The 72,089-nt window shown below is 46.1% G+C and overlaps 2 protein-coding genes and 1 long non-coding RNA gene across 3 annotated transcripts in view; 1 reads left to right on the top strand and 2 right to left on the bottom strand.

Moving 5' to 3' along the window:
- Nucleotides 1-21,597, top strand: part of LOC140065333 (uncharacterized) — a 48,300-nt gene extending 26,703 nt beyond the window's left edge. The window contains exons 7-8 of the mRNA XM_072112923.1: nucleotides 11,504-11,641; nucleotides 20,364-21,597. Of these exons, the coding sequence (XP_071969024.1) occupies nucleotides 11,504-11,641; nucleotides 20,364-20,740 (515 nt within the window). The 3' untranslated portion in view covers nucleotides 20,741-21,597. The remainder of the gene's footprint in view (nucleotides 1-11,503; nucleotides 11,642-20,363) is intronic.
- A 13,108-nt stretch (nucleotides 21,598-34,705) lies between these two features.
- LOC140134543 (uncharacterized) lies at nucleotides 34,706-41,385 on the bottom strand. The gene is made up of 5 exons (XM_072154934.1): nucleotides 41,228-41,385; nucleotides 39,773-39,892; nucleotides 38,512-38,661; nucleotides 36,528-36,674; nucleotides 34,706-35,707 (listed from the first exon to the last, which is right to left on the bottom strand). Exons 1-5 carry the CDS (start codon nucleotides 41,277-41,279, stop codon nucleotides 35,574-35,576), a joined length of 603 nt encoding a protein of 200 aa, XP_072011035.1. The 5' UTR covers nucleotides 41,280-41,385; the 3' UTR covers nucleotides 34,706-35,573.
- An 8,969-nt stretch (nucleotides 41,386-50,354) lies between these two features.
- On the bottom strand, nucleotides 50,355-59,760 carry LOC140065332 (uncharacterized). The gene is made up of 4 exons (XR_011847889.1): nucleotides 59,607-59,760; nucleotides 59,433-59,507; nucleotides 51,069-51,143; nucleotides 50,355-50,960 (listed from the first exon to the last, which is right to left on the bottom strand). It is a non-coding gene; the product is annotated as an uncharacterized lncRNA (long non-coding RNA).
- Nucleotides 59,761-72,089: the final 12,329 nt, after the last annotated feature.

Here is a 72,089-nt window from a genome sequence, read left to right as displayed (position 1 = left end):
TCCTCTCTGTACATAATGTTCTGTTCTGCTCCTAGTCCTCTCTGTACATAATGTTCTGTTCTGCTCCTAGTCCTCTCTGTACATAATGTTCTGTTCTGCTCCTAGTCCTCTCTGTACATAATGTTCTGTTCTGCTCCTAGTCCTCTCTGTGCATAATGTTCTGTTCTGCTCCTAGTCTTCTCTGTACATAATGTTCTGTTCTGCTCCTAGTCCTCTCTGTACATAATGTTCTGTTCTGCTCCTAGTCCTCTCTGTACATAATGTTCTGTTCTGCTCCTAGTCCTCTCTGTACATAATGTTCTGTTCTGCTCCTAGTCCTCTCTGTACATAATGTTCTGTTCTGCTCCTAGTCCTCTCTGTACATAATGTTCTGTTCTGCTCCTAGTCCTCTCTGTACATAATGTTCTGTTCTGCTCCTAGTCCTCTCTGTGCATAATGTTCTGTTCTGCTCCTAGTCCTCTCTGTACATAATGTTCTGTTCTGCTCCTAGTCCTCTCTGTACATAATGTTCTGTTCTGCTCCTAGTCCTCTCTGTACATAATGTTCTGTTCTGCTCCTAGTCCTCTCTGTACATAATGTTCTGTTCTGCTCCTAGTCCTCTCTGTACATAATCTTCTGTTCTGCTCCTAGTCCTCTCTGTACATAATGTTCTGTTCTGCTCCTAGTCCTCTCTGTACATAATGTTCTGTTCTGCTCCTAGTCCTCTCTGTACATAATGTTCTGTTCTGCTCCTAGTTCTCTCTGTGCATAATGTTCTGTTCTGCTCCTAGTCCTCTCTGTACATAATGTTCTGTTCTGCTCCTAGTCCTCTCTGTACATAATGTTCTGTTCTGCTCCTAGTCCTCTCTGTACATAATGTTCTGTTCTGCTCCTAGTCCTCTCTGTACATAATGTTCTGTTCTGCTCCTAGTTCTCTCTGTACATAATGTTCTGTTCTGCTCCTAGTCCTCTCTGTACATAATGTTCTGTTCTGCTCCTAGTCCTCTCTGTACATAATGTTCTGTTCTGCTTCTAGTCCTCTCTGTACATAATGTTCTGTTCTGCTCCTAGTCCTCTCTGTACATAATGTTCTGTTCTGCTCCTAGTCCTCTCTGTACATAATGTTCTGTTCTGCTCGTAGTCCTCTCTGTACATAATGTTCTGTTCTGCTCCTAGTCCTCTCTGTACATAATGTTCTGTTCTGCTCCTAGTCCTCTCTGTGCATAATGTTCTGTTCTGCTCCTAGTCCTCTCTGTACATAATGTTCTGTTCTGCTCCTAGTCCTCTCTGTACATAATGTTCTGTTCTGCTCCTAGTCCTCTCTGTACATAATGTTCTGTTCTGCTCCTAGTCCTCTCTGTACATAATGTTCTGTTCTGCTCCTAGTCCTCTCTGTACATAATGTTCTGTTCTGCTCCTAGTCCTCTCTGTACATAATGTTCTGTTCTGCTTCTAGTCCTCTCTGTACATAATGTTCTGTTCTGCTCCTAGTCCTCTCTGTACATAATGTTCTGTTCTGCTCCTAGTCCTCTCTGTACATAATGTTCTGTTCTGCTCCTAGTCCTCTCTGTACATAATGTTCTGTTCTGCTCCTAGTCCTCTCTGTACATAATGTTCTGTTCTGCTCCTAGTCCTCTCTGTACATAATGTTCTGTTCTGCTTCTAGTCCTCTCTGTACATAATGTTCTGTTCTGCTCCTAGTCCTCTCTGTACATAATGTTCTGTTCTGCTCCTAGTCCTCTCTGTACATAATGTTCTGTTCTGCTTCTAGTCCTCTCTGTACATAATGTTCTGTTCTGCTCCTAGTCCTCTCTGTACATAATGTTCTGTTCTGCTCCTAGTCCTCTCTGTACATAATGTTCTGTTCTGCTCCTAGTCCTCTCTGTACATAATGTTCTGTTCTGCTCCTAGTCCTCTCTGTACATAATGTTCTGTTCTGCTCCTAGTCCTCTCTGTACATAATGTTCTGTTCTGCTCCTAGTCCTCTCTGTACATAATGTTCTGTTCTGCTCCTAGTTCTCTCTGTGCATAATGTTCTGTTCTGCTCCTAGTCCTCTCTGTACATAATGTTCTGTTCTGCTTCTAGTTCTCTCTGTACATAATGTTCTGTTCTGCTCCTAGTCCTCTCTGTACATAATGTTCTGTTCTGCTCCTAGTCCTCTCTGTACATAATGTTCTGTTCTGCTTCTAGTCCTCTCTGTACATAATGTTCTGTTCTGCTCCTAGTCCTCTCTGTACATAATGTTCTGTTCTGCTCCTAGTCCTCTCTGTACATAATGTTCTGTTCTGCTCGTAGTCCTCTCTGTACATAATGTTCTGTTCTGCTCCTAGTCCTCTCTGTACATAATGTTCTGTTCTGCTCCTAGTCCTCTCTGTACATAATGTTCTGTTCTGCTCCTAGTCCTCTCTGTACATAATGTTCTGTTCTGCTCCTAGTCCTCTCTGTGCATAATGTTCTGTTCTGCTCCTAGTCCTCTCTGTACATAATGTTCTGTTCTGCTTCTAGTCCTCTCTGTGCATAATGTTCTGTTCTGCTCCTAGTCCTCTCTGTACATAATGTTCTGTTCTGCTCCTAGTCCTCTCTGTACATAATGTTCTGTGCTGCTCCTAGTCCTCTCTGTACATAATGTTCTGTTCTGCTCCTAGTCCTCTCTGTACATAATGTTCTGTTCTGCTCCTAGTCCTCTCTGTACATAATGTTCTGTTCTGCTCCTAGTCCTCTCTGTACATAATGTTCTGTTCTGCTCCTAGTCCTCTCTGTACATAATGTTCTGTTCTGCTCCTAGTCCTCTCTGTACATAATGTTCTGTTCTGCTCCTAGTCCTCTCTGTACATAATGTTCTGTTCTGCTCCTAGTCCTCTCTGTACATAATGTTCTGTTCTGCTCCTAGTCCTCTCTGTACATAATGTTCTGTTCTGCTCCTAGTCCTCTCTGTACATAATGTTCTGTTCTGCTCCTAGTCCTCTCTGTACATAATGTTCTGTTCTGCTCCTAGTCCTCTCTGTACATAATGTTCTGTTCTGCTCCTAGTCCTCTCTGTACATAATGTTCTGTTCTGCTTCTAGTCCTCTCTGTGCATAATGTTCTGTTCTGCTCCTAGTCCTCTCTGTACATAATGTTCTGTTCTGCTCCTAGTCCTCTCTGTACATAATGTTCTGTTCTGCTCCTAGTCCTCTCTGTACATAATGTTCTGTTCTGCTCCTAGTCCTCTCTGTACATAATGTTCTGTTCTGCTCCTAGTCCTCTCTGTACATAATGTTCTGTTCTGCTCCTAGTCCTCTCTGTACATAATGTTCTGTTCTGCTCCTAGTCCTCTCTGTACATAATGTTCTGTTCTGCTCCTAGTTCTCTCTGTACATAATGTTCTGTTCTGCTCCTAGTCCTCTCTGTACATAATGTTCTGTTCTGCTCCTAGTCCTCTCTGTACATAATGTTCTGTTCTGCTCCTAGTCCTCTCTGTACATAATGTTCTGTTCTGCTCCTAGTACTCTCTGTACATAATGTTCTGTTCTGCTTCTAGTCCTCTCTGTACATAATGTTCTGTTCTGCTCCTAGTCCTCTCTGTACATAATGTTCTGTTCTGCTCCTATTCCTCTCTGTACATAATGTTCTGTTCTGCTCCTAGTCCTCTCTGTACATAATGTTCTGTTCTGCTCCTAGTTCTCTCTGTACATAATGTTCTGTTCTGCTCCTAGTCCTCTCTGTACATAATGTTCTGTTCTGCTCCTAGTCCTCTCTGTACATAATGTTCTGTTCTGCTTCTAGTCCTCTCTGTACATAATGTTCTGTTCTGCTTCTAGTCCTCTCTGTACATAATGTTCTGTTCTGCTCCTAGTCCTCTCTGTACATAATGTTCTGTTCTGCTCCTAGTTCTCTCTGTACATAATGTTCTGTTCTGCTCCTAGTCCTCTCTGTACATAATGTTCTGTTCTGCTCCTAGTCCTCTCTGTACATAATGTTCTGTTCTGCTCCTAGTCCTCTCTGTACATAATGTTCTGTTCTGCTCCTAGTCCTCTCTGTACATAATGTTCTGTTCTGCTCCTAGTCCTCTCTGTACATAATGTTCTGTCTGCTCCTAGTCCTCTCTGTACATAATGTTCTGTTCTGCTTCTAGTCCTCTCTGTACATAATGTTCTGTTCTGCTCCTAGTCCTCTCTGTACATAATGTTCTGTTCTGCTCCTAGTTCTCTCTGTACATAATGTTCTGTTCTGCTCCTAGTCCTCTCTGTACATAATGTTCTGTTCTGCTCCTAGTCCCTCTCTGTACATAATGTTCTGTTCTGCTTCTAGTCCTCTCTGTACATAATGTTCTGTTCTGCTCCTAGTCCTCTCTGTACATAATGTTCTGTTCTGCTCCTAGTTCTCTCTGTACATAATGTTCTGTTCTGCTCCTAGTCCTCTCTGTACATAATGTTCTGTTCTGCTCCTAGTCCTCTCTGTACATAATGTTCTGTTCTGCTCCTAGTCCTCTCTGTACATAATGTTCTGTTCTGCTCCTAGTCCTCTCTGTACATAATGTTCTGTTCTGCTCCTAGTCCTCTCTGTACATAATGTTCTGTTCTGCTCCTAGTCCTCTCTGTACATAATGTTCTGTTCTGCTCGTAGTTCTCTCTGTACATAATGTTCTGTTCTGCTCCTAGTCCTCTCTGTACATAATGTTCTGTTCTGCTTCTAGTCCTCTCTGTACATAATGTTCTGTTCTGCTCCTAGTTCTCTCTGTACATAATGTTCTGTTCTGCTCCTAGTCCTCTCTGTACATAATGTTCTGTTCTGCTCCTAGTTCTCTCTGTACATAATGTTCTGTTCTGCTCCTAGTCCTCTCTGTACATAATGTTCTGTTCTGCTCCTAGTCCTCTCTGTACATAATGTTCTGTTCTGCTCCTAGTCCTCTCTGTACATAATGTTCTGTTCTGCTCCTAGTCCTCTCTGTACATAATGTTCTGTTCTGCTCCTAGTCCTCTCTGTACCTAATGTTCTGTTCTGCTCCTAGTCCTCTCTGTGCATAATGTTCTGTTCTGCTCCTAGTCCTCTCTGTACCTAATGTTCTGTTCTGCTCCTAGTCCTCTCTGTACCTAATGTTCTGTTCTGCTCCTAGTCCTCTCTGTACATAATGTTCTGTTCTGCTCCTAGTCCTCTCTGTACATAATGTTCTGTTCTGCTCCTAGTCCTCTCTGTACATAATGTTCTGTTCTGCTCCTAGTCCTCTCTGTACATAATGTTCTGTTCTGCTTCTAGTCCTCTCTGTACATAATGTTCTGTTCTGCTCCTAGTCCTCTCTGTACATAATGTTCTGTTCTGCTTCTAGTCCTCTCTGTACATAATGTTCTGTTCTGCTTCTAGTCCTCTCTGTACATAATGTTCTGTTCTGCTCCTAGTCCTCTCTGTACATAATGTTCTGTTCTGCTCCTAGTCCTCTCTGTACATAATGTTCTGTTCTGCTCGTAGTTCTCTCTGTACATAATGTTCTGTTCTGCTCCTAGTCCTCTCTGTACATAATGTTCTGTTCTGCTTCTAGTCCTCTCTGTACATAATGTTCTGTTCTGCTCCTAGTCCTCTCTGTACATAATGTTCTGTTCTGCTCCTAGTCCTCTCTGTACATAATGTTCTGTTCTGCTCCTAGTTCTCTCTGTACATAATGTTCTGTTCTGCTCCTAGTCCTCTCTGTACATAATGTTCTGTTCTGCTCCTAGTTCTCTCTGTACATAATGTTCTGTTCTGCTCCTAGTCCTCTCTGTACATAATGTTCTGTTCTGCTCCTAGTCCTCTCTGTACATAATGTTCTGTTCTGCTCCTAGTCCTCTCTGTACATAATGTTCTGTTCTGCTCCTAGTTCTCTCTGTACATAATGTTCTGTTCTGCTCCTAGTCCTCTCTGTACATAATGTTCTGTTCTGCTCCTAGTTCTCTCTGTGCATAATGTTCTGTTCTGCTCCTAGTCCTCTCTGTACATAATGTTCTGTTCTGCTCGTAGTCCTCTCTGTACATAATGTTCTGTTCTGCTCCTAGTCCTCTCTGTACATAATGTTCTGTTCTGCTCCTAGTCCTCTCTGTACATAATGTTCTGTTCTGCTTCTAGTCCTCTCTGTGCATAATGTTCTGTTCTGCTCCTAGTCCTCTCTGTACATAATGTTCTGTTCTGCTCCTAGTCCTCTCTGTGCATAATGTTCTGTTCTGCTCCTAGTCCTCTCTGTACATAATGTTCTGTTCTGCTTCTAGTCCTCTCTGTACATAATGTTCTGTTCTGCTCCTAGTCCTCTCTGTACATAATGTTCTGTTCTGCTCCTAGTCCTCTCTGTACATAATGTTCTGTTCTGCTCCTAGTCCTCTCTGTACATAATGTTCTGTTCTGCTCCTAGTCCTCTCTGTGCATAATGTTCTGTTCTGCTCCTAGTCCTCTCTGTACATAATGTTCTGTTCTGCTCCTAGTCCTCTCTGTACATAATGTTCTGTTCTGCTTCTAGTCCTCTCTGTACATAATGTTCTGTTCTGCTCCTAGTCCTCTCTGTACATAATGTTCTGTTCTGCTCCTAGTCCTCTCTGTACATAATGTTCTGTTCTGCTCCTAGTCCTCTCTGTACATAATGTTCTGTTCTGCTCCTAGTCCTCTCTGTACATAATGTTCTGTTCTGCTTCTAGTCCTCTCTGTACATAATGTTCTGTTCTGCTCCTAGTCCTCTCTGTACATAATGTTCTGTTCTGCTCCTAGTCCTCTCTGTACATAATGTTCTGTTCTGCTCCTAGTCCTCTCTGTACATAATGTTCTGTTCTGCTCCTAGTCCTCTCTGTACATAATGTTCTGTTCTGCTCCTAGTCCTCTCTGTACATAATGTTCTGTTCTGCTCCTAGTTCTCTCTGTACATAATGTTCTGTTCTGCTCCTAGTCCTCTCTGTACATAATGTTCTGTTCTGCTCCTATTCCTCTCTGTACATAATGTTCTGTTCTGCTCCTAGTCCTCTCTGTACATAATGTTCTGTTCTGCTCCTAGTCCTCTCTGTACATAATGTTCTGTTCTGCTCCTAGTCCTCTCTGTACATAATGTTCTGTTCTGCTCCTAGTCCTCTCTGTACATAATGTTCTGTTCTGCTTCTAGTCCTCTCTGTACATAATGTTCTGTTCTGCTCCTAGTCCTCTCTGTACATAATGTTCTGTTCTGCTCCTAGTCCTCTCTGTACATAATGTTCTGTTCTGCTCCTAGTCCTCTCTGTACATAATGTTCTGTTCTGCTCCTAGTCCTCTCTGTACATAATGTTCTGTTCTGCTCCTAGTCCTCTCTGTACATAATGTTCTGTTCTGCTCCTAGTCCTCTCTGTACATAATGTTCTGTTCTGCTCCTAGTCCTCTCTGTACATAATGTTCTGTTCTGCTCCTAGTCCTCTCTGTACATAATGTTCTGTTCTGCTCCTAGTCCTCTCTGTACATAATGTTCTGTTCTGCTCCTAGTCCTCTCTGTACATAATGTTCTGTTCTGCTCCTAGTCCTCTCTGTACATAATGTTCTGTTCTGCTCCTAGTCCTCTCTGTACATAATGTTCTGTTCTGCTCCTAGTCCTCTCTGTACATAATGTTCTGTTCTGCTCCTAGTCCTCTCTGTACATAATGTTCTGTTCTGCTCCTAGTCCTCTCTGTACATAATGTTCTGTTCTGCTCCTAGTCCTCTCTGTACATAATGTTCTGTTCTGCTCCTAGTTCTCTCTGTACATAATGTTCTGTTCTGCTCCTAGTCCTCTCTGTACATAATGTTCTGTTCTGCTCCTAGTCCTCTCTGTACATAATGTTCTGTTCTGCTCCTAGTCCTCTCTGTACATAATGTTCTGTTCTGCTCCTAGTCCTCTCTGTACATAATGTTCTGTTCTGCTCCTAGTCCTCTCTGTACATAATGTTCTGTTCTGCTTCTAGTCCTCTCTGTACATAATGTTCTGTTCTGCTCCTAGTTCTCTCTGTACATAATGTTCTGTTCTGCTCCTAGTCCTCTCTGTACATAATGTTCTGTTCTGCTCCTAGTCCTCTCTGTACATAATGTTCTGTTCTGCTCGTAGTCCTCTCTGTACATAATGTTCTGTTCTGCTCCTAGTCCTCTCTGTACATAATGTTCTGTTCTGCTCCTAGTCCTCTCTGTGCATAATGTTCTGTTCTGCTCCTAGTCCTCTCTGTGCATAATGTTCTGTTCTGCTCCTAGTCCTCTCTGTACATAATGTTCTGTTCTGCTCCTAGTCCTCTCTGTACATAATGTTCTGTTCTGCTCCTAGTCCTCTCTGTACATAATGTTCTGTTCTGCTCCTAGTCCTCTCTGTACATAATGTTCTGTTCTGCTCCTAGTCCTCTCTGTACATAATGTTCTGTTCTGCTCCTAGTCCTCTCTGTACATAATGTTCTGTTCTGCTTCTAGTCCTCTCTGTACATAATGTTCTGTTCTGCTCCTAGTCCTCTCTGTACATAATGTTCTGTTCTGCTCCTAGTCCTCTCTGTACATAATGTTCTGTTCTGCTCCTAGTCCTCTCTGTACATAATGTTCTGTTCTGCTCCTAGTCCTCTCTGTACATAATGTTCTGTTCTGCTCCTAGTCCTCTCTGTACATAATGTTCTGTTCTGCTCCTAGTCCTCTCTGTACATAATGTTCTGTTCTGCTCCTAGTCCTCTCTGTACATAATGTTCTGTTCTGCTCCTAGTCCTCTCTGTACATAATGTTCTGTTCTGCTCCTAGTCCTCTCTGTACATAATGTTCTGTTCTGCTCCTAGTCCTCTCTGTACATAATGTTCTGTTCTGCTCCTAGTCCTCTCTGTACATAATGTTCTGTTCTGCTCCTAGTCCTCTCTGTACATAATGTTCTGTTCTGCTCCTAGTCCTCTCTGTACATAATGTTCTGTTCTGCTCCTAGTCCTCTCTGTACATAATGTTCTGTTCTGCTCCTAGTCCTCTCTGTGCATAATGTTCTGTTCTGCTCCTAGTTCTCTCTGTACATAATGTTCTGTTCTGCTCCTAGTCCTCTCTGTACATAATGTTCTGTTCTGCTCCTAGTTCTCTCTGTACATAATGTTCTGTTCTGCTCCTAGTTCTCTCTGTACATAATGTTCTGTTCTGCTCCTAGTCCTCTCTGTACATAATGTTCTGTTCTGCTCCTAGTCCTCTCTGTACCTAATGTTCTGTTCTGCTCCTAGTCCTCTCTGTACATAATGTTCTGTTCTGCTCCTAGTCCTCTCTGTACATAATGTTCTGTTCTGCTCCTAGTCCTCTCTGTACATAATGTTCTGTTCTGCTCCTAGTCCTCTCTGTACATAATGTTCTGTTCTGCTCCTAGTCCTCTCTGTACATAATGTTCTGTTCTGCTCCTAGTCCTCTCTGTACATAATGTTCTGTTCTGCTCCTAGTCCTCTCTGTACATAATGTTCTGTTCTGCTCCTAGTCCTCTCTGTACATAATGTTCTGTTCTGCTCCTAGTCCTCTCTGTACATAATGTTCTGTTCTGCTCCTAGTCCTCTCTGTACATAATGTTCTGTTCTGCTCCTAGTCCTCTCTGTACATAATGTTCTGTTCTGCTCCTAGTCCTCTCTGTACATAATGTTCTGTTCTGCTCCTAGTCCTCTCTGTACATAATGTTCTGTTCTGCTCCTAGTCCTCTCTGTACATAATGTTCTGTTCTGCTCCTAGTCCTCTCTGTACATAATGTTCTGTTCTGCTCCTAGTCCTCTCTGTACATAATGTTCTGTTCTGCTCCTAGTCCTCTCTGTACATAATGTTCTGTTCTGCTCCTAGTCCTCTCTGTACATAATGTTCTGTTCTGCTCCTAGTCCTCTCTGTACATAATGTTCTGTTCTGCTTCTAGTCCTCTCTGTACATAATGTTCTGTTCTGCTCCTAGTCCTCTCTGTACATAATGTTCTGTTCTGCTCCTAGTCCTCTCTGTACATAATGTTCTGTTCTGCTCCTAGTCCTCTCTGTACATAATGTTCTGTTCTGCTCGTAGTCCTCTCTGTACATAATGTTCTGTTCTGCTCCTAGTCCTCTCTGTACATAATGTTCTGTTCTGCTCCTAGTCCTCTCTGTACATAATGTTCTGTTCTGCTTCTAGTCCTCTCTGTACATAATGTTCTGTTCTGCTCCTAGTTCTCTCTGTACATAATGTTCTGTTCTGCTCCTAGTCCTCTCTGTACATAATGTTCTGTTCTGCTCGTAGTCCTCTCTGTACATAATGTTCTGTTCTGCTCCTAGTCCTCTCTGTACATAATGTTCTGTTCTGCTCCTAGTCCTCTCTGTACATAATGTTCTGTTCTGCTTCTAGTCCTCTCTGTACATAATGTTCTGTTCTGCTCCTAGTTCTCTCTGTACATAATGTTCTGTTCTGCTCCTAGTCCTCTCTGTACATAATGTTCTGTTCTGCTCCTAGTCCTCTCTGTACATAATGTTCTGTTCTGCTCCTAGTCCTCTCTGTACATAATGTTCTGTTCTGCTCCTAGTCCTCTCTGTACATAATGTTCTGTTCTGCTCGTAGTCCTCTCTGTACATAATGTTCTGTTCTGCTCCTAGTCCTCTCTGTACATAATGTTCTGTTCTGCTCCTAGTCCTCTCTGTACATAATGTTCTGTTCTGCTCCTAGTCCTCTCTGTACATAATGTTCTGTTCTGCTCGTAGTTCTCTCTGTACATAATGTTCTGTTCTGCTTCTAGTCCTCTCTGTACATAATGTTCTGTTCTGCTCCTAGTTCTCTCTGTACATAATGTTCTGTTCTGCTCCTAGTCCTCTCTGTACATAATGTTCTGTTCTGCTCCTAGTTCTCTCTGTACATAATGTTCTGTTCTGCTCCTAGTTCTCTCTGTACATAATGTTCTGTTCTGCTCCTAGTCCTCTCTGTGCATAATGTTCTGTTCTGCTCCTAGTCCTCTCTGTACATAATGTTCTGTTCTGCTCCTAGTCCTCTCTGTACATAATGTTCTGTTCTGCTCCTAGTCCTCTCTGTACATAATGTTCTGTTCTGCTCCTAGTCCTCTCTGTACATAATGTTCTGTTCTGCTCGTAGTTCTCTCTGTACATAATGTTCTGTTCTGCTTCTAGTCCTCTCTGTACATAATGTTCTGTTCTGCTCCTAGTCCTCTCTGTGCATAATGTTCTGTTCTGCTCCTAGTCCTCTCTGTACATAATGTTCTGTTCTGCTCCTAGTCCTCTCTGTACATAATGTTCTGTTCTGCTCCTAGTCCTCTCTGTACATAATGTTCTGTTCTGCTCGTAGTCCTCTCTGTACATAATGTTCTGTTCTGCTCCTAGTTCTCTCTGTACATAATGTTCTGTTCTGCTCCTAGTCCTCTCTGTACATAATGTTCTGTTCTGCTCCTAGTCCTCTCTGTACATAATGTTCTGTTCTGCTCGTAGTCCTCTCTGTACATAATGTTCTGTTCTGCTCCTAGTCCTCTCTGTACATAATGTTCTGTTCTGCTCCTAGTCCTCTCTGTACATAATGTTCTGTTCTGCTCGTAGTCCTCTCTGTACATATAGAGGGATGTGTTGTGTCTGACGTCTCCTCCTCTGTCCTCAGCAGCTTCTCCTGGGGGTCTCCAGTGTTACTCCTGTCTCAGCACCAACAAGTCCCACTGCTCAACACAATCTGCTGACAAAGTCCAGTGTCCCACAGACCTCAATAATTGCTATGAAGCTGAAGGCAACCTGACTATAGGTAAGTACCACCCTACTCTCTAATATACCTGACTATAGGTAAGTAACACCCTACTCTCTATCATACCTGACTATAGGTAAGTACCACCCTACTCTCTATCATACCTGACTATAGGTAAGTACCACCCTACTCTCTAATATACCTGACTATAGGTAAGTACCACCCTACTCTCTAATATACCTGACTATAGGTAAGTACACCCTACTCTCTATCATACCTGACTATAGGTAAGTACCACCCTACTCTCTAATATACCTGACTATAGGTAAGTACCACCCTACTCTCTAATATACCTGACTATAGGTAAGTACACCCTACTCTCTATCATACCTGACTATAGGTAAGTAACACCCTACTCTCTATCATACCTGACTATAGGTAAGGACCACCCTACTCTCTATCATACCTGACTATAGGTAAGTAACACCCTACTCTCTATCATACCTGACTATAGGTAAGTACCACCCTACTCTCTATCATACCTGACTATAGGTAAGTACCACCCTACTCTCTATCATACCTGACTATAGGTAAGTAACAACCTACTCTCTATCATACCTTACTATAGGTAAGTACCACCCTACTCTCTATCATACCTGACTATAGGTAAGTAACACCCTACTCTCTATCATACCTGACTATAGGTAAGTACCACCCTACTCTCTATCATATCTGACTATAGGTAAGTAACACCCTACTCTCTATCATACCTGACTATAGGTAAGTACCACCCTACTCTCTATCATACCTGACTATAGGTAAGTAACAACCTACTCTCTATCATACCTTACTATAGGTAAGTAGCACCCTACTCTCTATCATACCTGACTATAGGTAAGTAACACCCTACTCTGTATCATACCTGACTATAGGTAAGTAGCACCCTACTCTCTATCATACCTGACTATAGGTAAGTACAACCCTACTCTGTATCATACCTGACTATAGGTAAGTAGCACCCTACTCTCTATCATACCTGACTATAGGTAAGTACAACCCTACTCTCTATCATACCTGACTATAGGTAAGTACCACCCTACTCTCTATCATACCTGACTATAGGTAAGTAGCACCCTACTCTCTATCATACCTGACTATAGGTAAGTACCACCCTACTCTCTATCATACCTGACTATAGGTAAGTAGCACCCTACTCTCTATCATACCTGACTATAGGTAAGTACCACCCTACTCTCTATCATACCTGACTATAGGTAAGTACCACCCTACTCTCTATCATACCTGACTATAGGTAAGTACACCCTACTCTCTATCATACCTGACTATAGGTAAGTACCACCCTACTCTCTATCATACCTGACTATAGGTAAGTAGCACCCTACTCTCTATCATACCTGACTATAGGTAAGTACCACCCTACTCTCTATCATGGAGAACTACACATGAACCTGGAAAAATAACATTTTCTTTTTTTGTGTCATCCATTTGGCGGGTTGGATGAGGATTAACTGGTGACAGCACATGGGCACAGCACAGTACTACTACTCCTATCCTGTATATATGGGCACAGTACTACTACTCCTATCCTGTATATATGGGCACAGCACAGTACTACTACTCCTATCCTGTATATATGGGCACAGCACAGTACTACTACTCCTATCCTCTATATATGGGCACAGCACAGTACTACTACTCCTATCCTGTATATATGGGCACAGCACAGTACTACCACTCCTATCCTGTATATATGGGCACAGCACAGTACTACTACTCCTATCCTGTATATATGAGCACAGCACAGTACTACTACTCCTATCCTGTATATATGGGCACAGCACAGTACTACCACTCCTATCCTGTATATATGTGCACAGCACAGTACTACTACTCCTATCCTGTATATATGGGCACAGCACAGTACTACTACTCCTATCCTGTATATATGGGCACAGCACAGTACTACCACTCCTATCCTGTATATATGTGCACAGCACAGTACTACTACTCCTATCCTGTATATATGGGCACAGCACAGTACTACTACTCCTATCCTGTATATATGGGCACAGCACAGTACTACCACTCCTATCCTGTATATATGTGCACAGCACAGTACTACTACTCCTATCCTGTATATATGGGCATAGCACAGTACTACTACTCCTATCCTGTATATATGGGCACAGCACAGTACTACTACTCCTATCCTGTATATATGGGCAGAGCACAGTACTACCACTCCTATCCTGTATATATGTGCACAGCACAGTACTACTACTCCTATCCTGTATATATGGGCACAGCACAGTACTACTACTCCTATCCTGTATATATGGGCACAGCACAGTACTACTACTCCTATCCTGTATATATGGGCACAGTACTACTACTCCTATCCTGTATATATGGGCACAGTACTAATACTCCTATCCTGTATATATGGGCACAGTACTACTACTCCTATCCTGTATATATGGGCACAGCACAGTACTACTACTCCTATCCTGTATATATGGGCACAGCACAGTACTACTACTCCTATCCTGTATATATGGGCACAGTACTACTACTCCTATCCTGTATATATGGGCACAACACAGTACTACTACTCCTATCCTGTATATATGGGCACAGTACTACTACTCCTATCCTGTATATAAGAGCACAGCACAGTACTACTACTCCTATCCTGTATATGTGGGCACAGCACAGTACTACTACTCCTATCCTGTATATATGGGCACAGTACTACTACTCCTATCCTGTATATATGAGCACAGCACAGTACTACTACTCCTATCCTGTATATATGGGCACAGCTAAATACTACTACTCCTATCCTGTATATATGAGCACAGTACTACTACTACTCCTATCCTGTATATATGGACACAGCACAGTACTACTACTCCTATCCTGTATATATGGGCACAGCACAGTACTACTACTCCAATCCTGTATATATGGGCACAGCACAGTACTACTACTCCTGTCCTGTATATATGGACACAGCACAGTACTACTACTCCTATCCTGTATATATGAGCACAGCACAGTACTACTACTCCTATCCTGTATATACAGGCACAGCACAGTACTACTACTCCTATCCTGTATATACGGACACAGCACAGTACTACTACTCCTATCCTGTATATATGGGCACAGCTAAATACTACTACTCCTATCCTGTATATATGAGCACAGTACTACTACTCCTATCCTGTACATATGGACACAGCACAGTACTACTACTCCTATTTTGTATATATGGGCACAGCACAGTACTACTACTCCTATCCTGTATATATGGGCACAGCACAGTACTACTACTCCTGTCCTGTATATATGGACACAGCACAGTACTAATACTCCTATCCTGTATATACGGACACAGCACAGTACTACTACTCCTGTCCTGTATATATGGACACAGCACAGTACTACTACTCCTATCCTGTATATACGGACACAGCACAGTACTACTACTCCTATCCTGTATATTTGGGCACAGCTAAATACTACTACTCCTATCCTGTATATATGAGCACAGTACTACTACTCCTATCCTGTATATATGGGCACAGCACAGTACTACTACTCCTATCCTGTATATATAGGCACAGCACAGTACTACTACTCCTATCCTGTACATTTGGGCACAGCATAGTACTACTCCTCCTATCCTGTATATATGGGCACAGCACAGTACTACTACTCCTATCCTGTATAGATAGGCACAGCACAGTACTACTACTCCTATCCTGTATATATGGGCACATCACAGTACTACCACTCCTATCCTGTATTTATGTGCACAGCACAGCACAGCACTACTACTCCTATCCTGTATATATGAGCACAGCACAGTACTACTACTCCTATCCTGTATATATGGGCACAGCACAGTACTACTACTCCTATCCTGTACATTTGGGCACAGCACAGTACTGCTCCTCCTATCCTGTAGATATGGGCACAGCACAGTACTACTACTCCTATCCTGTATATATGTGCACAGCACAGTACTACTACTCCTATCCTGTATATATGAGCACAGCACAGTACTACTACTCATATCCTGTATATATAGGCACAGCACAGTACTATTACTCCTATCCTGTATATATGGGCACAGCACAGTACTTCTACTCCTATCCTGTATATATGGGCACAGCACAGTACTACTACTTCTATCCTGTATATATAGGAACAGCACAGTACTACTACTCCTATCCTGTATATATGGGCACAGCACAGTGCTACTACTCCTATCCTGTATATATGGGCACAGCACAGTACTACTACTTCTATCCTGTATATATGGGCACAGCACAGTACTACTACTCCTATCCTGTATATATGGGCACAGCACAGTACTACTACTCCTATCTTGTATATATGAGCACAGCACAGTACTACTACTCCTATCCTGTATATATGGGCACAGCACAGTACTACTACTCATATCCTGTATATATGGGCACAGCACAGTACTACTACTCCTATCCTGTATATACGGACACAGCACAGTACTACTACTCCTATCCTGTATATATGGGCACAGCTAAATACTACTACTCCTATCCTGTATATATGAGCACAGTACTACTACTCCTATCCTGTATATAAGGGCACAGCACAGTACTACTACTCCTATCCTGTATATATGGACACAGCACAGTACTACTACTTCTATCCTGTATATATGGGCACAGCACAGTACTACTACTCCTATCCTGTATATATGGGCACAGCACAGTACTACTACTCCTATCCTGTATATATGAGCACAGCACAGTACTACTACTCATATCCTGTATATATAGGCACAGCACAGTACTACTACTTCTATCCTGTATATATAGGCACTGCACAGTACTACTACTTCTATCCTGTATATATGGGCACAGCACAGTACTACTACTCCTATCCTGTATATATGGGCACAGCACAGTACTACTTTTCCTATCTTGTATATATAAGCACAGCACAGTACTACTACTCCTATCCTGTATATATGGGCACAGCACAGTACTACTACTCATATCCTGTATATATGGGCACAGCACAGTACTACTACTGCTATCCTGTATATATGGGCACAGCACAGTACTACTACTCCTATGCTGTATATATGGGCACAGCACAGTACTACTACTCCTATCCTGTATATATAGGCACAGCACAGTACTACTACTCCTATCCTGTACATTTGGGCACAGCACAGTACTACTCCTCCTATCCTGTATATATGGGCACAGCACAGTACTACTACTCCTATCCTGTATATATAGGCACAGCACAGTACTACTACTCCTATCCTGTATATATGGGCACAGCACAGTACTACCACTCCTATCCTGTATTTATGTGCAAAGCACAGCACTACTACTCCTATCCTGTATATATGAGCACAGCACAGTACTACTACTCCTATCCTGTATATATGGGCACAGCACAGTACTACTACTCCTATCCTGTACATTTGGGCACAGCACAGTACCACTCCTCCTATCCTGTATATATGGGCACAGCACAGTACTACTACTCCTATCCTGTATATATAGGCACAGCACAGTACTACTACTCCTATCCTGTATATATGGGCACAGCACAGTACTACCACTCCTATCCTGTATATATGTGCACAGCACAGCACTACTACTCCTATCCTGTATATATGAGCACAGCACAGTACTACTACTCCTATCCTGTATATATGGGCACAGCACAGTACTACTACTCCTATCCTGTATATATGGGCACAGCACAGTACTACTACTCCCATCCTGTATATATGTGCATAGCACAGCACTACTACTCCTATCCTGTATATATGAGCACAGCACAGTACTACTACTCCTATCCTGTATATATGGGCACAGCACAGTACTACTACTCCTATCCTGTATATATGAGCACAGTACAGTACTACTACTCCTATCCTGTATATATGGACACAGCACAGTACTATTACTCCTATCCTGTATATATGTGCACAGCACAGTACTACTACTCCTATCCTGTATATATGGGCACAGCACAGTACTACTACTCCTATCCTGTATATATGAACACAGCACAGTTCTACCACTCCTATCCTGTATATATGTGCACAGCACAGTACTACTACTCCTATCCTGTATATATGGGCACAGCACAGTACTACTACTCCTATCCTGTATATATGTGCACAGCACAGTACTACTACTCCTATCCTGTATATATGGAGACAGCACAGTACTACTACTCCTATCCTGTATATATGAGCACAGCACAGTACTACTACTCCTATCCTGTATATATGGTCACAGCACAGTACTAATACTCCTATCCTGTATATATGGGCACAGCACAGTACTACTACTCCTATCCTGTATATATGGGCACAGCACAGTACTACTACTCATATCCTGTATATATGGGCACAGCACAGTACTACTACTCCTATCCTGTATATATGGGCACAGCACAATACTACTACTCCTATCCTGTATATATGGGCACAGCACAGTACTACTACTCCTATCCTGTATATTTGGATACTGCACAGCACGGTACTACTACTCCTATCCTGTTTATATGGGCAGAGCACAGTACTACTACTCCTATCCTGTATATATGGGCACAGCACAGTACTACTACTCCTATCCTGTATATATAGGCACAGCACAGTACTACTACTCCTATCCTGTATATATGGGCACAGCACAGTACTACCACTCCTATCCTGTATTTATGTGCAAAGCACAGCACTACTACTCCTATCCTGTATATATGAGCACAGCACAGTACTACTACTCCTATCCTGTATATATGGGCACAGCACAGTACTACTACTCCTATCCTGTACATTTGGGCACAGCACAGTACTACTCCTCCTATCCTGTATATATGGGCACAGCACAGTACTACTACTCCTATCCTGTATATATAGGCACAGCACAGTACTACTACTCCTATCCTGTATATATGGGCACAGCACAGTACTACCACTCCTATCCTGTATATATGTGCACAGCACAGCACTACTACTCCTATCCTGTATATATGAGCACAGCACAGTACTACTACTCCTATCCTGTATATATGGGCACAGCACAGTACTACTACTCCTATCCTGTATATATGGGCACAGCACAGTACTACTACTCCCATCCTGTATATATGTGCATAGCATAGCACTACTACTCCTATCCTGTATATATGAGCACAGCACAGTACTACTACTCCTATCCTGTATATATGGGCACAGCACAGTACTACTACTCCTATCCTGTATATATGAGCACAGTACAGTACTACTACTCCTATCCTGTATATATGGACACAGCACAGTACTACTACTCCTATCCTGTATATATGTGCACAGCACAGTACTACTACTCCTATCCTGTATATATGGGCACAGCACAGTACTACTACTCCTATCCTGTATATATGAACACAGCACAGTTCTACCACTCCTATCCTGTATATATGTGCACAGCACAGTACTACTACTCCTATCCTGTATATATGGGCACAGCACAGTACTACTACTCCTATCCTGTATATATGTGCACAGCACAGTACTACTACTCCTATTCTGTATATATGGAGACAGCACAGTACTACTACTCCTATCCTGTATATATGAGCACAGCACAGTACTACTACTCCTATCCTGTATATATGGGCACAGCACAGTACTAATACTCCTATCCTGTATATATGGGCACAGCACAGTACTACTACTCCTATCCTGTATATATGGGCACAGCACAGTACTACTACTCATATCCTGTATATATGGGCACAGCACAGTACTACTACTCCTATCCTGTATATATGGGCACAGCACAATACTACTACTCCTATCCTGTATATATGGGCACAGCACAGTACTACTACTCCTATCCTGTATATTTGGATACTGCACAGCACGGTACTACTACTCCTATCCTGTTTATATGGGCAGAGCACAGTACTACTACTCCTATCCTGTATATATGGGCACAGCACAGTACTACTACTCCTATCCTGTATATATGGAGACAGCACAGTACTACTACTCCTATCCTGTATATATGAGCACAGCACAGTACTACTACTCCTATCCTGTATATATGGGCACAGCACAGTACTACTACTCCTATCCTGTATATATGAGCACAATACTACTACTCATATCCTGTATATATGGGCACAGCACAGTACTAATACTCCTATCCTGTATATATGGGCACAGCACAGTACTACTACTCCTATCCTGTATATATGGGCACAGCACAGTACTACTACTCCTATCCTGTATATATGGGCACAGCACAGTACTACTACTCCTATCCTGTGTATATGGGCACAGCACAGTACTACTACTCCTATCCTGTATATATGGGCACAGCACAGTACTACTACTCCTATCCTGTATATATGGGCACAGCACAGTACTACTACTCCTATCCTTTATATTTGGATACTGCACAGCACGGTACTACTACTCCTAACCTGTTTATATGGGCAGAGCACAGCACTACTACTCCTATCCTGTATATATGAGCACAGCACAGTACTACTACTCCTATCCTGTATATATGAGCACAGCACAGTACTACTACTCCTATCCTGTATATATGAGCACAGCACAGTACTACCACTCCTATTCTGTATATATGAGCACAGCACAGTACTACTACTCCTATCCTGCATACACATTACTATTTAGTTTAGGTTCATACAATAATGGATGTTGTGTCTCTTCGATGTCTTGCAGGAGGATCGTCTCTCGCCATCTTTGTGAAGCAATGTTCTTCCTCTCCCACTGTCAGCCCCATCGTGATCGCTGATGATTCGTATAGAATCTCCCTGGATGCCACGTTCTGTACAGAAAACCTCTGCAATGTGGACCTAATGTTCCCACCAGAACCAACCACAGCAGCTGCAGCCACAGAGGTCACCACGAATAGCAGCCCAAGTATCACCTCAGAGGTCACCACAGATAACCCCACGGAGGTCACCACAGAGGTCACCGAAGTCTTTGACAACTCCACTAGTGGCCAACCTGTGCCCGCAACCACCAGTGGCCTCGGGAGAACACACCCATGTTACTCGGCCGTGGTCATCCTGATCATTATAGGTTCATTCTTGTAGCTGCATCTCAGATGCTGATTTTGTGGTGAAATGTTTTTGATTTTTTGGGGGGAATTCCAAAAATTAAACAGCTGATACATTTCCTATTTATTTTTAAAGGCTTTCGATCATCTCAAATCATCTCCGATGTTCTCTCATACCCGAATGGTCCATCACCCTGTTTCAGACCCATTGACCTCATAGTCCATGCGTTGACCTTAGTAGTTCTAGACGCATTGGAGCACATTTACTTACCCGGTCCACTCGCAATCCCGCGGCACGTTGTCCGATGCTGATTCGGGTCTGCCGGGTCTTGTGCCCGATGTCCACCAGGTGTCGCTGCTGCACCGAGGTCCGCTGTAGTTCATCTTCTTCTTCCCGGTGCATGTAAGTGCTGATCTTGCCACACAATTCTTTTTTAAAATTCTGCGGTTTGTCCATCGGGTTGTCTGACGGCCACGCTCCCCCATTTCTGTTGCGTGAAAGCCGGCGCCAATGCGCCACAATCCCATTGCGTGCGCCAAAACCTGGGACAATTGGGTGCAAATCGGAAATATTCGGGAAACCTGATGAAAGTGCAGCATTCGGACCCTTAGTTAATGAGCCCCAGTTACTGTACCCAGAGTGGGGATGGGGGTTATAAAATGCGACCAGGTGCCACCACGGAGACCCGATAACCTCACCAACCCAACAGGACTAAAGATGAGTATAAACATACAATGCAGTGATGCACCGGGTCTGCTATGTATTACTGTCATTTCACCTGTTTATAAATGTTTACTTAATTACTTTTTGTGTTATGTGAGATTTTATGGTATTTTTTTGTCTTATGATGTTGTTATTATTATATGATTTTGTCCCTGAGGTTCACCCAATAATAATACAGTAAGACATCATCATTGACTTTGGTGTTGCCTCTATAGATTAGGTCCATGAGTATTGAAGGAATTTTGAATGTTATGATTGGACCTAAGTTAATAATTAAAATAAAATATATCTCTGGTGATTGGACTTCAGATCTTGATCTCCCCTCAGATCAAATGGTTCTAGGAGCCAATATCTACCAACCCTCCTATCCATCAATGTCTTCCTCCCCTTCTACCCTTCAATATCTACCAACCCTTCCTTCTATCCAATAATGTCTACCAACTAGAGATGAGCGAACACACTTGATGCTGGTTCGAGCATTAGCGTACTCGAAACTGCTCGTTGCTCGGACGAATACTTCGCCCGCTCGAGAAAATGGCGTCTCCCGCCGTTGTGATTTTTGGCGGCCAGAAACAGAGCCAATCACAAGCCAGGAGACTCTGCACTCCACCCAGCATGACGTGGTACCCTTACACGTCGATAGCAGTGGTTGGCTGGCCAGATCAGGTGACCCTGGGATAGACTAGCCGCTGCCCGCGCTGCTCGGATCATTCTCTGTCTGGATGCCGCTAGGGAGAGAGCTGCTGCTGGTCAGGGAAAGCGTTAGGGTGTTCTATTAGAATAGTGTTAGGCAGGAGTGATTCTACAAGAACCAACAGCCCTTCTTGGGGCTACAATATTTTTTTTATTTGCTTGTGGCTGGGCTTGCTGGCACTAGTAGTGCAACTAGTACCATATTGTGAGGAATTTGCAGGGGGACTTGCTACCGTTGTGTTTAGCTCTTAGTGACACACATATCCACCTCAAACACCAAAGTGGGAAAATTTATTAGGGGTTTGATTGAATTAGGTACAGTCTGCTTTTTCTTTTTTTTATTTTTCAAAACTAAAAGTCATCAGGCACAGCACAAAATCCAGTTGTGTGCTGTCAGTGTAGGTTAGAAACTAGCCATAGCAATAGGATAGCATAGTTTTCTTAAAAAAACAAAAACAAAAAAACACAAAAAACCCCCCCAAAAAATTTACAGTTTACACTTTAATTTGGAAAATGTTGAACCCGAGGGCTAGGGGTAGAGGACGAGGGCGGGGACGTGGGCGTCCAACTACTGCAGGGGTCAGAGGCCGTGATCCTGGGCGGGGTGAGACACCACCTGCTGATGGGGGAGCAGGGGAACGCCGCAGAGGTACACTCCCTAGGTTCATGTCTGAAGTTACTGGGACTCGTGGTAGAGCACTGTTGAGGCCAGAACAGTGCGAACAGGTGATGTCGTGGATTGCGGACAATGCTTCTAGCCATTTGTCCACCAGTCAGTCTTCCACGCAGTCCACCCATGTCACCAAAATCAGCACTCCTCCAGCTCCTCCACCTCAGCCTCCTTCCCCCCAGTCTGCCCCCTCCCAGGAAAATTTGGCATTTGAACCGGCATACCCTGAGGAACTGTTTTCTGGAACCTTCCCACAGTCGCAAACCACTTGTCCGGTTGCTGCTGAGCAATTTTCCGATGCCCAGGTTTTCCACCTGTCGCAGTCTGTGGGTGATGATGACATTATTGACGTAGTGGAAGAAGTGTGTAAAGAGGTGTCGGACGATGAGGAGACACGGTTGTCAGACAGTGGTGAAGTTATTGTCAGGGCAGAAAGTTCGAGGGGGGAGCAGACTGAGGGATCAGAGGATGATGAGGTGACAGACCCAAGCTGGGTTGATAGGCCGGGTGAACACAGTGCTTCTGAGACGGAGGCGAGTCCTTCACGAGAACAGGTTGGAAGAGGCAGTGGTGGGGCCAGACGGAGAGGCAGGGCCAGAGCTAGTGCATCAGCGCCAAATGTTTCACGTAGTGAAGCTCCCGTGGCGAGGGCTAGATTTTCAGAAGTCTGGAGGTTCTTTAAAGAAACACTGGATGACCGACGGACTGTGGTGTGCAACCTGTGCCACACCAGGATCAGCAGGGGTTCCACCACTACTAGCTTAACTACCACCAGTATGCGCAGGCATATGAATGCTAAACACCCCACTCAATGGAACCAAGGCCGTTCACATCCGGCCGGGCACATCACCTGCTGCCTCTGCTAGTCAACCCCCTGCCCAGGACCCCGGCCCAAACACCTCCCGTGCGAAAACCACACCTTCGCCTCCACGATCCTCCACAGCATCCACCAATGTCTCCATGCGCAGCGTTCAGCTCTCCATACCCCAGACGCTGGAGCGCAAGAGAAAGTACAGTGCAACCCACCCACTCGCCCAAGCCCTCAACGTCCACATCTCCAAACTGCTTAGCCTGGAGATGCTGCCCTATAGGCTGGTAGAGACCGAGGCCTTTAGCAACCTCATGGCGGCGGCCGCCCCTCGGTATTCGGTCCCCAGCCGCCTCTACTTTTCCCGATGTGCCATCCCAGCCCTGCACCAGCACGTGTCAGACAACATCATCCGTGCCCTGACCAACGTGGACGAGTCCTGCCAGGCAGGGCCACTATATATCGCTGACGGCACATTGGGTTAACAGGCTGGGACCGAGGCTGAGACCGAGTCTGACCCTGGGGCTGGTCATATACTGCCGACGCCGAGGATTGCGGGGCCTACCTCGATCCAGGTCTCTCAGGCCTACTATGCCTCCTCCTCCTCCCACCCCTCCTCCACCTCCTCCTCCGAATTACCATCCGTGGGCATGGCGCCATCAGTCGGTAGCTCTAGGCACAGCAGCAGTGCCGTCGCTAAGCGACAGCAGGCGGTGCTCAAACTGCTGAGCCTAGGCGATAAAAGGCACACCGCCCAAGCGCTATTACAGGGCATCACGGCGCAGTCTGATCTGTGGCTGGCACCGCTGAACCTGAAGCCAGGCATGGTTGTGTGTGACAACTGCCGGAACCTGGTGGCGGCTCTGCAACTCGGCAGACTGACACATGTGCCATGACTGGCCCATGTGTTAAATCTCATAGTTCAGCGGTTCCTCAAGACATACTCCAATCTGTCTGATTTGCTCACGAAGGTGCGCCGCATCTGTGCGCATTTCAGGAAGTCCAGCACAGATGCTGCCACTCTCAGGGCAGCGCAGTGCCGCCTCCAACTGCCCGCTCACTGACTGTTGTGCGACGTGCCCACGAGGTGGAATTCAACATTAACCATGTTATCCAGAGTTTACCAGCAGCGCAGAGCGATTGTAGACTGCCAGATGTCAACTTCCACAAGAACTGGTAGTCAGGTCAGTCAGCTTCCTCAAGTCTACAATGAGGAGTGGACGTGGATGTCTGATATCTGTCAGGTGCTGAGTAACTTCGAGGAGTCAACACAGATGGTCAGTGGCGATGCCGCCATCATCAGCCTCACCATCCCGCTGCTTGGCCTGTTGAAAAACTCTCTGGTCAGCATGAAGTCGGAAGCTTTGCGCTCGTCACAAGAGACGGGGGAAGAACACTCCCTTGTTGATAGCCAAAGCACCCTCAGGTCTGTTTCTCAGCGCATATCGGAGGAGGTGGAGGAGGATGAGGAGGAAGAGGAGGAGAATGTTGGCGAGACAGAAGAGGGGACCATTGTTCAGTCCTTCACTGTTCAGCGTGTATGGGCAGAAGAAGAGGAGTTGGAGGAGTTGGAGGAGGAGGAAATGGACAGTCAGGCCAGTGAGGGGAGTGAATTCTTGCGCGTTGGGACTCTGGCGCATATGGCAGATTTCATGCTAGGCTGCCTATCCCGTGACCCTCGTGTTCAAAGAATTTATTCCAGCACCGATTACTGGGTGTTCACTCTCGTGGACCCACGGTACAAGCAAAATCTTTCCACTCTCATCCCTGGAGAGGAAAGGAGTGTGAGAATGCATGAATACCAGCAGGCCCTGGTGCACAAGCTGAAACAGTATTTCCCTTCTGACAGCGCTAGCGGCAGAGTGCGTAGTTCTGCGGGACAAGTAGCGAGGGAGAGTAGGCGAGCAGGCAGCTTGTCCAGCACTGGCAAGGGTACGCTTTACAAGGCCTTTGCCAGTTTTATGTCACCCCAGCAAGACACTGTCACCTGTCCCCAGTCTCGGCAGAGTAGGGCTGATCTTTACAGAAAGATGGTGAGGGAGCACGTAGCTGACCATACCATCGTCCTAAATGATCACACAGCTCCCTACAACTACTGGGTTTCAAAGCTGGACATGTGGCACGAACTGGCGCTGTACGCCTTGGAGGTTCTTGCCTGCCCTGCCGCTAGCGTGTTGTCCGAGCGGGTTTTCAGTGCAGCTGGTGGCATCATCACCGATAAGCGTACACGCCTGTCGACTGACAGCGCTGACAGGCTGACGCTTATTAAGATGAATAAAGCCTGGATTTCTCATAATTTCCAATCTCCACCAGGTGAAGGAAGCTCAACCTGAATAATGTATGCACTCCTTCTCCTCCTCTTTGTACACTAAAGCAGAGGAAACTGGCTATTGTTTGCTAGGGACAACTGGCCCTAGCTATAGTACTCTATGGGCCACATTTATCACTTTTGTGCGCCTAAGTGTAATAGTTGCGCCTAAATTCTGGCGCACTGTTTTGCCAGAATTATCATTTGCGCCCGTTTTTGCGCCTAAATGAAAACGTTGCAAGTGATGAATATCATTAGGTGCAGCAAAACATCTGGATTGGTAAGATAGATGAGGGAAAGCTGGTTATTTTTGCTGCGCGGCTAGTTTGGCGTTTAATCGCAAAAATGGCGCAAAAACGGTGCGCCTGAATGAAAAGGCGCAAAAACAACAGAAAAAACGAGTGATACACGTGGCCCTATGTTTTTAATTTTTCTGGAGGGCCACCTACCCGGTCCTCTGTTTTAAACAATTTTTTGGACTGCCACATACAGGCACTCAATCTATTTAATTTTTCTGGAGGGCCACCTACCTGCTCCTTTGGTTTGAAAACTTTTTTGGACTGCCACATACAGGCACTATCCAAATATATTTGTCTCCATAGCAGACTCCACACGTCGTCTTTTTAGCTGCCTCCACACGTTGTCTCCATTGCTAACTCCACACATCATCTCCATAGCTGCCTCCCAAAGTCGTCCATATAGCTGCCTCCATACATGGTCTCCTTATCAAACGAACTATGTCAGGCAGAATTTTGGGTTGTTTTCATGGCTTCCACATCAAACTTGTTAACTTTGTCACCACCCTGCTGTGTTATCCACAAACTTTTATCATTTACCGAAATAATTTCAGCGCTTCTTGCGCATCTGTTTACATTCCCCTCACCCACCATAACCCAAACTTATAAGAACGCTACTACACTTGATCTTATACAAAAGGTTCTTAGAAGTGCTGTTTGGGGAGTAGCCTAGAGACAGGGGCTTGGATTGGCGAAAGCTCGCCTGGCAGCGGAGCGCCAGCTCCATCCCAAGATCCAACTAACATAGTTTTAACTGCAGCACCTTTAATCTACTACTAGTTCACTGCCTCCATACATGGTCCCCTTATCAAACGAGCTGTGTCAGGCAGAATTTTCAGGTGTTTCACCAGATACATAGTGGAACCCGGCCCATCTGTCGCCGCCATGCTGGAGACCTGAAGTTTCAATCATAGCAGCGCAATATGGATGCCCCATACTGTCGCTCTTAATCATGAAAGTCGTCTCCATGGCTGCCTCCACATGTCGTCCCCTTATCAAACGAGCTGTGTCAGGCTCATTTTTAGGGTGTTTCACCACCTCTCTACCACCCATTGGTTTGAAGCCTGAGTCCATTTAGGGTATGTCGCCATGCCACTCTCTAGCCTGCCGCTGCTGCCGCTGCCTCTGCATGCCGTCCCCTATAGTGTCAGGGTCAATTATTGGATGTTTTAGATGCTATCTAGCCTCATTCTGTCACTCTGTCATGGCCATGCTGTTGCCCATAATTTTGGCATAATGGTGCGATTAAGCAGCCGCAGAGGCATCCATGCATGCTGCCCCTGCTGTTTCCTGTCCATTTCCGTGGTGTTTCCATCCTTTTCTGAGGTTCCCAGCTGTTTGGCCAAGCTTCCCTGTGCAGAGCCTTGGTCCCCTTGAAAAATGCTCGAGTCTCCCATTGACTTCAATGGGGCTCGTTATTGGAGACGAGCACTCGAGCATCGGGAAAAGTTCGTCTCGAATAATGAGCACCCGAGCATTTTAGTGCTCGCTCATCTCTACTACCAACCCTTCAATGTCTACTAACCCTCATACATCAATGTATACCTACTCTTCTACCCTTCAATGTCTACAAACCCTTCTACTCTTCATTATCTACCAACCTTCTATCCATCAATGTCTTCCATCACTCCTACCCTTTAATGTCTACTAACCCTTCTAGCCATCAATGCCCCCAAGACTCTAGAAACCTTGTCTAACTGTGGTCCAGTTAAAACCTGGGAACCATGAAGGTTCCTAATGTTTAACCTGCGGTTTGTCCGAATCCGTCATATCATCCGACGGCCCGACCCCAATTTCTGTCTCATGAAATCCGATTGCGTGCGACAAAATCCCCTTCTAAATCCTTGTCCCGGCGGCGCCATCCCCGAAAAGTCAGAAAACCCAACAGAAATGTGGCCGCAGGACCCTTATATAACTGTATATAGCATACAATGATGACACTAGATCATAAGACACATAAAAAAACACATGTAGAATATATAGAATACAATATATATATACAGTATATATTGTATTCTATATATGTTTTTTTTTAAATTTGTCTTATGATCTAGTCATATTAATGTGGTCTATGTAGTCTAGCAAAAGATGGGCGTTTCCTCAAAAACGGAAACGCCGGGTGCATTTAACACCTCAGTCATGAGTAAGAGCACGTTACGGTGCTAGAAACGCGTTGACTCTTCAATCTACCTGTTTTTTACCTGTGGACGCAATGGATGTAATATATTAAAGGGGTTGTCCGAGTTCTGAAAAAAAACTATAGGTGGCCGGGAGGGGGCTGCTTAAAACAACAAAGATGTACTTACCTTCCGGTGCCCTCCGGTATCCAGTAAACAAACATGGCCGTCGGAGCAGCGCTGGATTCAGCTTCCGGCCGGACCCGACAACCTTCCGGCCCCCATACACAATGCTGTGTAAAGGGACGGATAGGCGTAAACAGCCATGGCCGGCCGGAAGCTGAATGCAGCGGATACCGGAGGGCACCGAAAGGTAAGTAGGACTTTATTTTTTTAAGCAGCGCCCTCCGGACACCTATAGTTTTTTTCAGAACTCTCGGACAACCCCTTTAAAGGAGGTTTTAATCCGTTGAAGAGGTGGATCTTGAACTTTTTTCCTACCCAAACATTGCACCTCCTCGCTCGACCACAGGGTCAATAATATCCACCAAAAACAGGCGAGAGCACACGACAACCACAATGCAAGATAGGTAAAAAGTTAATACTTTAAAACATCACAGTAATACATAACACCAATAAGTCATTCTACATATCACACAGAGTCAGAGAAATAACATAAGAAAAATGGGAGAACACCCGAGCGTCCACAGCGGGGATCAACAGGCGACTGGTGACCAAGGTGTAAGTGATGGAGATGGAGACAATAGCAGTTACAACAAGTCTCTAATAGAACAAGCAACAAAGAATAAAGCTAGAAACATCTGACTGATAACAGAGGCAATAGGATAATACACAGGATAAACCAAACTGCCTGGGGACCAGTGTGAACAGGACTGAAGTGTAACAGGTATTACCAAAATAACCAGGAGATATATCACATCCTAAGAGTAAGTCACAACAAAGTAAACCCAAGCATCCCAATAATAGCCTATGTATACCTTGTGTCACCCTGTCAGCATATAGGACCACGCCGTGAACAGAGTCACCTCCATGTACATTTCACCCTGCGGCTTCGTCTCTCACCGTCTATGTCTCTGACCTTCTCTGTCTCTGGCTGTCTCAGATTGTCTCTGATTGTCTATGTTCGTCTCTGTCTCTGATTGTCTCTGTATCTGACTGTCTCTGACCTTCTTTGTCTCTGGCTGTCTCTGATTGTCTCTGACTGCGTTTGTCCGTCTCTGTCTCTGATTGCCTCTGTATCTGACTGTCTCTGACCTTCTTTGTCTTTGGCTGTCTCAATTTGTCTTTGTCTGTGTTTGTCCGTCTGTGTCTCTGATTGTTTCTGTATCTGACTGTCTCTGACCTTCTTTGTCTTTGGCTGTCTCAATTTGTCTTTGTCTGTGTTTGTCCATCTGTGTCTCTGATTGTTTCTGTATCTGACTGTCTCTGACCTTCTTTGTCTCTGGCTGTCTCTGTCTGTCTATGTCCGTCTCTGTCTCTGATTGTCTCTGTATCTGACTGTCTCTGACCTTCTTTGTCTCTGGCGGTCTCTGATTGTCTATGTTCATCTCTGTCTCTGATTGTCTCTGTATCTGACTGTCTTTGACCTTCTTTGTCTCTGTCGGTCTCTGATTGTCTCTGTCTGTGTTTGTCTGTCTCTGTCTCTGATGGTCTCTGTATCTGTCTCTGACCTTCTTTGTCTCTGGCTGTCTCTGTCTGTGTTTGTCCGTCTCTGTCTCTGATTGTCTCTGTATCTGACTATCTTTGACCTTCTTTGTCTCTGTCTGTCTCTGATTTTCTCTGTCTGTGTATGTCTGTCTCTGTCTCTGATTATCTCTTACTGTCTCTGTCTCTGACTGTCTTTGACCTTCTTTGTCTCTGATTGTCTCTGTATCTGACTATCTTTGACCTTCTTTGTCTCTGTCTGTCTCTGATTTTCTCTGTCTGTGTATGTCCCTCTCTGTCTCTGGTTTTCTCTTACTGTCTTTGTCTCTGTCTGTCTATGTCCATCTTTGTCTCTGATTGTCTCTGTATCTGACTGTCTCTGACCTTCTTAGTCTCTGGGTGTCTCTGATTGTATATGTTCGTCTCTGTCTCTGATTGTCTCTGTATCTGACTGTCTCTGACCTTCTTTGTCTCTGGCTGTCTCTGATTGTCTCTGACTGCGTTTGTCCATCTCTGTCTCTGATTGTCTCTGTATCTGACTATCTTTGACCTTCTTTGTCTCTGTCTGTCTCTGATTTTCTCTGTCTGTGTATGTCTGTCTCTGTCTCTGATTATCTCTTACTGTCTCTGTCTCTCACTGTCTTTGACCTTCTTTGTCTCTGATTGTCTCTGTATCTGACTATCTTTGACCTTCTTTGTCTCTGTCTGTCTCTGATTTTCTCTGTCTGTGTATGTCCCTCTCTGTCTCTGGTTTTCTCTTACTGTCTCTGTCTCTGACTGTCTTTGACCTTCTTTGTCTCTGATTGTCTCTGTCTGTCTATGTCCATCTTTGTCTCTGATTGTCTCTGTATCTGACTGTCTCTGACCTTCTTAGTCTCTGGGTGTCTCTGATTGTCTATGTTCGTCTCTGTCTCTGATTGCCTCTGTATCTGACTGTCTCTGACCTTCTTTGTCTCTGGCGGTCTCTGATTGTCTATGTTCATCTCTGTCTCTGATTGTCTCTGTATCTGACTGTCTTTGACCTTCTTTGTCTCTGTCGGTCTCTGATTGTCTCTGTCTGTGTTTGTCTGTCTCTGTCTCTGATGGTCTCTGTATCTGACTGTCTCTGACCTTCTTTGTCTCTGGCTGTCTCTGTCTGTGTTTGTCCGTCTCTGTCTCTGATTGTCTCTGTATCTGACTATCTTTGACCTTCTTTGTCTCTGTCTGTCTCTGATTTTCTCTGTCTGTGTATGTCTGTCTCTGTCTCTGATTATCTCTTACTGTCTCTGTCTCTGACTGTCTTTGACCTTCTTTGTCTCTGATTGTCTCTGTATCTGACTATCTTTGACCTTCTTTGTCTCTGTCTGTCTCTGATTTTCTCTGTCTGTGTATGTCCCTCTCTGTCTCTGGTTTTCTCTTACTGTCTCTGTCTCTGACTGTCTTTGACCTTCTTTGTCTCTGATTGTCTCTGTCTGTCTATGTCCATCTTTGTCTCTGATTGTCTCTGTATCTGACTGTCTCTGACCTTCTTTGTCTCTGGGTGTCTCTGATTGTCTATGTTCGTCTCTGTCTCTGATTGTCTCTGTATCTGACTGTCTCTGACCTTCTTTGTCTATGGCTATCTCAATTTGTCTTTATCTGTGTTTGTCCGTCTGTGTCTCTGATTGTTTCTGTATCTGACTGTCTCTGACCTTCTTTGTCTTTGGCTGTCTCAATTTGTCTTTGTCTGTGTTTGTCCGTCTGTGTCTCTGATTGTTTCTGTATCTGACTGTCTCTGACCTTCTTTGTCTCTGGCTGTCTCTGTCTGTCTAATTCCGTCTCTGTCTCTGATTGTCTCTGTATCTTACTGTCTCTGACCTTCTTTGTCTCTGGCTGTCTCTGATTGTCTCTGTCTGTCTATGTCCGCCTCTGTTTCTGATTATCTCTGTATCTGACTGTCTTTGACCTTCTTTGTCTCTGGCGGTCTCTGATTGTCTCTGTCTGTGTTCGTCCACCTCTGTCTCTGATTGTCTCTGTATCTGACTGTCTTTAACCTTCTTTGTCTCTGGCTGTCTCAGATTGTCTCTGTCTGTGTTTGACCGTCTCTGTCTCTGATTGTATCTGACTGTCTCTGACTTTCTTAGTCTCTGGGTGTCTCTGATTGTCTATGTTCTTCTCTGTCTCTGATTGTCTCTGTATCTGACTGTCTCTGACCTTCTTTGTCTCTGGCGGTCTCTGATTGTCTATGTTCATCTCTGTCTCTGATTGTCTCTGTATCTGACTGTCTTTGACCTTCTTTGTCTCTGTCGGTCTCTGATTGTCTCTGTCTGTGTTTGTCTGTCTCTGTCTCTGATGGTCTCTGTATCTGACTGTCTCTGACCTTCTTTGTCTCTGGCTGTCTCTGTCTGTGTTTGTCCGTCTCTGTCTCTGATTGTCTCTGTATCTGACTATCTTTGACCTTCTTTGTCTCTGTCTGTCTCTGATTTTCTCTGTCTGTGTATGTCTGTCTCTGTCTCTGATTATCTCTTACTGTCTCTGTCTCTGACTGTCTTTGACCTTCTTTGTCTTTGATTGTCTCTGTATCTGACTATCTTTGACCTTCTTTGTCTCTGTCTGTCTCTGATTTTCTCTGTCTGTGTATGTCCCTCTCTGTCTCTGGTTTTCTCTTACTGTCTCTGTCTCTGACTGTCTTTGACCTTCTTTGTCTCTGATTGTCTCTGTCTGTCTATGTCCATCTTTGTCTCTGATTGTCTCTGTATCTGACTGTCTCTGACCTTCTTAGTCTCTGGGTGTCTCTGATTGTCTATGTTCGTCTCTGTCTCTGATTGTTTCTGTATCTGACTGTCTCTGACCTTCTTTGTCTTTGGCTGTCTCAATTTGTCTTTGTCTGTGTTTGTCCGTCTGTGTCTCTGATTGTTTCTGTATCTGACTGTCTCTGACCTTCTTTGTCTCTGGCTGTCTCTGTCTGTCTATGTCCGTCTCTGTCTCTGATTGTCTCTGTATCTGACTGTCTCTGACCTTCTTTGTCTCTGGCTGTCTCTGATTGTCTCTGTCTGTCTATGTCCGCCTCTGTTTCTGATTATCTCTGTATCTGACTGTCTTTGACCTTCTTTGTCTCTGGCGGTCTCTGATTGTCTCTGTCTGTGTTTGTCCACCTCTGTCTCTGATTGTCTCTGTATCTGACTGTCTTTAACCTTCTTTGTCTCTGGCTGTCTCAGATTGTCTCTGTCTGTGTTTGACCGTCTCTGTCTCTGATTGTATCTGACTGTCTCTGACCTTCTTAGTCTCTGGGTGTCTCTGATTGTCTATGTTTGTCTCTGTCTCTGATTGTCTCTGTATCTGACTGTCTCTGACCTTCTTTGTCTCTGGCGGTCTCTGATTGTCTATGTTCATCTCTGTCTCTGATGGTCTCTGTATCTGACTGTCTCTGACCTTCTTTGTCTCTGGCTGTCTCTGTCTGTGTTTGTCCGTCTCTGATTGTCTCTGTATCTGACTATCTTTGACCTTCTTTGTCTCTGTCTGTCTCTGATTTTCTCTGTCTGTGTATGTCTGTCTCTGTCTCTGATTATCTCTTACTGTCTCTGTCTCTGACTGTCTTTGACCTTCTTTGTCTCTGATTGTCTCTGTATCTGACTATCTTTGACCTTCTTTGTCTCTGTCTGTCTCTGATTTTCTCTGTCTGTGTATGTCCCTCTCTGTCTCTGGTTTTCTCTTACTGTCTCTGTCTGTCTTTGACCTTCTTTGTCTCTGATTGTCTCTGTCTGTCTATGTCCATCTTTGTCTCTGATTGTCTCTGTATCTGACTGTCTCTGACCTTCTTTGTCTCTGGGTGTCTCTGATTGTCTATGTTCGTCTCTGTCTCTGATTATCTCTTACTGTCTCTGTCTCTGACTGTCTTTGACCTTCTTTGTCTCTGATTGTCTCTGTATCTGACTATCTTTGACCTTCTTTGTCTCTGTCTGTCTCTGATTTTCTCTGTCTGTGTATGTCCCTCTCTGTCTCTGGTTTTCTCTTACTGTCTCTGTCTGTCTTTGACCTTCTTTGTCTCTGATTGTCTCTGTCTGTCTATGTCCATCTTTGTCTCTGATTGTCTCTGTATCTGACTGTCTCTGACCTTCTTTGTCTCTGGGTGTCTCTGATTGTCTATGTTCGTCTCTGTCTCTGATTGTCTCTGTATCTGACTGTCTTTGACCTTCTATGTCTCTGGCTGTCTCTGTCTGTGTTTGTCCGTCTCTGTCTCTGATTGTCTCTGTATCTGACTATCTTTGACCTTCTATGTCCCTCTCTGTCTCTGGTTTTCCCTTACTGTCTCTGACTGTCTTTGACCTTCTTTGTCTCTGATTGTCACTGTCTGTCTATGTCCGTCTCTGTCTCTGATTGTCTCTGTATCTGACTATCTTTGACCTTCTTTGTCTCTGGCTCTTTCTGATTTTCTCTGTCTATGGTCTCTGATTGTCTCTGGCTTTCTGTGACTGCCTCAGTCTCTGTCTGTTCCTAATTACTAATAATAGGATCTCCCAAAAAGAAAACTACTAATGACTTTCTACCCTCCGCCAACATGTTTTACCTTTTTGGTATAAGGGACATTGGGGTCATGCCCCATAGGCCCGGCCGGTGTTTTATGGTTTTATATATTTTCATGTAGTGTTATTCATGTATATTATCTGTATAAGTGCATCCTGCTCTGATCTCACGCAGACACCAATGTGAACAGGAATTCATTTTTTACTAAATATTAAAATTTAAGCAGAAGCCGCAGCACGGAATTTTTAAAAATTTTATTTACATAGAACAATTGAAAAAAGAAACATGATCATCACAATGGACCAAGGAAGGGGAGAGATTCAAGGGAACATAGTATTATTGTAATATAACCACAGCTTGAACTACTACTCCCATCTTCCATAGACTGTATTACACTACACCGCTTGTACTACTACTCCTATCCTCCATAGACTGTATTACACTACACAGCTTGTACTACTACTCCTATCCTCCATAGACTGTATTACACTACACAGCTTGTACTACTACTCCTATCCTCCATAGACCGTATTACACTACACAGCTTGTACTACTCCCCTCATCCTCCATAGACTGTATTACACTACACAGCTTGTACTACTCCCCTCATCCTCCATAGACTGTATTACACTACACAGCTTGAAATACTCCGCTCATCCTCCATAGACTGTATTACACTACACAGCTTGTACTACTCCCACCATCCTCCATAGACTGTATTAAACTACACAGCTTGTACTACTCCCATCCTCCATAGACTGTATTACACTACACAGCTTACACTACTCCCCCCATCCTCCATATTACACTACACAGCTTATACTACTCCCCCTATCCTCCATAGACTACACTACACAGCTTGTACTACTCCCCTCATCCTCCATAGATTACACTACACAGCTTGTACTACCCCCATCCTCCATAGACTACACTACACAGCTTGTACTACTCCCCTCATCCTCCATAGATTACACTACACAGCTTGTACTACCCCCATCCTCCATAGATTACACTACACAGCTTGTACTACCCCCATCCTCCATAGACTACACTACACTACACAGCTTGGTGTCATCCCATTACTACTACTCTGGGATCTCTGGCTCCTTATACTCTGTTCTCCACCGGGCAGCTCAGGTTTCTCGGGTTTCCCGGCATGGTTCCCACTAGGGCATCGTAGGCCACACCACAAGCTCCGGTCGTGGCACAGCCGGCGAGGGCGTATTTCTGAGTTTGTTGACCTAAATCAGATAAAGAATTGTAAATGAACATCTTCCACTCACATGACTTTGTCTTTGGTCCATTTACTTCTGGAAAACCAATATGGCTGCCAGTACCGCCATCCAGGGGTTAATCAATAGTGGATATGAATGACTGTATTAAGGCTCTGTCTGATGACCGCATCATAACATCTTGTAATGTTGTAACAGGACATGGACAAGCCACTGGCATGTAATACTTCACCTCACATGCGGGAGCGCTGCAGGGAGTTCTTTAGCCCTTGATAACCTACCCGGTGGATATAAAATCCCACAAAACCCCTTAACAAAACTAAATTTTTGAAAAATGTTGTCTATCAACAGTACAGATTATAATAATGAACTCTGTAAGATATTTTAGTTAAAAAATCGGTTCCTGTGCCCTTCTTTTTCCCCTGTCTTTCTTCCTCATTTATATAAATCAGCTCCTTGTCCTGTATCCACTGATAGCTGAGAGAAAAGAACCTGATAATGTGTCTAATGACTTATCTCTCTACATACAGACCCTGGATGGGCTAATATCCTCAAAGAGCTGAATCATGAATTGAACCTTTAGCCTCCTTATCTGTCTGAGGTGAACAGACCTCCGCAAGTTTTTAGATACACTGCTCACTACAGGAGAAAGAGCAGAAACAAGGCGCAGAGAAGCTGCTTTAGTTGATGAAGTGAGTTCCAAAGTTTCCTTTTATCTCTTTCTCTGTTCATATCTGCTTCGAAGATTTAGTTACAGCAGGTAATCACACAATGATACAACAGCTTCACTGATGCAGAAGGACAATCCCCCTACCCATCGCATTGTTACCTGGACGAGTCGCATCTCCGCTGTACTGGAGGCAGTCTCCCTCATTGCCGGTGCACTCGATGGTTGTAAACTCTTTACATACGTAGGTTCCTTCCTCGAAGCAAGCCTTGCAGGACAGGCCGTTTTTTGTGGTATTTTTTGCTGGCACTGGAGTGTTACGAAGAAAAGACGCGCTTGTAAATTTCTCTCAATTGGCTCTGGGTCTCTGATTATAAAATACACAGTGGGGCTCATATACTAAGGGTCCGCGGACCACACTATCGTCGGATATTCTGGCGATTTCTGTTTTTAGCTCTGGTTTTTGGCGCACGCGATCGGATTTTGGCGCCATTATGCGACACAAATCGGGGGGACGGGCCGTCGGGCGATCGGACTAAGTGCAGGATATAACATTTAAATTCTGTCGCAAGCCAAGCACTTACATGCAGCGGGAAGAAGAAGGTGAACTCTGATCGGGGAAGCGACACATTCGTAGTGAAACGCGACACATTCGTAGTTAGGGGGGCTAATAGGCTAGTTTTTAATTCAGAGGCAGTGGATAGATAGTTACCTAGGGTGCTGGTATAAAAAAAATCAGAAATATAGCTAACTAGCTGCAGCATAGATCATCCAGACCCCTATACAGAGCAGTGATGGCGAACCTTTTGGAGACAAAGTGCTCAAGCTACAACCAAAACCCACTTATATGTCGCAAAGTGCCAACATAACAATTTAAGCAGTAACTTATTGATCCCTGCTGTATCACAGGTTTTAATCGTATTGCTGTCCTGAGTTCACCGATACAATATAAAGATGATGGAGAAATTTGGATTGAAGCTTCCCTCCAGGGTCCCCTGAAGAGAAAGAATCAGTGAACCCAGAGCCAGAGCTCCATTGACAATCCATCTCAATCCAACCCTTCCCGCTCCCCTCCTGTAGTCCTAGGGGCACATTTACTTACCCGGTCCAGTCGCGATCCAGCGGCGGGTTCTCCGACGCTGATTTGGGTTCTGCCGGGATTCACTAAGGTCCGTGCGCCGATATTCACCAGGTGTCGCTGCTGCGCCGAGGTCCGCTGGAGTTCACTTGCTTTTTTCTGGTGTATGTGAGTGCTTGATCTTGTGACACAAATGGCTTTTTAAATTCTGCGTTTTTTCCGAATCCTTCAGGTTGTCCGGTGGCCACGCCCCCCGATTTCTGTCGCGCGAAAGTCGGCGCGATTGCGGCAAAAATCAATCGCGTGCGGCACAATCCCGTGAAATACAGCGCAAAGAGGAAATATTCGGGAAAAACCCGACGGATACGCTGCTGCAGACCCTTAGTAAATGTGCCCCCTAGAATCCAAATAGCGCTGAGCATGGCACGTCCTGGGCTATATTGGATCACAGAAGAAAGCCTTGAGTCCTAGCTGGTAAACCCTGTGTTGGGGTGAAGGTCTGAGTGCCCACAGAAAGGGCTCCGAGTGCCACCTCTGGCACCCGTGCCATAGGTTCGCCACCACTGATATAGAGGATACTGGCAAGAGATGCTTAACACCGTGGGATTCTGATATTAAAATCCCCGAGGACAAGACCTGTAGTCCTGGGGGCAGTATAACACAGAAGTGGGTGGAGTAACCCAGTGTAAACTGTACCTAATAAAGGAAACCCCATTACTCGGTGTCTATACACAATACTAGTTCCCTCCAACCAGTCGTAGCTGATGAATGCTGCCTGATAAACCTTGATCACCCAGTTAAGGTGTAAACTATAGTCCGTGCACTCTGTAAACTTTTAAACGTATTGTTGGACGAAGTTGATCCATATTTTACTAAATATCAAAGTTATATAAAAGTCATATTTTAAGTGACTAATGAGTTCACGTGTCCCAATAGGACAACTTTTTGTGTTACATTCGTAGTGAAACGCGGCACAATCCATGATCGTTGGACATTCCCCATCGGGGATTGCGACATGGACAGGTAAGAAAATCTGCCCCAGTGTGTTGGTTGTTTCATTTTACACACCTATAATTTTCCCCACGTTACAGTCATTGGTGTTGCAGCAGTCGTTGTATATTTCTAGGGTGAAGTTTGGTGTAGTCACGGTAAACAGCTTGCCGCACATTTGAGGGAAACTCGTACATCCTCTACTGAAAGAAGCAATGTTCATTCCATCTGGAAACACAAAGAATACGGAAATATTATGGAGTAAAACCTCTGAGTAACATCTGACCTGATCCTACTTCTTGTGATACAATAATATCCTCTATTATATAAGAGAAAATCAACATAAAAAAGGGGTCTTCTACTTAATACCCACCAGATTGTAACTCTGTGACAGCAGGTGGCCATTGGTTTGAGATAAAGGTAGAGAAATCTAGAACCAGGAAATACTTCCCGCAGAACTAAGACATAGATCTCATCATCTCTGTAGACACGAGACACGTGGACATGTACGTGGTCAACATCATAGAAGGGGTCTTCTACTTAATACCCATCGGACTGTAACTCTGTGACAGCTGCTCTGGTGACAGCAGGTGACCATTGGTTTGAGATAAAGGTAGAGAGATCTAGAACCAGAAATTACTTCCTGCCTAAGATATGGGTCTCATCAGCTCTAGACAGGAGACACATGGACATGTAGATGGTCAACATCATAGAAGGGGTCTTCTACTTAATACCCATCGGACTGTAACTCTGTGACAGCTGCTCTGGTGACAGCAGGTGACCATTGGTTTGAGATAAAGGTAGAGAGATCTAGAACCAGAAATTACTTCCTGCCTAAGATATGGGTCTCATCAGCTCTAGACAGGAGACACATGGACATGTAGATGGTCAACATCATAGAAGGGGTCTTCTACTTAATACACATCGGACTGTAACTCTGTGACAGCTGCTCTGGTGACAGCAGGTGACCATTGGTTTGAGATAAGATGAGGTAGAGAGATCTAGAACCAGAAATTACTTCCCGCCGAAGATATGGGTCTCATCAGCTCTAGACAGGAGACACATGGACATGTAGATGGTCAACGTCATTGGGTCGGTAGGGTGGAAGGTCACAGACAGTTAGAGGCAGGACCAAGGTTACCAGGAGCGGAGATTCCTTTTAGAATTTTAGTGGGTTCTTACCTGAAGTTCTCTTTGCCAAGAACATGGAAAGGTTATAGACAAGGAGACTACGGAAGAATTTCCGGGTTGACATTTTTTTGATACAACCTACAAATATCGAAATCTCTGACACATCTGTAATGACCATCATGGTTAAGATGTTTTGCTCCAGACTTACTGACGCTGTTGTGCTCGATCGCCTTCGTGCAGTTGTCACCTTCGTTTTTACATGGAACCGATTCTCCTGTGCAGTCTTCTGCATTGAGAGCCTTACATGTCTGACACCTAAGAGCTTCACCTGAAAGAAAAGGGGGTGGAAATACACAAAAACTCTTAAGGAACCCACGACCATGCTCTCCAAGGGTAGAATACATCATCTAGCACATGAAGTCCAGTATTGTGATTCCAGGATCTCAGGGAAGGTCAACATCTTTCCAGAGAACTGGACGCTCCAGAACAAACATGATGAAGACTTTAAGGTTTGGGCAAACATTTCTTCAAGAATTAAAGGGAATCTGTCATCAGCTATGACCAAAATAAGCTACAGACCAAAATAAACTACAGACAGTGTTAGAGCTGTGTAATCATCATACCTATGAAGTTATACTTCAGCTCTTGGAAGTGCTCTGGATGTTACTTTCAGCCTGAAGAGCTTTCTCCTCTTTGCAATGAACTGTGCCACAGCCCCTCCCCTCATCCCTGAGTGACTACGGTAAGTATCCAACTACAATCCTGATACAGCTCCTACTCTTAGCAGATGGGAGAGGCAGTGGAGCAGCAAAGTGCAGAGAGCAGAAAGCTCTTCATGCTGAAAGACTCACCCAGAGCCCTTGCAAGAGCTGCAGGGCTGGATTGTAACATCACAGTCTTGTAACTACTTATAACATACACAAAGTTATGGGGATGCTACTTATCACTGTTTGAATTTTGGTATGGTCAAAGCTGCTGACAGATTCCCTTTAAAGGAAATCTACCATTTGATTTCAAGCATTATGAACCAAAGCTACAATGATGCAGAAACACATCTTGTTTCATTCCTGAGCTGAATGGTTTTGCTGAATAACTAATATTCCATTCAGGATAACGAAGCTCTGACACTGCTCCAGAGGATTACATAATCACTGTGTTGTCCCTGACAGACTGAAGAAATCATTTGCTGCACCATCCACCTGATGCTGCGTATGAGTCATCCAGTTCAGGTTGATGAGTCCTGTCTGGACAGCTCGGCGTTTAATGTGTTTATGAACTGCAAGCTGAATGCAATCCAGCTTTTCCAAGATCCTGAATGTTATAATCGTTATTTCAGCAAAACCACTCAGCTTAGGGATTAAACAAGATATGTTTCTGCATCAGTGTAGCTACAGCATTCTCAAGGTATGTTTGGTTCATTATGCATCAAATCAAAAGAAGATGAGAAAATTCCTACTTAGACTAAGCCCTATCATTACTCTTATCTTGTGACAGTGTGTCGTGGGCCAGTAACAGAGAAAATAACTGACGCCTCTCAATCTAATCTTCTAATATCAAATGTCATCCTCCAATAATACAACAAGAAATCTGAAGAACTAGAAGATTAACCAATGACCAGTAAATCTATTAGAAATGCATGCGATGTCCCCTATAGATGTCTTACCTATAGGAATCCCATAGATGACGAAGAGTAAGAAGACTGGGAAGTTCTTCATGGCCGGAGGAGCTGAAGTTCCACTTAGAGAGAAGCCTCAACGCTGGTGCAGTCACTGATCCTACGACTGCTCCGAGGTGGAACATTTATAAGAATTTCGGATGTTACATAAGACAAGAAGTGATGTGTTCTTTATCACATCATCTGTGATGTCACTTTTGGCCGAACTCAAAGACAAAAAAAACATCTTTCTGGGACAAAAATTTCCACAGGCGTTCGGCATTGTTTGTACACTTGCAGGTTTTGGGAGATGACAATCTATTCCCCGGAGGATTGTATGATGCAACAAATAGAAGAAGCACAATAGGAGTCTGTGCTAAAGTCAGATCCAGACTTTCCCTATAACTGACATTTATGTTAGAATTGCATCATTATATCCCAATCCTATCATCATTCTCTTCATCCTTGGTGCAATTTATGCATGTAACATCATTTGCCTCTACTGGACAGATGGCTGGTGGCTACAGTGCCACTGCTGGTTACATGGCTGGTGGCTACAGTGCCACTGCTGGTTACATGGCTGGTGACTACAGTGCCACTGCTGGTTACATGGCTGGTGACTACAGTGCCACTGCTGGTTACATGGCTGGTGACTACAGTGCCACTGCTGGTTACATGGCTGGTGACTACAGTGCCACTGCTGATTACATGGCTGGTGACTACAGTGCCACTGCTGGTTACATGGCTGGTGCCTACAGTGCCACTGCTGGTTACATGGCTGGTGCCTAGAGTGACACTGCTGGTTACATGGCTGGTGCCTAGAGTGACACTGCTGGTTACATGGCTGGTGACTACAGTGCCACTGCTGGTTACATGGCTGGTGGCTACAGTGCCACTGCTGGTTACATGGCTGGTGTCTACAGTGCCACTGCTGGTTACATGGCTGGTGAATACAGTGCCACTGCTGGTTACATGGCTGGTGGCTACAGTGCCACTGCTGGTTACATGGCTGGTGTCTACAGTGCCACTGCTGGTTACATGGCTGGTGAATACAGTGCCACTGCTGGTTACATGGATGGTGGCTACAGTGCCACTGCTGGTTACATGGCTGGTGACTACAGTACCACTGCTGGTTACATGGCTGGTGAATACAGTGCCACTGCTGGTTACATGGCTGGTGACTACAGTGTCACTACTGGTTTCATGGCTGGTGACTACAGTGCCACTGCTGGTTACATGGCTGGTGACTACAGTGCCACTGCTGGTTACATGGCTGGTGACTACAGTGCCACTGCTGGTTACATGGCTGGTGACTACAGTGCCACTGCTGGTTACATGGCTGGTGACTATAGTGCCACTGCTGGTTACATGGCTGGTGCCTACAGTGCCACTGCTGGTTACATGGCTGGTGCCTACAGTGCCACTGCTGGTTACATGGCTGGTGACTAGAGTGCCACTGCTGGTTACATGGCTGGTGCCTACAGTGCCACTGCTGGTTACATGGCTGGTTCCTACAGTGCCACTGCTGATTACATGGCTGGTGCCTACAGTGCCACTGCTGGTTACATGGCTGGTTCCTACAGTGCCACTGCTGGTTACATGGCTGGTGACTACAGTGCCACTGCTGGTTACATGGCTGGTGGCTACAGTGCCACTGCTGGTTACATGGCTGGTGTCTACAGTGCCACTGCTGGTTACATGGCTGGTGAATACAGTGCCACTGCTGGTTACATGGATGGTGGCTACAGTGCCACTGCTGGTTACATGGCTGGTGACTACAGTACCACTGCTGGTTACATGGCTGGTGAATACAGTGCCACTGCTGGTTACATGGCTGGTGACTACAGTGTCACTACTGGTTTCATGGCTGGTGACTACAGTGCCACTGCTGGTTACATGGCTGGTGACTACAGTGCCACTGCTGGTTACATGGCTGGTGACTACAGTGCCACTGCTGGTTACATGGCTGGTGACTACAGTGCCACTGCTGGTTACATGGCTGGTGACTATAGTGCCACTGCTGGTTACATGGCTGGTGCCTACAGTGCCACTGCTGGTTACATGGCTGGTGCCTACAGTGCCACTGCTGGTTACATGGCTGGTGAATACAGTGCCACTGCTGGTTACATGGATGGTGGCTACAGTGCCACTGCTGGTTACATGGCTGGTGACTACAGTACCACTGCTGGTTACATGGCTGGTGAATACAGTGCCACTGCTGGTTACATGGCTGGTGACTACAGTGTCACTACTGGTTTCATGGCTGGTGACTACAGTGCCACTGCTGGTTACATGGCTGGTGACTACAGTGCCACTGCTGGTTACATGGCTTGTGACTACAGTGCCACTGCTGGTTACATGGCTGGTGACTACAGTGCCACTGCTGGTTACATGGCTGGTGACTATAGTGCCACTGCTGGTTACATGGCTGGTGCCTACAGTGCCACTGCTGGTTACATGGCTGGTGACTACAGTGTCACTACTGGTTTCATGGCTGGTGACTACAGTGCCACTGCTGGTTACATGGCTGGTGACTACAGTGCCACTGCTGGTTACATGGCTGGTGACTACAGTGCCACTGCTGGTTACATGGCTGGTGACTACAGTGCCACTGCTGGCTACATGGCTGGTGACTACAGTGCCACTGCTGGTTACATGGCTGGTGACTACAGTGTCACTACTGGTTTCATGGCTGGTGACTACAGTGCCACTGCTGGTTACATGGCTGGTGACTACAGTGCCACTGCTGGTTACATGGCTTGTGACTACAGTGCCACTGCTGGTTACATGGCTGGTGACTACAGTGCCACTGCTGGTTACATGGCTGGTGACTATAGTGCCACTGCTGGTTACATGGCTGGTGCCTACAGTGCCACTGCTGGTTACATGGCTGGTGACTACAGTGTCACTACTGGTTTCATGGCTGGTGACTACAGTGCCACTGCTGGTTACATGGCTGGTGACTACAGTGCCACTGCTGGTTACATGGCTGGTGACTACAGTGCCACTGCTGGTTACATGGCTGGTGACTACAGTGCCACTGCTGGCTACATGGCTGGTGACTACAGTGCCACTGCTGGTTACATGGCTGGTGACTACAGTGCCACTGCTGGTTAAATGGCTGGTGACTGCAGTTCCAGTGCTGGTTACATGGCTGGTGACTACAGTGCCACTGCTGGCTACATGGCTGGTGACTACAGTGCCACTGCTGGTTACATGGCTGGTTACTACAGTGCCACTGCTGGTTACATGGCTAGTGCCTACAGTGCCACTGCTGGTTACATGGCTGGTGGCTACAGTGCCACTGCTGGTTACATGGCTGGTTACTACAGTACAACTGCTGGTTACGTGGCTGGTGCCTACCGTGCCACTGCTGGTTTCATGGCTAGTGCCTACAGTGCCACTACTGGTTACATGGCTGGTGGCTAGAGTGCCACTGCTGGTTACATGGCTGGTGCTTACAGTGCCACTGCTGGTTACGTGGCTGGTGCCTACAGTGCCACTACTGGTTACATGGCTGGTGGCTAGAGTGCCACTGCTGGTTACATGGCTCTTGGCTACAGTGTCACTGCTGGTTATATGGCTGGTGGCTACAGCGCCACTGCTGGTTACATGGCTGGTGGCTACAGTGCCACTGCTGGTTACATGGCTGGTGGCTACAGTGCCACTGCTGGTTACATGGCTGGTGACTACAGTGCCACTAATGGTTACATGGCTGGTGACTATAGTGCCACTGCTGGTTACATGGCTGGTGACTACAGTGTCACTGCTGGTTACATGGCTGGTGACTACAGTGTCACTACTGGTTATATGGCTGGTGACTATTGTGCCACTGCTGGTTACATGGCTGGTGACTACAGTGTCACTACTGGTTATATGGCTGGTGACTACAGTGCCACTGCTGGTTACATGGCTGGTGACTACAGTGCCACTGCTGGATACATGTCTGGTGACTGCAGTTCCAGTGCTGGTTACATGGCTGGTGACTACAGTGCCACTGCTGGTTATATGGCTGGTGGCTACAGTGCCACTGCTGATTACATGGCTGGTGACTACAGTGCCACTGCTGGTTACATGGCTGGTAAGTACAGTGCCACTGCTGGTTACATGGCTGGTGACTACAGTGTCACTACTGGTTATATGGCTGGTGACTACAGTGCCACTGCTGGTTACATGGCTGGTGACTATTGTGCCACTGCTGGTTACATGGCTGGTGACTACAGTGTCACCACTGGTTATATGGCTGGTGACTACAGTGCCACTGCTGATTACATGGCTGGTGACTACAGTGCCACTGCTGGTTATATGGCTGGTGGCTAGAGTGCCACTGCTGGTTACATGGCTCTTGGCTACAGTGTCACTGCTGGTTATATGGCTGGTGACTACAGTGCCACTGCTGATTACATGGCTGGTGACTACAGTGCCACTGCTGGTTACATGGCTGGTGACTACAGTGCCACTGCTGGTTACATGGCTGGTGCCTACAGTGCCACTGCTGATTACATGGCTGGTGACTACAGTGTCACTACTGGTTATATGGCTGGTGACTATTGTGCACTGCTGGTTTCATGGCATCTACCACCAAGATGAAGGAATGTAAACCAAGATGACACAATGGGGCAGATTTACTTTCCCGGTCCATTCGCGATCCAGCGGCACGTTTTGTGCGGAGGATTTGGGTCTTGAATGCTTGAAAATTCTGGGTCTGAGGGGTTTTATTGACACCTCTCCGCGGGACGGTTGCTGTGCAGTGGGAGAGTATGTAATCGCTATGGAGTCTCACTGCCCGGCACTTCTACCTTAAAGAGGCACAAGTGCAGATTTGACATTTAGGTGAAGTCCCGGGGGCAAACACGTCTTATGAGCCTTTCCTTCAGCACACAACCTCAAAGCAAGTCAAGCTTTCCCCAGCGCATGGCTCCAGGCATCGGGGTAGAGGCTGCCAGAGTACAGAGAGGAACAAATATGTAATGGAAGGGAACAGACATCAAGACTTACAGAAATCAGGGAAACGGGTGACTTATAGATGAGTTCTCCATAACTTACCTCTCATGGGTCTGTCTCATGGGGATGTCTCATGGGGATGTCTCATGGGGTTGTCTCATCATTTCCCCCAAATGCTGATAGGAAATCGGTTACATTGCTATTATACAGATGTAACTGTTCTCATGTCTGATTGGCTTGTTCTACCTCCATTGTCCAGTAGGGAAAGGGGGAGGATACAAATAGTTTGCAAAATCCGGTCCGGCTCCCCAGTATTTTGGGGGCAGTTACTGTCGCAGTATGTGCTGTAGATCCCTCCAGGACCGGAGTAAGAAGTGCAGCAAAATATCAGATTGATCCAGGACCAAAACGCTCCAATTGTTTAAAACGTTTTGTCTTCAGACTTTATTGAGAAATTCTATATATACAGTATGTAGTAATTATTAATATTTTGCATTAATCCTGAGCTCTCTCTAGTGGTGGCTGTATATACAGTATGTAGTGATCTCCTGAGCTCCTCCTAGTGGTGGCTGTATATACAGTATGTAGTTATCTCCTGAGCTCCCCCCTAGTGGTGGCTGTATATACAGTATGTAGTAATCTCCTGAGCTCCCCCTAGTGGTAACTGTATATACAGTATGTAGTAATCTCCTGAGCTCCTCCTAGTGGTGGCTGTATATACAGTGTGTAATAATCTCCTGAGCTCCTCCTAGTGGTAACTGTATATACAGTATGTAGTAATCTCCTGAGCTCCTCCTAGTGGTGGTGTATATACAGTATGTAGTAATCTCCTGAGCTCCTCCTAGTGGTGGTTGTATATACAGTATGTAGTAATCTCCTAAACTCCCCCTAGTGTTGGCTGTATATAGAGTATGTAGTGATCTCCTGAGCTCCTCCTAGTGGCGGCTGTATATACAGTATATAGTAATCTCCTGAGCTCCCCCTAGTGGTGGTGTATATACAGTATGTAGTAATCTCCTGACCTCCCCCTAGTGGTGGCTGTATATACCGTATGTAGTACTCTCCTAAGCTCCTCCTAGTGCTGGCTGTATATACAGTATGTAGTAATCTCCTGACCTCCCCCTAGTGGTGGCTGTATATACAGTATGTAGTAACCTCTTGTGCTACCCCTAGTGGTGGCTGTAAATACAGTATGTAGTAATATCCTGAGCTCCTCCTAGTGGTGATGTATATACAGTATGTAGTAATCTCCTGAGCTCCCCCTAGTGGTGGCTGTTTATACAGTATGTAGTAATCTCCTGAGCTCCTCCTAGTGGTGGCTGTATATACAGTATGTAGTAATCTCCTGACCTCCCCCTAGTGGTGGCTGTATATACCGTATGTAGTAATCTCCTAAGCTCCTCCTATTGCTGGCTGTATATACAGTATGTAGTAATCTCCTGACCTCCCCCTAGTGGTGGCTGTATATACAGTATGTAGTAACCTCTTGTGCTACCCCTAGTGGTGGCTGTAAATACAGTATGTAGTAATCTCCTGAGCTCCTCCTAGTGGTGATGTATATACAGTATGTAGTAATCTCCTGAGCTCCCCCTAGTGGTGGCTGTTTATACAGTATGTAGTAATCTCCTGAGCTCCTCCTAGTGGTGGCTGTATATACAGTATGTAGTAATCTCCTGAGCTCCCCCTAGTGGTGGCTGTATATACAGTATGTAGTAATCTCCTGAGTTCCCCCTAGTGGTGGCTGTATATACAGTATGTAGTAATCTCCTGAGCTCCCCGTAGTGGTGGCTGTATATACAGTGTGTAGTAATCTCCTGAGCTCCCCCTAGTGGTGGCATATATACAGTATGTAGTAATCTCCTGATCTCCCCCTAGTGGTGGTGTTTATACAGTATGTAGTAATCTCCTGAGCTCCCCCTAGTGGTGGTGTATATACAGTATGTAGTGTTATCCCGAGCTCCCCCTAGTGGTGACTGTATATACAGTATGTAGTAATCTCCTGAGCTCCCCCTAGTGGTGCTGTATATACAGTATGTAGTAATCTCCTGAGCTCCTTCTAGTGGTGGCTGTATATATAGTATGTAGTAATCTCCTGAGCTCCTCCTAGTGGTGGCTGTATATACAGTATGTAGTAATCTCCTAAGCTCCCCCTAGTGGTGGCTGTATATACAGTATGTAGTGATCTACTGAGCTCCCCCTAGTGGTGGCTGTATATACAGTATGTAGTAATCTCCTGAGCCCCCCCTAGTGGTGGCTGTATATACAGTATGTAGTAATCTCCTGAGCTCCCCCTAGTGGTGGCTGTATATACAGTATGTAGTGATCTCCTGAGCTCCCCCTAGTGGTGGCTGTATATACAGTATGTAGTGATCTCCTGAGCTCCCCCTTGTGGTGGCTGTATATACAGTATGTAGTGATCTCCTGAGCTTCCCCTCGTGGTGGCTGTATATACAGTATATACTAATCTCCTGAGCTCCTCCTAGTGGTGGCTGTATATTCAGTATGCAGTAATCTCCTGAGCTCCTCCTAGTGGTGGTGTATATACAGTATATAGTAATCTCCTGAGCTCCTCCTAGTGGTGGCTGTATATACAGTATGTAGTAATCGCCTGAGCTCCCCCTAGTGGTGGGTGTATATACCGTATGTAGTAATCTCCTGAGCTCCTTCTACTTGTTATGTATATACAGTATGTAGTAACCTCCTGAGCTCCCCTAGTGGCGATTGCATATACCGCGGCCACATTTCCGTCAGGTTTCCCAAATTTTTCCGCTTTGCGCCGGCTTTTGGCGGAATTTTTGTGCACGAGATGGGATTTTGGTGCTAACGCGTCGGCTTTCACATTTCAGAAATGAGGGGGGGGGGGGGGGGCGTGGCCGCCGGACAACCCGGAGGATTTAGAAAAACCGTGGAATTTAAAAAACAAAATGTGTCGCAAGATCAAGCACTTACATGCACCAGGAAGAAGAAGGTGAACTCTGGCGGAACTTGGCGCAGCAGGATATCGGGTTCACGACCTAAGTGAATAGCACCGGACCCGAATCCTCGTTGGACAACGCGCCGCAGGATTGCGACTAGACCGGGTAAGTAAATGAGCCACAGAATGTAGTAATCTCCTGAGCTCCTCCTAGTGGTGGCTGTATATACAGTATATACTAACCTCCTGAGCTCCTCCTAGTGGTGGCTGTATATACAGTATATAGGAACCTCCTGAGCTCCCCCTAGTGGTGGCTGTATATACAGTATATAGTAACCTCCTGATCTCCCCCTAGTGGTGGTGTTTATACAGTATGTAGTAATCTCCTGAGCTCCTCCTAGTGGTGGCTGTATATACAGTATGTAGTAATCTCCTGAGCTCACCCTAGTGGTGGTGTATATACAGTATGTAGTAATCTCCTGAGCGCCCCCTAGTGGTGGTGTTTATACAGTATGAAGTAATCTCCTGAGCTCCCCCTAGTGGTGGCTGTATATACAGTATGTATTGATCTCCTGAGCTCCCCCTAGTGGTGGCTGTATATACAGTATGTACTAATCTCCTGAGCTCCTCCTAGTGGTGGCTGTATATATTACATGAAGTATCCTCCCGAGCTCCCCCTATTGGTGGCTGTATATACAGTATTTAGTAATCTCTTGTGCTCCCCCTAGTGGTGATGTATATATATTATGAAGTAATTTCCTGAGCTCCTCCTAGTGGTGGCTGTGCATACAGTATGTAGTAATCTCCTGAGCTCCCCCTAGTGGTGGCTGTATATACAGTATGTAGTAATCACCTGAGCTCCCCCTAGTGGTGGCTGTATACACAGTATGCAGTAATCTCCTGAGCTCTTCCTAGTTGTGACTGTATATACTGTATGTAGTAATCTAATGACCTCGCCCTAGTGGTTGTGTATAAACTGTATGTAGTAATCTCCTGAGCTCCTCCTAGTGGTGGCTGTATATACAGTATGTAGTAATCTCCTGAGCTCCCCCTAGTGGTGGTTGTATATACAGTATGTAGTAATCTCCTAAGCTCCCCCTAGTGTTGGCTGTATATAGAGTATCTATAATCCCCTGAGCTCCCCCTAGTGGTGGCTGTATATACAGTATGTAGTAATCTCCTGAGCTCCTCCTAGTGGTGGCTGTATATACAGTATGTAGTAATCTCCTGAGCTCCCCCTAGTGGTGGCTGTATATACAGTATGTAGTAATCTCCTGAGCTCCTCCTAGTGGTGGTGTATATACAGCATGTAGTAGTCTCCTGAGCTCCCCTAGTGGTGGCTGTATATACAGTATGTAGTAATCTCCTGAGCTCCTCCTAGTGGTGGCTGTATATACAGTATGTAGTAATCTCCTGAGCTCCTCCTATTGTAGTTTTCACTTGCTAGTATGCAGCTCAGTATATTGTAACTGTATTTGTGGGCAATAATCAGAAGTGGGTCCTAAACACAGAAGATACAAGTCTATCCATGATGCTTCTGGTGTAAGCTTACACGTACTGATGTCCTAATTCTTCTTCCAGACACTTTTGTATTGTCCAACCATATGTCTTCTCTAGGTGTTTCTATGATGTAAGGATCCCCTACATCCCTGAGGGACTTCTGATATGAGCACATGATAGTAGGACTGCTCCCTGCCCATCGCTAGTCCCTGGACATGTGACCATCACGCAGTCCCTATTCCACAAACCAAACTTGGCCGCCAGGGTGTGACATTTAGGTGAAGTCCTGGGGGCAAACACATCTTATGAGCCTTTCCTTCAGCACACAACCTCAAAGCAAGTCAAGCTTTCCCCAGCGCATGGCTCCAGGCATCGGGGTAGAGGCTGCCAGAGTACAGAGAGGAACAAATATGTAATGGAAGGGAACAAACATCAAGACTTACAGAAATCAGGGAAATGTGTGACCTTATAGATGAGTTCTCCATAACTTACCTCTAATGGGTCTGTCTCATGGGGTTGTCTCATCATTTCCCCCAAATGTCCCTTTGCCGGGCAGGAGTCAGAGTACTAGAAGAGACCAGATCACAATTCACAACACAGGACAGATAAAACAGGAAGCTCTAATACACGTGACCTGTCACTACTCAATGGGGCACACTTACTTACCAGGTCCTTTTGCTATCTTCAAGCCGTGTTATCCGACGAGGTTGAAGTCCAGCGCGATTCACTTAGATTATGCGCCCGATATCCTGCATGTGTCGCTTCCCCGCTCAGGTCCCCGGAGTTCACCTTCTTCTTCCTGGTGCATGTAAGTGCATTGTCTGTGTATAATGCGCTGTGCGGGGAGTCACTAAGATCCTGTGTCCGATATCCTGCATGTGTCGCTTCCCTGCTCAGGTCCCTGGAGTTCACCTTCTTCTTCCTGGTGCATGTAAGTGCATTGTCCGTGTATAATGCGCTGTGCGGGGAGTCACTAAGATCCTGCGCCCGATATCCTGCATGTGTCGCTTCCCCGCTCAGGTCCCCGGAGTTCACCTTCTTCCTCCTGGTGCATGTAAGTGCATTGTCCGTGTATAATGCGCTGTGCGGGGAGTCACTAAGATCCTGCGCCCGATATCCTGCATGTGTCGCTTCCCCGCTCAGGTCCCTGGAGTTCACCTTCTTCTTCCTGGTGCATGTAAGTGCATTGTCCGTGTATAATGCGCTGTGCGGGGAGTCACTAAGATCCTGCGCCCGATATCCTGCATGTGTCGCTTCCCCGCTCAGGTCCCTGGAGTTTACCTTCTTCTTCCCGGTGCATGTAAGTGCATTGTCCGTGTATAATGTGCTGTGTGGGGAGTCACTAAGATCCTGCGCCTGATATCCTGCATGTGTCACTTCCCCGCTCAGGTCCTCGGAGTTCACCTTCTTCTTCCTGGTGCATGTAAGTGCATTGTCCGTGTATAATGCGCTGTGCGGGGAGTCACTAAGATCGTGCCCCTGATATCCTGCATGTGTTGCTTCCCCGCTCAGGTCCCCGGAGTTCACCTTCTTCTACCTGGTGCATGTAAGTGCATTGTCCGTGTATAATGCGCTGTGCGGGGAGTCACTAAGATCCTGCCCCTGATATCCTGCATGTGTCACTTCCCCGCTCAGGTCCCCGGAGATCACCTTCTTCGTCCCGGTGCATGTAAGTGCATTGTCTGTGTATAATGTGCTGTGCGGGGAGTCACTAAGATCCTGCGTCCGATATCCTACATGTGTCGCTTCCCCGCTCAGGTCCCTGGAGTTCACCTACTTCTTCCTGGTGCATGTAAGTGCATTGTCCCTGTATAATGCGCTGTGCGGGGAGTCACTAAGGTCCTGTGCCCGATATTCTGCATGTGTCGCTTCCCCGCTCAGGTCCCTGGAGTTCACCTTCTTCTTCCTGGTGCATGTAAGTGCATTGTCCGTGTATAATGTGCTGTGCGGGGAGTCACTAAGATCGTGCCCCCGATATCCTGCATGTGTCGCTTCCCCGCTCAGGTCCCTGGAGTTCACCTTCTTCTTCCTGGTGCATGTAAGTGCATTGTCCGTGTATAATGTGCTGTGCGGGGAGTCACTAAGATCCTGCGCCCGATATCCTGCATGTGTCGCTTCCCCGCTCAGGTCCCCGGAGTTCTCCTTCTTCTTCCTGGTGCATGTAAGTGCATTGTCCGTGTATAATGCGCTGTGCGGGGAGTCACTAAGATCCTGCACCCGATATCCTGCATGTGTCGCTTCCCCACTCAGGTCCCCGGAGTTCACCTTCTTCTTCCTGGTGCATGTAAGTGCATTGTCCGTGTATAATGTGCTGTGTGGGGAGTCACTAAGATCCTGCGCCCGATATCCTGCATGTGTCGCTTCCCCGCTCAGGTCCCTGGAGTTTACCTTCTTCTTCCCGGTGCATGTAAGTGCATTGTCCGTGTATAATGTGCCGTGTGGGGAGTCACTAAGATCCTGCGCCTGATATCCTGCATGTGTCACTTCCCCGCTCAGGTCCTCGGAGTTCACCTTCTTCGTCCTGGTGCATGTAATTGCATTGTCCGTGTATAATGCGCTGTGCGGGGAGTCACTAAGATCGTGTGCCCGATATCCTACATGTGTTGCTTCCCCGCTCAGGTCCCCGGAGTTCACCTTCTTCTTCCCGGTGCATGTAAGTGCATTGTCTGTGTATAATGCGCTGTGCGGGGAGTCACTAAGATCCTGCGTCCGATATCCTACATGTGTCGCTTCCCCGCTCAGGTCCCCTGAGTTCACCTACTTCTTCCTGGTGCATGTAAGTGCATTGTCCGTGTATAATGCGCTGTGCGGGGAGGCACTAAGATCCTGCGCCCGATATCCTGCATGTTTCACTTCCCCGCTCAGGTCCCTGGAGTTCACCTACTTCTTCCTGGTGCATGTAAGTGCATTGTCTGTGTATAATGCGCTGTGCGGGGAGTCACTAAGATCGTGCCCTCGATATGCTGCATGTGTCGCTTCCCCGCTCAGGTCCCTGGAGTTCACCTTCTTCTTCCTGGTGCATGTAAGTGCATTGTCCGTGTATAATGCGCTGTGCGGGGAGTCACTAAGATCGTGCCCTCGATATCCTGCATGTGTCGCTTCCCCGCTCAGGTCCCTGGAGTTCACCTTCTTCTTCCTGGTGCATGTAAGTGCATTGTCCGTGTATAATGCGCTGTGCGGGGAGTCACTAAGATCCTGCGCCCGATATCCTGCATGTGTCACTTCCCCGCTCAGGTCCCCGGAGTTCACCTTCTTCTTCCTGGTGCATGTAAGTGCATTGTCCGTGTATAATGCGCTGTGCGGGGAGTCACTAAGATCCTGCGCCTGATATCCTGCATGTGTCACTTCCCCGCTCAGGTCCCCGGAGTTCACCTTCTTCTTCCTGGTGCATGTAAGTGCATTGTCCGTTTATAATGCGCTGGGCGGGGAGTCACTAAGATCCTGCACACGATATCCTGCATGTGTTGCTTCCCCCCCCCCGCTCAGGTCCCCGGAGTTTACCTTCTTCTTCCCGGTGCATGTAAGTGCATTGTCCGTGTATAATGCGCTGTGCGGGGAGTCACTAAGATCCTGCGCCTGATATCCTGCATGTGTCACTTCCCCGCTCAGGCCCCTGGAGTTCACCTTCTTCTTCCCGGTGCATGTAAGTGCTTGCGACACAATTTGAGTATAAAATCCCGTGCTTATTCTGAATCAGTCGGGTTGTCCGACTGCCACGCCCCCGATTTGTGTTGCATGAAAGTTGGCACGATTGCACCAAAATCCAAACGCGTGCGCCAAAAACCCCTTTTAAATGCAGCGCAGATCCAAAATAGTTGGGAAACCCGACAGAAATGCAGTGTGCGGACCTTTAGTAAATGTGCCCCAATGTATTGAGATGAGAGACAACAGCAGAGGGCGCCAGATGCTTAAATATTTAGGACCACATTTACTAAAGCCCCTGCCTCATTTGTGTCACAGCTGCACTATACCTGACGAAACACAAATTATTGCACTTAAAGGGCCGTTCCAGTGCACAGTCGGACCATGTGTGTGTCCCCTGCCCCCTCCCCCCAAAAATTAAAGGGGCATCAAAAATACCTGCAGTGACAGGAGCATCAGATTCATGCAGAACAGGCGCCACAATTCATGAATCTGGCGCCCCCTGCACACTATACAGGTAACTGCATGTAGTAAACACTGCACAGTTTTTGATACATATGCCCCACAGTGTATGTTGTAATCTCCTGAGCTCCCCCTAGTGCTGGTGTATATACATTGAGGAATATTTACTTACCCGGTCCAGTTGCGATCTAGCGGCGCGTTCTCTAACGCTGATTTGGGTGCGGCCGGTCCGTGCGCCGATTTCCATTAGGTGTCGCTGCTGCGCTGAGGTCCGCTGGAGTTCACCAGATTTCATCTTCTATTTCTTGGTGCAGGTAAGTGCGTGTCAAGCGACACTTTTTTAAAATACTGTGTTTTTTAAAAATCCATGGGGTTTTCCGACGGCCACGCCCCCCAATTACTGTCGCATACGGCCCGGCGCAAATCTAATCAAGTGCGCCAAAATCAAGGCAGAATTTGGCGCAAATCGGAAATCGTCTGGATACCCGATGGAATCGTGCAATTCTGGCCCTTAGTAAATGTCCCCCATTCTGTAGTAATCTCGTGATCTCCTCCTAGTGGTGGCTGAATATACAGTAGGTAGTTATACCCTGAAGTCCCCCTAGTGGTGGCTGTATATATAGTAGGTAGTTATACCCTGAAGTCCCCCTAGTGGTGGCTGTATATATAGTAGGTAGTTATACCCTGAAGTATACCCTAGTAGTTGCTGTTTATACAGTATGTAGTAATCTCCTAAGCTCCCCCTAGTGTTGGCTGTATATAGAGTATCTATAATCTCCTGAGCTCCCCCTAGTGGTGGCTGTATATACAGTATGTAGTAATCTCCTGAGCTCCCCCTAGTGGTGGCTGTATATACAGCATGTAGTAATCTTCTGAGCTCCCCCTAGTGGTGGCTGTATATACAGTATGTAGAAATCTCCTGAGCCCCCCCTAGTGGTGGCTGTATATACAGTATAGAGTAATCTCCTGAGCTCCTCCTAGCGGTGACTGTATATACAGTATGTAGTAATCTCCTGAGCTGCTCCTAGTGGTGAATGTATATGCAGTATGTAGTTATCCCCTGAGCTCCCCCTAGTGGTGGCTATGTATATAGTATGTTGTAATCTCCTGAGCTTCTGCTAGTGGTGGTTGTGTATAAACAGTATGTAGTAAACTCCTGAGCTCCTCCTGGTGCTTGCTGTATATACAGCATGTAGTAGTCTCCTGAGCTCTCTCTAGTGGTGGCTGTATATACAGTGTGTAGTAATCTCCTGATCTCCCCCTAGTGGTGGTATTTATACAGTATGTAGTAATCTGCTGAGCTCCCCCTAGTGGTGGCTGTATATACAGTAGGTAGTAATCTCCTGCACTCCTCCTAGTGGTGGCTGTATATACAGTATGTAGTAATCTCCTAAGCTCCCTCTAGTGGTGGCTGTATATACAGTATGTAGTTATCTCCTGAGCTCCCTCTAGTGGTGGCTGTATATACAGTAGGTAGTAATCTCCTGAGCTCCTCCTAGCAGTGGTGTATATACAGTATGTAGTAATCTCCTGAGCTCCTCCTAGTGGTGTCTGTATATACAGTATGTAGTAATCTCCTGAGCTCCTCCTAGAGGTGGCTGTATATACAGCATGTAGTAATCTCCTGAGCTCCTCCTAGTGGTGGTGTATATACAGCATTTAGTAATCTCCTGAGCTCCCCCTAGTGGTGGCTGTATATACAGCATTTAGTAATCTCCTGAGCTCCCCCTAGTGGTGGCTGTATATACAGTATGTAGTAATCTCCTGAGCTCCTCCTAGTGGTGTCTGTATATACAGTATGTAGTAATCTCCTGAGCTCCTCCTAGTGGTGGCTGTATATACAGTATGTAGTAATCTCCTTAGCCCCTCTAGTGGTGGTGTGTATACAGTATGTAGTGATCTCCTGAGCTCCCCCTAGTGGTGGCTGTATATACAGTGTGTAGTAATCTCCTGATCTCCCCCTAGTGGTGGTGTGTATACAGTATGTAGTAATCTGCTGAGCTCCCCCTAGTGGTGGCTGTATATACAGTAGGTAGTAATCTCCTGCACTCCTCCTAGTGGTGGCTGTATATACAGTATGTAGTAATCTCCTAAGCTCCCTCTAGTGGTGGCTGTATATACAGTATGTAGTTATCTCCTGAGCTCCCTTTAGTGGTGGCTGTATATACAGTAGGTAGTAATCTCCTGAGCTCCTCCTAGCAGTGGTGTATATACAGTATGTAGTAATCTCCTGAGCTCCTCCTAGTGGTGACTGTATATACAGTATGTAGTAATCTCCTGAGCTCCTCCTAGTGGTGTCTGTATATACAGTATGTAGTAATCTCTTGAGCTCCTCCTAGAGGTGGCTGTATATACAGTATGTAGTAATCTCCTGAGCTCCTCCTAGTGGTGGTGTATATACAGCATTTAGTAATCTCCTGAGCTCCCCCTAGTGGTGGCTGTATATACAGTATGTAGTAATCTCCTAAGCTCCCCCTAGTGGTGGCTGTATATACAGTATGTAGTAATCTCCTGAGCTCCTCCTAGTTGTGTCTGTATATACAGTATGTAGTAATCTCCTGAGCTCCTCCTAGTGGTGGCTGTATATACAGTATGTAGTAATCTCCTTAGCCCCTCCTAGTTATGGTGTGTATACAGTATGTAGTGATCTCCTGAGCTCCCCCTAGTGGTGGCTGTATATACAGTATGTAGTAATCTCCTGAGCTCCCTCTAGTGGTGGCTGTATATACAGCATGTAGTAATCTCCTGAGCTCCTCCTAGTGGTGGTGTATATACAGTATGTAGTAATCTCCTGAGCTCCCTCTAGTGGTGGCTGTATATACAGTATGTAGTGATCTCTTGAGCTCCCCCTAGTGGTGGCTGTATATACAGTATGTAGTGATCTCCTATGCTCCCCCTAGTGTTGGCTGTATATACAGTATGTAGTGATCTCCTGAGCTCCCCCTAGTGGTGGCTGTATATACAGTATGTACTAATCTCCTGAGCTCCCCCTAGTGGTGGTGTATATACAGTATGTAGTAACCTCCTGAGCTCCCCTAGTGGCGATTGCATATACCGCGGCCACATTTCCGTCAGGTATCCCAAATTTTTCCGGTTTGCGCCAACTTTTGGCGGGATTTTTGTGCACGCAATGGGATTTTGGTGCAAACGCGTCGGCTTTCACATGGCAGAAATCGGGGGGGGGGGGGGGCGTGGCCGTCGGACAACCCGGAGGATTCAGAAAAACCGTGGAATTTAAAAACAAAAATGTGTCGCAAGATCAAGCACTTACATGCACCAGGAAGAAGAAGGTTAACTCCGGCGGACCTTGGCGCAGCAGGATATCGGGTTCACGACCTAAGTAAATAGCACCGGACCCGAATCCTCGTTGGACAACGCTCCGCAGGATCGCGACTGGACCGGGTAAGTAAATGAGCCACAGAATGTAGTAATCTCCTGAGCTCCTCCTAGTGGTGGCTGTATATACAGTATATACTAACCTCCTGAGCTCCTCCTAGTGGTGGCTATATATATTACATGAAGTATCCTCCCGAGCTCCCCCTAGTGGTAACTGTATATACAGTATTTAGTAATCTCTTGTGCTCCCCCTAGTGGTGATGTATATACAGTATGTAGTAATTTCCTGAGCTCCTCCTAGTGGTGGCTGTATATACAGTATGTAGTAATCTCCTGAGCTCTTCCTAGTGGTGGATGTATATACAGTATGTAGTAATCTCCTAAGCTCCCCCTAGTGGTGGCTGTATATACAGTATGTAGTAATCTCCTGAGCTCCTCCTAGTGGTGGTGTATATACAGTATGTAGTAATCTCCTGATCTCCCCTAGTGGTGGCTGTATATACAGTATGTAGTAATCTCCTGAGCTCCCCTAGTGGTGGTGTATATACAGTATGTAGTTATCTCCTGAGCTCCTCCTAGTGGTGGCTGTATATACAGTATGTAGTTATCTCCTGAGCTCCTCCTAGTGGTGGCTGTATATACAGTATGTAGTAATCTCCTGAGCTCCTCCTAGTGGTGGCTGTATATACAGTATCTCCTGAGCTCCTCCTAGTGGTGACTGTATATACAGTATGTAGTAATCTCCTGTGCTCCCCCTAGTGGTGGCTGTATATACAGTATGTACTAATCTCCTGAGCTCCTCCTAGTGGTGGCTGTATATACACTATGTAGTAGTCTCCTGAGCTCCTCCTATTGTAGTTTTCACTTGCCAGTATGCAGCTCAGTATTTTGTAACAGTATTTGTAGGCAATAATCAGAAGTGGGTCCTAAACACAGAAGATACAAGTCTATCCATGATGCTTCTGGTGTAAGCTTACACGTACTGATGTCCTAATTCTTCTTCCAGACACTTTTGTATTGTCCAACCATATGTCTTCTCTAGGTGTTTCTATGATGTAAGGATCCCCTACATCCCTGAGGGACTTCTAATATGAGCACATGACAGTAGGACTGCTCCCTGCCCATCGCTAGTCCCTGGACATGTGGCCATCACGCAGTCCCTATTCCACAAACCAAACTTGGCCGCCAGGGTGTGACATTTAGGTGAAGTCCTGGGGGCAAACACATCTTATGAGCCTTTCCTTCAGCACACAACCTCAAAGCAAGTCAAGCTTTCCCCAGCGCATGGCTCCAGGCATCGGGGTAGAGGCTGCCAGAGTACAGAGAGGAACAAATATGTAATGGAAGGGAACAGACATCAAGACTTACAGAAATCAGGGAAAGGTGTGACTTATAGATGAGTTCTCCATAACTTACCTCTAATGGGTCTGTCTCATGGGGTTGTCTCATCATTTCCCCCAAATGTCCCTTTGCCGGGCAGGAGTCAGAGTACTAGAAGAGACCAGATCACAATTCACAACACAGGACAGATAAAACAGGAAGCTCTAATACACGTGACCTGTCACCACTCAATAGGGCACACTTACTTACCAGGTCCTTTTGCTATCTTCAAGCCGTGTTATCCGACGAGGTTGAAGTCCAGCGCGATTCACTAAGATCGTGCGCCCGATATCCTGCATGTGTCGCTTCCCCGCTCAGGTCCCAGGAGTTCACCTTCTTCTTCCTGGTGCATGTAAGTACATTGTCCGTGTATAATGCGCTGTGCGGGGAGTCACTAAGATCGTGCGCCTGATATCCTGCATGTGTCGCTTCCCCGCTCAGGTCCCCGGAGTTCACCTTCTTCTTCCTGGTGCATGTAAGTGCATTGTCCATGTATAATGCGCTGTGCGGGGAGTCACTAAGATCGTGCGCCTGATATCCTGCATGTGTCGCTTCCCCGCTCAGGTCCCCGGAGTTCACCTTCTTCTTCCTGGTGTATGTAAGTGCATTGTCCGTGTATAATGCGCTGTACAGGGAGTCACTAAGATCCTGCGCCCGATATCCTGCATGTGTCGCTTCCCCGCTCAGGTCCCCGGAGTTCACCTTCTTCTTCCTGGTGTATGTAAGTGCATTGTCCGTGTATAATGCGCTGTGCGGGGAGTCACTAAGATCCTGCGCCCGATATCCTGCATGTGTCGCTTCCCCGCTCAGGTCCCTGGAGTTTACCTTCTTCTTCCCGGTGCAAGGAAGTGCATTGTCCGTGTATAATGTGCTGTGTGGGGAGTCACTAAGATCCTGCGCCTGATATCCTGCATGTGTCACTTCCCCGCTCAGGTCCTCGGAGTTCACCTTCTTCTTCCTGGTGCATGTAAGTGCATTGTCCGTGTATAATGCGCTGTGCGGGGAGTCACTAAGATCCTGCCCCTGATATCCTGCATGTGTCACTGCCCCGCTCAGGTCCCTGGAGTTCACCTTCTTCTTCCCGGTGCATGTAAGTGCATTGTCTGTGTATAATGTGCTGTGTGGGGAGTCACTAAGATCCTGTGTCCGATATCCTGCATGTGTCGCTTCCCCGCTCAGGTCCCTGGAGTTCACCTACTTCTTCCTGGTGCATGTAAGTGCATTGTCTGTGTATAATGCGCTGTGCGGGGAGTCACTAAGATCCTGTGCCCGATATTCTGCATGTGTCGCTTCCCCGCTCAGGTCCCTGGAGTTCACCTACTTCTTCCTGGTGCATGTAAGTGCATTGTCCGTTTATAATGCGCTGTGCGGGGAGCCACTAAGATCGTGCCCCCGATATCCTGCATGTGTCGCTTCCCCGTTCAGGTCCCTGGAGTTCACCTTCTTCTTCCTGGTGCATGTAAGTGCATTGTCCGTGTATAATGTGCTGTGCGGGGAGTCACTAAGATCCTGCCCCCGATATCCTGCATGTGTCGCTTCCCCACTCAGGTCCCCGGATTACACCTTCTTCTTCCTGGTGCATGTAAGTGCATTGTCCGTGTATAATGTGCTGTGCGGGGAGTCACTAAGATCCTGCGCCCGATATCCTGCATGTGTCGCTTCCCCGCTCAGGTCCCCGGAGTTCTCCTTCTTCTTCCTGGTGCATGTAAGTGCATTGTCCGTGTATAATGCGCTGTGCGGGGAGTCACTAAGATCCTGCACCCGATATCCTGCATCTGTCACTTCCCCGCTCAGGTCCCCGGAGTTCACCTTCTTCTTCCTGGTGCATGTAAGTGCATTGTCCGTGTATAATGTGCTGTGTGGGGAGTCACTAAGATCCTGCGCCCGATATCCTGCATGTGTCGCTTCCCCGCTCAGGTCCCTGGAGTTTACCTTCTTCTTCCCGGTGCATGTAAGTGCATTGTCCGTGTATAATGTGCCGTGTGGGAAGTCACTAAGATCCTGCGCCTGATATCCTGCATGTGTCACTTCCCCGCTCAGGTCCCCGGAGTTCACCTTCTTCTTCCCGGTGCATGTAAGTGCATTGTCTGTGTATAATGCGCTGTGCGGGGAGTCACTAAGATCCTGCACCCGATATCCTGCATGTGTCGCTTCCCCGCTCAGGTCCCCGGAGTTCACCTACTTCTTCCTGGTGCATGTAAGTGCATTGTCCGTGTATAATGCGCTGTGCGGGGAGGCACTAAGATCCTGCGCCCGATATCCTGCATGTGTCACTTTCCCGCTCAGGTCCCTGGAGTTCACCTACTTCTTCCTGGTGCATGTAAGTGCATTGTCTGTGTATAATGCGCTGTGCGGGGAGTCACTAAGATCCTGCGCCCGATATCCTGCATGTGTCGCTTCCCTGCTCAGGTCCCCGGAGTTTACCTTCTTCTTCCTGGTGCATGTAAGTGCATTGTCCGTGTATAATGCGCTGTGCGGGGAGTCACTAAGATCCTGCGCCTGATATCCTGCATGTGTCACTTCCCCGCTCAGGTCCCCGGAGTTTACCTTCTTCTTCCTGGTGCATGTAAGTGCATTGTCCGTGTATAATGCGCTGTGCGGGGAGTCACTAAGATCCTGCGCCTGATATCCTGCATGTGTCACTTCCCCGCTCAGGTCCCCGGAGTTCACCTTCTTCTTCCTGGTGCATGTAAGTGCATTGTCCGTTTATAATGCGCTGTGCGGGGAGTCACTAAGATCCTGCGCCTGATATCCTGCATGTGTCACTTCCCCGCTCAGGTCCCCGGAGTTCACCTTCTTCTTCCTGGTGCATGTAAGTGCATTGTCCGTTTATAATGCGCTGGGCGGGGAGTCACTAAGATCCTGCACACGATATCCTGCATGTGTTGCTTTCCCCCCCCGCTCAGGTCCCCGGAGTTTACCTTCTTCTTCCCGGTGCATGTAAGTGCTTGCGACACAATTTGAGTATAAAATCCCGTGCTTATTCTGAATCAGTCGGGTTGTCCGACTGCCACGCCCCCGATTTGTGTTGCATGAAAGTTGGCACGATTGCACCAAAATCCAAACGCGTGCGCCAAAAACCCCTTTTAAATGCAGCGCAGATCCAAAATAGTTGGGAAACCCGACAGAAATGCAGTGTGCGGACCTTTAGTAAATGTGCCCCAATGTATTGAGATGAGAGACAACAGCAGAGGGCGCCAGATGCTTAAATATTTAGGACCACATTTACTAAAGCCCCTGCCTCATTTGTGTCACAGCTGCACTATACCTGACGAAACACAAATTATTGCACTTAAAGGGCCGTTCCAGTGCACAGTCGGACCATGTGTGTGTCCCCTGCCCCCTCCCCCCAAAAATTAAAGGGGCATCAAAAATACCTGCAGTGACAGGAGCATCAGATTCATGCAGAACAGGCGCCACAATTCATGAATCTGGCGCCCCCTGCACACTATACAGGTAACTGCATGTAGTAAACACTGCACAGTTTTTGATACATATGCCCCACAGTGTATGTTGTAATCTCCTGAGCTCCCCCTAGTGCTGGTGTATATACATTGAGGAATATTTACTTACCCCGTCCAGTTGCGATCTAGCGGCGCGTTCTCTAACGCTGATTTGGGTGCGGCCGGTCCGTGCGCCGATTTCCATTAGGTGTCGCTGCTGCGCCAAGGTCCGCTGGAGTTCACCAGAGTTCATCTTCTATTTCTTGGTGCAGGTAAGTGCGTGTCAAGCGACACTTTTTTAAAATACTGTGTTTTTTAAAAATCCATGGGGTTTTCCGACGGCCACGCCCCCCAATTACTGTCGCATACGGCCCGGCGCAAATCTAATCAAGTGCGCCAAAATCCAGGCAGAATTTGGCGCAAATCGGAAATCGTCTGGATACCCGATGGAATCGTGCAATTCTGGCCCTTAGTAAATGTCCCCCATTCTGTAGTAATCTCGTGATCTCCTCCTAGTGGTGGCTGTATATACAGTAGGTAGTTATACCCTGAAGTCCCCCTAGTGGTGGCTGTATATATAGTAGGTAGTTATACCCTGAAGTCCCCCTAGTGGTGGCTGTATATATAGTAGGTAGTTATACCCTGAAGTATACCCTAGTAGTTGCTGTTTATACAGTATGTAGTAATCTCCTAAGCTCCCCCTAGTGTTGGCTGTATATAGAGTATCTATAATCTCCTGAGCTCCCCCTAGTGGTGGCTGTATATACAGTATGTAGTAATCTCCTGAGCTCCCCCTAGTGGTGGCTGTATATACAGCATGTAGTAATCTCCTGAGCTTTCCCTAGTGGTGGCTGTATATACAGTATGTAGTAATCTCCTGAGCTCCCCCTAGTGGTGGCTGTATATACAGTATGTAGTAATCTCCTGAGCTCCCCCTAGTGGTGGCTGTATATACAGTATGTAGTAACCTCATGAGCTCCTCCTAGTGGTGGCTGTATATACAGTATGTAGTAATCTCCTGAGCTCCTCCTAGTGGTGGTGTATATACAGTATGTAGCAATCTCCTGAGCTCCCCCTAGTGGTGGCTGTATATACAGTATGTAGTAATCTTCTGAGCTCCCCCTAGTGGTGGCTGTATATACAGTATGTAGAAATCTCCTGAGCCCCCCCTAGTGGTGGCTGTATATACAGTATAGAGTAATCTCCTGAGCTCCTCCTAGCGGTGACTGTATATACAGTATGTAGTAATCTCCTGAGCTGCTCCTAGTGGTGAATGTATATGCAGTATGTAGTTATCCCCTGAGCTCCCCCTAGTGGTGGCTATGTATATAGTATGTTGTAATCTCCTGAGCTTCTGCTAGTGGTGGTTGTGTATAAACAGTATGTAGTAAACTCCTGAGCTCCTCCTGGTGCTTGCTGTATATACAGCATGTAGTAGTCTCCTGAGCTCTCTCTAGTGGTGGCTGTATATACAGTGTGTAGTAATCTCCTGATCTCCCCCTAGTGGTGGTGTTTATACAGTATGTAGTAATCTGCTGAGCTCCCCCTAGTGGTGGCTGTATATACAGTAGGTAGTAATCTCCTGCACTCCTCCTAGTGGTGGCTGTATATACAGTAGGTAGTAATCTCCTAAGCTCCCTCTAGTGGTGGCTGTATATACAGTATGTAATTATCTCCTGAGCTCCCTCTAGTGGTGGCTGTATATAGAGTAGGTAGTAATCTCCTGAGCTCCTCCTAGCAGTGGTGTATATACAGTATGTAGTAATCTCCTGAGCTCCTCCTAGTGGTGTCTGTATATACAGTATGTAGTAATCTCCTGAGCTCCTCCTAGAGGTGGCTGTATATACAGTATGTAGTAATCTCCTGAGCTCCTCCTAGTGGTGGTGTATATACAGCATTTAGTATTCTCCTGAGCTCCCCCTAGTAATGGCTGTATATACAGCATTTAGTAATCTCCTGAGCTCCCCCTAGTGGTGGCTGTATATACAGTATGTAGTAATCTCCTGAGCTCCTCCTAGTGGTGTCTGTATATACAGTATGTAGTAATCTCCTGAGCTCCTCCTAGTGGTGGCTGTATATACAGTATGTAGTAATCTCCTTAGCCCCTCTAGTGGTGGTGTGTATACAGTATGTAGTGATCTCCTGAGCTCCCCCTAGTGGTGGCTGTATATACAGTGTGTAGTAATCTCCTGATCTCCCCCTAGTGGTGGTGTGTATACAGTATGTAGTAATCTGCTGAGCTCCCCCTAGTGGTGGCTGTATATACAGTAGGTAGTAATCTCCTGCACTCCTCCTAGTGGTGGCTGTATATACAGTATGTAGTAATCTCCTAAGCTCCCTCTAGTGGTGGCTGTATATACAGTATGTAGTTATCTCCTGAGCTCCCTCTAGTGGTGGCTGTATATACAGTAGGTAGTAATCTCCTGAGCTCCTCCTAGCAGTGGTGTATATACAGTATGTAGTAATCTCCTGAGCTCCTCCTAGTGGTGACTGTATATACAGTATGTAGTAATCTCCTGAGCTCCTCCTAGTGGTGTCTGTATATACAGTATGTAGTAATCTCTTGAGCTCCTCCTAGAGGTGGCTGTATATACAGTATGTAGTAATCTCCTGAGCTCCTCCTAGTGGTGGTGTATATACAGCATTTAGTAATCTCCTGAGCTCCCCCTAGTGGTGGCTGTATATACAGTATGTAGTAATCTCCTGAGCTCCTCCTAGTTGTGTCTGTATATACAGTATGTAGTAATCTCCTGAGCTCCTCCTAGTGGTGGCTGTATATACAGTATGTAGTAATCTCCTTAGCCCCTCCTAGTGGTGGTGTGTATACAGTATGTAGTGATCTCCTTAGCTCCCCCTAGTGGTGGCTGTATATACAGTATGTAGTAATCTCCTGAGCTCCCTCTAGTGGTGGCTGTATATACAGCATGTAGTAATCTCCTGAGCTCATCCTAGTGGTGGTGTATATACAGTATGTAGTAATCTCCTGAGCTCCCTCTAGTGGTGGCTGTATATACAGTATGTAGTGATCTCTTGAGCTCCCCCTAGTGGTGGCTGTATATACAGTATGTAGTGATCTCCTATGCTCCCCCTAGTGTTGGCTGTATATACAGTATGTAGTGATCTCCTGAGCTCCCCCTAGTGGTGGCTGTATATACAGTATGTACTAATCTCCTGAGCTCCCCCTAGTGGTGGTGTATATACAGTATGTAGTAACCTCCTGAGCTCCCCTAGTGGCGATTGCATATACCGCGGCCACATTTCCGTCAGGTATCCCAAATTTTTCCGGTTTGCGCCAACTTTTGGCGGGATTTTTGTGCACGCAATGGGATTTTGGTGCAAACGCGTCGGCTTTCACATGGCAGAAATCGGGGGGGGGGGGGGGGGGGGTGGCCGTCGGACAACCCGGAGGATTCAGAAAAACCGTGGAATTTAAAAACAAAAATGTGTCGCAAGATCAAGCACTTACATGCACCAGGAAGAAGAAGGTTAACTCCGGCGGACCTTGGCGCAGCAGGATATCGGGTTCACGACCTAAGTAAATAGCACCGGACCCGAATCCTCGTTGGACAACGCTCCGCAGGATCGCGACTGGACCGGGTAAGTAAATGAGCCACAGAATGTAGTAATCTCCTGAGCTCCTCCTAGTGGTGGCTGTATATACAGTATATACTAACCTCCTGAGCTCCTCCTAGTGGTGGCTATATATATTACATGAAGTATCCTCCCGAGCTCCCCCTAGTGGTAACTGTATATACAGTATTTAGTAATCTCTTGTGCTCCCCCTAGTGGTGATGTATATACAGTATGTAGTAATTTCCTGAGCTCCTCCTAGTGGTGGCTGTATATACAGTATGTAGTAATCTCCTGAGCTCTTCCTAGTGGTGGATGTATATACAGTATGTAGTAATCTCCTAAGCTCCCCCTAGTGGTGGCTGTATATACAGTATGTAGTAATCTCCTGAGCTCCTCCTAGTGGTGGTGTATATACAGTATGTAGTAATCTCCTGATCTCCCCTAGTGGTGGCTGTATATACAGTATGTAGTAATCTCCTGAGCTCCCCTAGTGGTGGTGTATATACAGTATGTAGTTATCTCCTGAGCTCCTCCTAGTGGTGGCTGTATATACAGTATGTAGTTATCTCCTGAGCTCCTCCTAGTGGTGGCTGTATATACAGTATGTAGTAATCTCCTGAGCTCCTCCTAGTGGTGGCTGTATATACAGTATCTCCTGAGCTCCTCCTAGTGGTGACTGTATATACAGTATGTAGTAATCTCCTGTGCTCCCCCTAGTGGTGGCTGTATATACAGTATGTACTAATCTCCTGAGCTCCTCCTAGTGGTGGCTGTATATACACTATGTAGTAGTCTCCTGAGCTCCTCCTATTGTAGTTTTCACTTGCCAGTATGCAGCTCAGTATTTTGTAACAGTATTTGTAGGCAATAATCAGAAGTGGGTCCTAAACACAGAAGATACAAGTCTATCCATGATGCTTCTGGTGTAAGCTTACACATACTGATGTCCTAATTCTTCTTCCAGACACTTTTGTATTGTCCAACCATATGTCTTCTCTAGGTGTTTCTATGATGTAAGGATCCCCTACATCCCTGAGGGACTTCTGATATGAGCACATGACAGTAGGACTGCTCCCTGCCCATCGCTAGTCCCTGGACATGTGGCCATCACGCAGTCCCTATTCCACAAACCAAACTTGGCCGCCAGGGTGTGACATTTAGGTGAAGTCCCGGGGGCAAACACGTCTTATGAGCCTTTCCTTCAGCACACAACCTCAAAGCAAGTCAAGCTTTCCCCAGCGCATGGCTCCAGGCATCGGGGTAGAGGCTGCCAGAGTACAGAGAGGAACAAATATGTAATGGAAGGGAACAGACATCAAGACTTACAGAAATCAGGGAAAGGTGTGACTTATAGATGAGTTCTCCATAACTTACCTCTAATGGGTCTGTCTCATGGGTCTGTCTCATGGGTCTGTCTCATGGGGTTGTCTCATCATTTCCCCCAAATGTCCCTTTGCCGGGCAGGAGTCAGACTACTAGAAGAGACGAGATCACAATTCACAACACAGGACAGATAAAACAGGAAGCTCTAATACACGTGACCTGTCACCACTCAATAGGGCACACTTACTTACCAGGTCCTTTTGCTATCTTCAAGCCGCGTTATCCGACGAGGTTGAAGTCCAGCGCGATTCACTTAGATTATGCGTCCGATATCCTGCATGTGTCGCGTCCCCGCTCAGGTCCCAGGAGTTCACCTTCTTCTTCCTGGTGCATGTAAGTACATTGTCCGTGTATAATGCGCTGTGCGGGGAGTCACTAAGATCGTGCGCCTGATATCCTGCATGTGTCGCTTCCCCGCTCAGGTCCCTGGAGTTCACCTTCTTCTTCCTGGTGCATGTAAGTGCATTGTCCATGTATAATGCACTGTGCATGGAGTCACTAAGATCCTGCACCCGATATCCTGCATGTGTCACTTCCCCGCTCAGGTCCCTGGAGTTCACCTTCTTCTTCCTGGTGCATGTAAGTGCATTGTCCGTGTATAATGCTCTGTGCGGGGAGTCACTAAGATCGTGCGCCTGATATCCTGCATGTGTCACTTCCCCGCTCAGGTCCCCGGAGTTCACCTTCTTCTTCCTGGTGCATGTAAGTGCATTGTCCGTGTATAATGCTCTGTGCGGGGAGTCACTAAGATCGTGCGCCTGATATCCTGCATGTGTCGCTTCCCCGCTCAGGTCCCCGGAGTTCACCTTCTTCTTCCTGGTGCATGTAAGTGCTTGCGACACAATTTGAGTATAAAATCCCGTGCTTATTCTGAATCAGTCGGGTTGTCCGATCTGCCACGCCCCCGATTTGTGTTGCATGAAAGTTGGCACGATTGCACCAAAATCCAAACGCGTGCGCCAAAAACCCCTGTTAAATGCAGCGCAGATCCAAAATAGTTGTGAAACCCGACAGAAATGCAGTGTGCGGACCTTTAGTAAATGTGCCCCAATGTATTGAGATGAGAGACAACAGCAGAGGGCGCCAGATGCTTAAATATTTAGGACCACATTTACTAAAGCCCCTGCCTCATTTGTGTCACAGCTGCACTATACCTGACGAAACACAAATTATTGCACTTAAAGGGCCGTTCCAGTGCACAGTCGGACCATGTGTGTGTCCCCTGCCCCCTCCCCCCAAAAATTAAAGGGGCATCAAAAATACCTGCAGTGACAGGAGCATCAGATTCATGCAGAACAGGCGCCACAATTCATGAATCTGGCGCCCCCTGCACACTACACAGGTAACTGCATGTAGTAAACACTGCACAGTTTTTGATACATATGCCCCACAGTGTATGTTGTAATCTCCTGAGCTCCCCCTAGTGCTGGTGTATATACATTGGGGCATATTTATTTACCTGGTCCAGTTGCGATCTAGCGGCGCGTTCTCTAACGCTGATTTGGGTACGGCCGGACCGTGCGCCGATTTCCACTAGGTGTCGCTGCTGCGCCAAGGTCCGCTGGAGTTCATCAGAGTTCACCTTCTATTTCTTGGTGCAGGTAAGTGCGTGTCAAGCGACACTTTTTTAAAATACCGTGTTTTTTTAAAATCCATCGGGTTTTCCGACGGCCACGCCCCCCAATTTCCGTCGCATACGGCCCGGCGCAAATCCAATCAAGTGCGCCAAAATCCAGGCAGAATTCGGCGCAAATCGGAAATCGTCTGGATACCCGATGGAATCGGGCAATTCTGGCCCTTAGTAAATGTCCCCCATTGTGTAGTAATCTCTTGAGCTCCTCCTAGTGGTGGCTGTATATACAGTATGTAGTAATCTCCTGAGCTCCCCCTAGTGGTGGCTGTATATACAGTATGTAGTAATTTTCTGAGCTCCCCCTAGTGGTGGCTGTATACACAGTATGTAGTAATCTCCTGAGCTCCTCCTAGTGGTGGTGTATATACAGTATGTAGTAATCTCCTGAGCTCCTCCTAGTGGTGGCTGTATATACAGTATGTAGTAATCTCCTGAGCTCCTCCTAGTGGTGGCTGTATATACAGTATGTAGTAATCTCCTGAGCTCCTCCTAGCGGTGGCTGTATATACAGTATATAGTAATCTCCTGAGCTCCCCCTAGTGGTGGCTTTATATACAGTATGTAGTAATCTACTAAGCTCCCCCCTGGTGGTGGATTATATATACAGTATATAGTAATCTCCTGAGTTCCCCCTTGTCCTGGCTGTATATACAGTATGTAGTAATCACCTGAGGTCCCCCTAGTGGTGGCTGTATATACAGTATGTTGTAATCTCTTGAGCTCCTCCTAGTGGTGGCTGTATATACAGTATGTAGTAATCTCCTGAGCTCCTCCTAGTGGTGGCTGTATTTACAGTATGTAGTAATCTCCTGAGCCCCCCCTAGTGGTGGCTGTGTGTATACCTTATGTAGTAATCTCCTGAGCTCCCCCTAGTGGTGGCTGTATATACAGTATATAGTAATCTCCTGAGCTCCCCCTAGTAGTGGCTGTATATACAGTATGTAGAAATCTCCTGAGCTCCCCCTAGTGGTGGCTGTATATACAGTATATAGTAATTCCCTGAGCTCCTCCTAGCGGTGACTGTATATACAGTATGTAGTAATCTCCTGAGCTGCTCCTAGTGGTGAGTGTATATACAGTATGTAGTAATCTCCTGAGCTCCTCCTAGTGGTGGCTGTATATACAGTATGTAGTAATCTCCTGAGCTCCCCCTTGTGGTGGCTGTATATACAGTATGTAGTAATCTCCTGAGCTCCTCCTAGTGGTGGCTGTATATACAGTATGTAGTATTCTCCTGAGCTCCCCCTAGTGGTGGTGTATATACAGTATGTAGTAATCTCCTGAGCTCCCCCTAGTGGTGGTGTATATACAGTATGTAGTAATCTCCTGCGCTCCCCCTTGTGGTGGCTGTATATACAGTATGTAGTAATCTCCTGAGCTCCCCCTAGTGGTGGTGTATACACTATATGCAGTAATCTATTGATACCAAAATTGGTAACACAAAGTATGCAAAATAATGCATCTAGTTACAACTTCACATAATATTAAACCTACAAAGAACTTAATGGGCGGTTACATTGCCAATTTAATACAAATATATTTTTATTCAATTTATTAAATAATCAAACACAATCCAAAAATACATAAACCTTTATCCGGGAAGGAATCCAATAAATATGCAACAAGCGGTAATAAATTATCCCATGTTAAAAATACATTTCATATACACTGTGTACAACAAAGGAAATGCGGGAGCATAACTCATCTTAGCTCCCTACAGATACATTAGTAACCTACAAGTGATTTGTTATTTTGGCTACAAACATGGCAATAAATCATATATGGAACAATACAAATAAAGTGCAAGTGCTAAAACCACAACAGAACCATGTAAGGTGCCAAACAGTAAAACTCAGCGCATGCGCAAAATGGATTGCACAAGCAGTCGCAGCCCCGGTGCACGTTTCAGCATCCGTGACTTTTCCAAGGAGAGTGGAGAGTGATAGGGGATGTGGGATTATAATATCACACCAGACAATGAATGATGACCCCCAACAGGTGGTGGTGGCTGGCGCATGCGGGCACGATCATCCCATCTGCAAACCAGGAAGTAGCGGCTCTGCCCCGTCACGTGTCCCCTTCACTATCACATGAACACAGTCTCACATAATTATTGAAGGACAACTATAATGAGTTGATGGAAGACGCGTCCGACTAAGGAGCATCGTTCCTCGGGAATTCTTTTATTATAACTCTATAAGTTATACCACGAGTTATAAAAATTATGCTAATTAGCCTCCAGGTCCATCACTAGAGCCACTCACAGCGCCTCGTCTTCTAATTTATTCAATAATTTATGTGGTGTATAGAAGTCCTGAGGAGCTCAATGTAAAACCCAATCACTCCCTCAACTCCCTGTGATCTATTTGATGAGGTTATTTTTTAAAAATGCAGGTCCGACCTCGTCCAATGAGATTCCCAGCTCTGGTCCCGGAGCCTGAAAAACCAAAACAAAACAAAAAACCAATAAAAATGATGTATATAGAATAATACACACATTAATAATCCTCACCTCCCTCCATGCTCCACCTGTGGAGGGGCACCAGGGGGCTTCCCAATGCGCTGGTACCACCGCTCCAGACTGTATGCTATATACCGTGTAGCCCCTCACAGTATACAGCACCTGACATCACTGCTAGGGCAGGTCCTGGCTCTATACTG

The sequence above is a fragment of the Engystomops pustulosus genome, chromosome 6, assembly GCF_040894005.1.
Source record: "Engystomops pustulosus chromosome 6, aEngPut4.maternal, whole genome shotgun sequence".
Classification (NCBI taxonomy): Eukaryota; Metazoa; Chordata; class Amphibia; order Anura; family Leptodactylidae; genus Engystomops; species Engystomops pustulosus.
This window is presented reverse-complemented; position numbering and strand designations above follow the sequence as displayed.

Coding starts and splice junctions, on each gene's coding strand:
- LOC140134543 (XM_072154934.1), bottom strand. CDS start 41,279: ATGAAGAACTTCCCAGTCTTCTTACTCTTCGTCATCTATGGGATTCCT. Junction 39,893..41,227: donor CATCTATGGGATTCCTATAG/GTAAGACATCTA, acceptor CTTTTCTTTCAG/GTGAAGCTCTTAGGTGTCAG. Junction 36,675..38,511: donor TAACGTGGGGAAAATTATAG/GTGTGTAAAATG, acceptor GTAACACTCCAG/TGCCAGCAAAAAATACCACA.